The 72,089-nt window shown below is 35.5% G+C and overlaps 1 protein-coding gene across 2 annotated transcripts; it reads right to left on the minus strand.

Moving 5' to 3' along the window:
* Positions 1 to 5,359: 5,359 nt before the first annotated feature.
* Positions 5,360 to 55,047, minus strand: SRFBP1 (serum response factor binding protein 1). Of its 2 annotated transcripts, XM_081133429.1 has the most exons (8): positions 54,932 to 55,047; positions 44,429 to 44,517; positions 43,308 to 43,380; positions 21,155 to 21,226; positions 13,306 to 13,387; positions 11,633 to 12,344; positions 9,926 to 9,963; positions 5,360 to 6,289 (listed from the first exon to the last, which is right to left on the minus strand). In XM_081133429.1, the coding sequence occupies exons 1-8, from the start codon at positions 54,965 to 54,967 to the stop codon at positions 6,099 to 6,101; spliced, it is 1,293 nt and encodes a 430-aa protein (XP_080989555.1). In that variant the 5' UTR covers positions 54,968 to 55,047; the 3' UTR covers positions 5,360 to 6,098. The 2 variants fall into 2 exon arrangements, with proteins under 2 accessions (XP_080989555.1, XP_080989556.1); XM_081133430.1 differs by lacking the exon at positions 21,155 to 21,226.
* Between the last annotated feature and the right edge of the window lie 17,042 nt (positions 55,048 to 72,089).

A 72,089-nucleotide genomic window follows, 5' to 3' on the forward strand; every position in this document is an offset into this window, starting at 1 on the left:
AGGCCTGACAGAAGAGAGGCTGCTGCAGGAAAGACACAAATACCCACCAGGATCCTACCTCACTTTGAAAAAAGTCTTAAGCTACCATAAGGTCATCAAACACTGTCAATCAGGGCACAGGTGAAAACTCACTGTGGCATGGGTACAAGGAAAAACACTCCACCCCTGGGAAGAGCTGGGGAGCTATTCTGCACCCAGGTTATTAGATACATGTCCTAACTTGGGGAGGGGCAAGAAATACTCCCAAACAAGATTCACCAAATATACAATGAAGAGTTTAGCTGCCATAAGGAAAAGGGGTAGAATCACTGAGAAAGAGATAATCCTAAGATCCAGCCTCGAGCTAAGTATGAAAACCACAGAAAATAGTTTAAAGATCAAGGGCTCAAAGAATTCTTTCCATGAGTCCTTTTTTGAGGAATCTACTAGAAACTGAACTTCATCCAAACAAAAGATGACTGGGAAAACTTTAGCAATTTAGCTTTAATTGCAAAAATAAGGTCAGAACAAGTATTATATAATAATACTCTATGTTTTGTTTTGTATGTTCCAATGAAATAAAAACAATGCAACTAAAAATGGGAGGACAATGGAGATGGAACGAGGAAAATAGAATTAACTCATTAACTATGATTTAGACAAGTTAAGAAATGTTATTAAAAATGGTCAATTCAAATTGTGAATAAAAGAAATAAGGAACTAAGAGCACTAAAAAAGATTTAAGCACAAAGAAAACTAGAACAGACATATTAACCTTCCTAAAAACCAAATTTCGGAATTTCTTTTTTTAAAACACAGCCAACACATTATAAAGAGAAACAGTAAATATAATGATTACAGCATAAATCTGATAATTGAAAGCAAACATATGCATCTTATCAACAACTGTAGAAGGGTTTAAATTTGCCTATTAAAAGGAAAGATTTTCAACTTGGTTCATACAGATCCAACTATATGCTCTATTCAAGAGACGTGCCTAAAATAGAAAGGCTAAAAAGAAAAGGGTAGTCAAATGTACTCTAGAGAAGTGGAAACACTAAGAAAGCAGGGGCAGCCCAGCCAGACGTGGCTGAGGTTGAGCATCGACCTAGGATACAGGATATCGGGGTTCGATTCCCAGTCAGGGCCCATGCCCGGGTTGCAGGCTCGATCCCCAGTCAGGGGCATGCAGGAGGCAGCCGATCAATGACTCTCTCATCATTGATGTTTCTACCTCTTTCTCTCTGTCTCTCCTTTCCTCTCTCTGAAATCAATAAAGATATATTTTTAAAAAAAGCAAGCAAGCAAGCAAGCAAGGGCAGCAACACGGTTATCAGACAAAGTAAAAAGCAAACAACAGTGGAGATTCTCTAACTATGACTCCAAATCCATATGCAAAAATGAAACAGAAGAAAATGAAAAGAGAAACTGATACATCTGATTACGTAAAAGTGGCTGAGAACCATGATAGACAAGTAAACAACATAAAATCAAAAGACAACTGACAAATTTGGAAAAAATATTTGCAACACATATAACAGATAAAGGGCTAGTATCCCTAATGTAAAAATAAATCTTAAAAATTAGGGGGAAAAGACCAAAAAAAATAACTCCTCACCAACAGAAAAATGGGCAAGACAACAAATTCACAAAAATTGATTCAAAAGAAGTTCTTAAAAATTAAAAGTATTCAACTGTACCCATAGAAAGAAGAGTACACAGTAAAACTACACCAAGGTAAGGTAATTTCTCACTTATCCAACTAGTGAAAATAAAAATGTAAAACACCAAACTTTGTTGGAGAGGTTGCAGGGAAACAGGCCTCTCTCATACATTGCTGGTGGAAATACAAATTGGTACATCCTTCATGGAGGAAAATTCAGAAATTTTTAAACAAAACTGCTTATGTATTTACCTTCTGACATAACATTTCTACCACTAGGAACATACACACAATATGAAAATGCATCTGTTTTTCTTTTTCCTTCTGTATTTTATTATTGAAAGTACTACAGGCATCCCCGTTTTTTCCCTCCAGTTGACCCCCTCCACCTCGCTCCCACCCCCTCCCCAGGCCTTCACCCCATTATTGTCTGTGTCCATGGGTTATGCATGCATGTATATAACTTCTTTGGTTAATCTCTTCCCACCGTCCATCACCCTTCCCCCTTCCCTCTAAGACAGGACAGTCTGTTGCCTGCGTGAATGTCTCTGGATCTATTCCGTTTGTCAGATTCTTTTGTTCATTAGCTTCTTCTTAAAGAAGACCCTTCAACATTTCCTGTAATGCTGGTCTGGTGGTGATGAACTCCTTTAGCTTTCTCTTATCTGTGAAGCTCTTCATCTGACCTTCAGTTCTAAATGATAGCTTTGCTGGGTAATCTTGGTTGTAGGTTCTTGCTTTTCATCACTTTGAATATTTCTTGCCACTCTCTGGCCTGCAAAGTTTCTGTTGAGAAATCAGCTGACAGTGGTATGGGTGCTCCCTTGTAGGTAGGTAACTGCTTTTCTCTTGCTGCTTTTAAGATTCTCTGTCTTTAACCTTTGGCATTTTAATTATGATGTGTCTTGCTGTGGGCCTCTTTGGGTTCCTCTTATTTGAGATTCTCTGTGCTCCCTGTTCTTTCCCCAGGTAGGGAAAGTTTTTTGTAATTATTTTTTCAAATAGGTTACCCAAATGGAGTACTATAAAATTTGTTTTGTTTTAAATAAAGATCTCAATGAAGAGACTTGGAGTGATTTCCAGGATATATTTTTTAATGGAAAAAAGCAAAGCTCATAAAAGCATCTAGGCAATGCTAATTTTGTATATAGAAGAGGAACTAATGAAATACACATATATTTGTTCATCTATGTAAATAGAAACACAGCAAGGATACATCAGGGACTAATGAGATTATCTATAGGGAATATATGGGAATGAGGTGGAAAGCAGGGAGTTGCCTCTTCTCTGAGTATAGCACTTTACGTGGCTTTAACTTATGGAACAATGTTAATGTTTTATATATTCAAAATAAAAATATAAATCAAATTAGCAATAAAGAAGGATAAATCCTTAAAATAAAACACCATCAGAAGCATGTGACCAAAACTGGATGTACTCCATAGAAGAAAGGAGGGGCAAAGCACTAATCCAGGTAACTTTATTATTTTTTAAATTGAGATACAATTCACGTACCATAATATTCACATTTTAAAGTGCAGAATTCAGTGGGGTTTTGTATATTGAGAAAACTGCAACCAACACCACATCCAATTCCAGAACACACTCACCAATCCAAAAGAAATGCCATACCCATTAGTGGTTATTCACCATGCCTCACTCACCCAGCCCTGAACAATCACTAATCTACTTTTGGTCTCTATGGAATTATTCATTCTGAACATTTCATGTAAGTGGAACTATATTTTGTTTCTGACTTTCTTAACATGATGTTTTCAAAGTTCATCCATGTCATGGTGTGTATCAATATTGCTACTCTTTTTATGGCTGAATAATTCCACTGTATGTATCCCTGACCCTTGAACATGAAGGTGAGGGGTGCCAACCCCGCAGTCAAACGTCTGTGTATAACTTTTGATCCCCCCAAAACTTAATTGTTCCTCAGTATTCACAGTGGATTGGTTTCAGGACCCTTGCTTCCCCACAGACAGCAAAATTCACAGATGCGCAAGTCCCCTAGGTAAAAAGGCAGTAAAACGTTAATGCAGGAAAATGTTTGCAGAATTTGGGTGCAGTCTATTGTGTAGCAAAGAATTTGGCCTTGCCCAAAGAGAATTGTCTTTGCCTTCAGCTTTTTTTTTTTTCTTTTTTTTTTTTTCAATAGAGGGAGAGGGAGAGAGAAACATCTCCTGCACACCCCTTACTGGGGATCAAGCCCAAAACCCTTGCATGTGCCCTTACAAGCAACTGGGGACCTCTCAGTTGCATGGGTGCATGGGATGATGCTCAACAAACTAAGCCACACCAGCTAGGGCTCCCTTCAGCTTCTTGAAGGCAATCTATGTTATACCTGATAGGACTATCTTTGTTTAGGGTAGGGGCTGGCTACACTAAAAGAGACAAACCATGTGATTTAGGATAGGGGCTTTGGGTCATGTGGTATCAGTCCATCTGGAACAATCATGTGGGCAATCAATCAATCATGCCTAGATATTGAAGGCACAGTAAAAATTCTGGACACAAAAGCTTGAGTGAGCTCCTCAGATTGGCAATCTGTATATTGATGCCAGGATGATAATTCGTCCTGAGAACAAGAGCAGCCTTTGCATCTAGAACCCTCATAGATGTGTTCTATGCATCTCTTCCTACGGCTGTTTATAACTTGTACACTTTCCCTGTAATAAACTTTGTGACTATAACTGATTTCAGCGAGCTGTTTTTCCAGCAAATTTCTGAACCTCAGAATGTATGGGGAACCTTTCACCCCACTCTCCCTCCCTGCACACCACCTCCAAACCTGCAATTGGTGTCAGAAGTGAGAATGGTCTTGTGTGGACTCTTCTTTGTAGTGGGCCCCTAACTCCTTGCAACTGGGGTAAAAAGTCTTGAGCAGGCTTGGCAGTTTGGAGAACAGTGCTCTCAACTTTGCAGTTTGGCTAAATCTGGGTAGGCATAGAGGCATTTTTCTTTCATTCTTTCCTGTAATACATTTTCATAATTAAAATTTCAATTGAAATTAATTTCAATCTTAAATAACTGATATTACATCAAAATAAAATTTGAAAGTAGAAAAAAACAAATTTTGCATTCAACACAGGAATGTATTTTTCTTTCTGCACAATCTCTGGAATTCCACTGCTCAAGGTAGCTAAATTTTTAAGCTCTTGGAAAAGATAGAAATGACTCTCCAGGGCTTGAGAATTCATTCCTGCTAACCAGAAGGCTTTCCCTGCCATTAATAGCACCAACACATAAAAATCACAGAATTTAGTTACTTTTAGTTAACCAAGAACCTTTAATTACTCCCAGAGCAGCAAAAGTGAAACTTTTAAAGGGATTTTTAAAATCCTGTTTTCCTTTTAATAACAGTACTATGATGTACAGAGTAGCCCCTTCCTCAGTGAGTCACCTCATAACCTTTCTGCTCAGCTATCAGTAGAAATGCTCTTTCAATCCTACCTCCTTCAGAACTTGTTCATATAAATTCCAATCTTTGATTCCTCAAACAACGTACCTATAAGAGCACATAGCCATGTAATTAGATGTTGTACATTCTGAATTTAACAGAAATATTTATATGCAGTGAAATATAAAACCAATTTTTGGTTGTGTAGCTACATTTAAACAATGTATGTTGCCTAAATAATTAAAATATAATTCAGAAATCCAAAACTGTCCTGGAAAACTAAAAGTCAAAAAGTACAAGATCACAAATAATTAAAACTATAATAAAAATTCATATTTATTTGTATAATTTATTATCTGTACACCCATAATAAACATTACTATTTTTTTTAATTGATTTTAGAGAGAAAGGAAAGGGGGGAGAGAGAAAGAGAGAGAAACATCTATTTGTTGTTCTATGTATTGATGTATTCATTGGTTGATTCTTGTACATGCCCTGAACGGGCATGGAACCTGCATCCTTGGTGTACTGGGACAATGCTCTAACCAACTGAGTTACCTGGCCAAGGCCAAACACTGCTATCTTAATCTTAGTTTTCCTAACAAGAATAACTTTTAATAAAGGTGATCTATTTCAAATAGCTACAATTTCCTCATATTTTTCTATTATTATTTTAAATATACCACAACTTTTATTTTCAAGGCAAAGAAACACAGACCTAATCCAGTGAAATACACTTCATGATAAGCACAAATGAGGAAATCTGAGATATAATCTCAATTCTTTTATAAAGAATTCTTTTATAAAATTCTTTTATAAAGGGAACAGTATGGGCATATTTTTAAAAACCAATTTATGTAGTTGGTTTGTGGAAGGTTTATGTAAACATAACTTGCACATACTTAAAGAAGAGAAATAAAGACAACAAACGTATTTCTCTACCCCTTCCAAAGAGACTTTTTCAAATACGGGTTTTAATAACAGGCTGGTAAGAAACAAAAAGAAGAAAAAGAATTTTTATATGGACAAGTTCACAAAAAGAAGAACTACTCAATCGTCAAACGTAATTTTTTTCCCCTGAAACACAGCGATTTTAGATTGCTGCTCTTTCCGCCTCCTGCTTGCTTCCCACGAAGGATGGAGAGGCAGCTGTGTCTGCCATTTTGTACTTTCTGGTACTTTCTGTGCACTCTTCTTAAACTGATTCGTGAGCTGAGGGTCATTTTGCTCAAAAACTGGACCTGCGAAGAGAAAGCAAAAATAATAAAAACTAACTATATACCCAAACAACATACAAGAGAAATATATTTCATCTTCTCAAATCAGTATTGAAGAAGAAATTTAGTTTTACTGAAATGAAATACCTCACAATTTAAAATCTAAGTCCACCAGGGAACAGTGTGAAGTTGAAATATTCACCAGCAGGCAGTTTGGGACACATGCTTCCTAATCTTTGTAAGCAGATGTGTATTGTTTGCCTCCTAATATATGCTGTGCTGTCTTAAGAAATATCATTTGCTTATGATACCTGTGTGTGAAGCAGATATAGTCAGAAAGTACACATCTTTACTAAGATAATCTGACAGTGTTGATGGGATAGGTTAATTTTTAAAGGGCTATTAATTGATTTCACTCCTTTCTGTTACTGAACAAAGTTATTGCTAAAAGGTAAATTACTAAATCTACTCCAATACAAGACAAAGTTTTGTTTTAGTCATAAAGTTATCCATCAGATATGAGGGCGGCAACTTGTATTCTAGTCCTCACAGCCTGTTATATTATGAGGCACTCCAATTACATTACTTTGAACAACAAAGTACTGTTTGGGAAAGATATACCAGCTTGAAACGACATGAATCAATGCATGCTTACAGAATCAGAAAGGAACAGGGAGGTAAAAAGTTTAATATAGATGTATTAAACAGTCCTAGGGATGTATAATTTCTCCATTGCAATTTAGACATCACTGTCAAAAGCCTTTTAAAGATCTCCTTAAAAAGCAAATGGCATAATGTTTTATAAGCAAGTGCACACAGTTTGGGATAATCTTTCCAAAATATCACTGTACACAGATTCAAAAGGCCCCACACCTTGTACAAATCACATGTGACCTAGAAATTTGTAATGCTCAAACAGGGACTATAGTGGTGAAGACGAGTTTAAATGTTAAATAAAACTGTTTCATGATAACTGAAGTTTGAATAAGACAGTATTTCTAAACTAAAAATATATTTTTATAATCATGCAAAGTAAATCTGCATGTGTAAATAAATTAATAAATATTACATATATATAAGTTAAGCAAAAACAAACCAACTCTTTTACAAGGGTCTCCTCATTGGGAAAACAAGGGGGTGCCTTTAGTTTAGTTATCCTATGTTTGTGAAAATAAGGTAAATGAGGCAGATGGCCATGTGTTTGACAAAGCTCATCTTCTTTTCCTTCTAGGTGCACAACCATAATGTATTTTCCATGGTGCTACAGTTAGGTGAGGTCAGATAACTGAGTTATAGCCACTGGAAGCTTCTATTCTCTCTCACATGGAGCCTGCTTCCCAAGTTCACTGCCAACCGTTTTACCTATCTTTAGTACACAAGATGCTCACTTTTCAGCGTCAGATATCTATTTTCTTACCACTGAACTGCTAAGCCAATGCCAAATTTTTAAAAAATATTTTTATTGAGTTTTAGAGAGAAGGAGAGGTAGAGAAAGAGAAACATTGATGTGAAAGTGCAACGCTGATCAGCTGCCTCCTGCACGCCCCCTACCAGGGACTGAGCCCACAACCTGGGCATCTGCCCTGACTGGGAATTGAACCAGAAATCTTTGGTGCATGAGATGATGTCCAACCAACTGAGCCACACCACCAAGGGCAAAATTTTTGTTATTTTAATGGCTCTACCCTATTTCAGAATACTACTTGCAGTATTATGCATAGTAGACTGTAACAAATAACCATCAACTTGGTGAATTTTTCTTATTCATCCATCTATCTGCTCCTTGCAGACTTTTCCATTTTGTGCCTCTAGTTCTCTTTGATCAGGTAGTAAATGTGTTGTGTGCCTTCCCATTTTCCCTTAACTGGTTGAAAGGTTTATTATAGTTACTTTGCCCCTCCTTTGACACTAAATATTTAGTATGAGTTGGGGGCAGGCATTTTTTTTTTTTTTAAATATGCTTTTACTGATTTTAGAGAGAAAAGAAGGGAGAGGGAGAGAGAGAAACATGGATGTAAGAAAGAAACATTGATTGGCTGCCCCCGTCAAGCAAACTGACCAGGGACCAAACTCCCAACCTGGACACATGCCCTGACAGGGAATCGAATGGATGACCCCTCGGTGCATGGGACAACGCTCAACCAACCAAGCCACACTGGCCAGGGCCAGTTTCTTTTTTGAATGCACAGGTCACCCAATTTGGAGCAGTCACACCCATGAGACCTGATGGAAAGCACCATATCATCACTCACTGATCCTGGGCTTTGATCTGGATGGGACTTTGGGTCGGCTTCACTGGGAAGGAGGTAAGTGTGCTCTATGTGTGTGAGGAAAAGTGAAATGGGCATTTGGTGATCAAAAGGATGGTCATTACCTGTTCAAGAATTCTACTTTCTTTTTCCTTCTAGCCACAGAGTCAGACTGCATTTCTTAGCTCCCTTGTGGATAGGTGGAGTCATGTAACTGAATTTTGGCTAATGAAATGTGAGCAGAACTGATTCCTGCCACTTTCAGGCCTGGCCCATGATAACCTCCTGCAAAATTCTCCATGAATATTATTTCTTCTGTTGGCCAAATGGAGAATATCTGGGAACTGGAAAAGGAAGGAGCCAAAAGAAGCTTAATCCTTGAATGACTATGTGAAACATAGCCCCTCTGCTGATTCATGGTGGGCTGTGATGTGAGAAATAAATTTTTATTGTTTTAAATCAGTGAGAGTTTGGAATGTGCACAGAGTCAGCCTACCCAAATATATTGATTTACAACAATATAATAATTTAAAATTACTTTGAGCTGGCCAGAGTGGCTCAGTTGATTGGAATGCTGTCCTGTGCACCTAAAGGTTGCCGATTTGATTCCTGGTCAGGGCACATATCTGGGTTGAGGGTTTGCTCCCCGGTTGGGGCACATATGGAAGGCAACTGATTGATGTTTCTCTCTCTCTCTCTCTCTCTCTCTCTTTCTCTCTCTCTCTCTACCTACCTCTTCCTCTCTAGCATGAACTCCAGTGATTAAAAAAAAAACAAAACAAAAAACTTTGATTTTACTCTCAACCCAGAAAGTAACATGCTTGTTACTGAATATTTAAAAGCACAGTGTTTACTAAGATATAACTCAAACAATAATTAAAGTAAGGAATGAATTAAATGCCCTGCTGGTGTGGCTCTGTGGTTACAGTGTCGGCCTATGTACCAAAGGATCGCTGGTTCGATTCCCGGTCAAGGGCACATGCCTGGGTTGCAGGTTCAATTCCTGGCCCTAGGCCAGGGCTTGTGCAGAAGGCAACCAATCAAAGTGTCTCTCACGTTGATGTCTCTCTCTCTCTCTCTCTCTCTCTCTCCCCCTCTTCTTCCTCCTCCCCTCCCTTCCACTCTCTAGAAAGCAATGGAAAAAATATCCTCAGGTGAAGATAAAAAAAAAAGGATAAACTAAATAGACCCAATATTTCCCAATAACTTTTGTCTATACCTTTCCCACTGGCAGGGTTTAGGGGGAGAAAAATTAAATTTAAAATTACATTGATAATTAGAAGATGCTCTGATTCCATTTCTGTGGGTACATAATTCACTCAGGCTATTGAGCTACCGGAATTTTTTATTCTTCCACTTGGACAAGGCATTGCTTACTTGCATGGGGGTCAGGTAGCCACTGATAACATACCTGGGGTGCTGCTTTTCGGAGCCTGCTCTCTATAATTTCTAAAAGAAGAAAAACACCATTAGGACTTTTAAAAGATAAGCAGATCTTCTGACTTAAGAGTCAGAGAAAGATAAATACCGTATGGTTTCATTTACATGTAGAATCTAAAGAACAAAATAAAGGAGACAAACAAAATAGAAACAGACTCAGATACAGAAAATACACTGATGACTCCCAGAGAGAAGAGGGTTTGGGGGCTTGGATGAAAAATATGAACGGATTAAAAAAGTATAGATCGGTAGTTACAAAACAGTCACAGGGATGTAAAGTACAGCACAGGGAATATAGTCAATAATACTGTAATAACTACGTATGATCCCAGGTGGGTACTGGAAATATCGGAGCAATACTTTGTAAAGTATATGATTGTCTAAATACTATACTGTATATCTGAAATGAATAATGTTGAATGTAAACTGTAATTGAAAAACAAAATTTAAAAAGATAAAAATCTTCTGACTTAAGAAGATATGTAATAAAACTGATCGTTCAAATTCATTCAATGGACTATAGTACTCTCCCTCAGTCCACCAGCAATCTATAAAAAATTTTTAAAACCCCTAAATTTTACCTACATCAAAGGTTTGTTAGGCCCCAATATTACTACAGAAACACATGGGAAGCTTCCTCTCTCTATCCTTATATGGGCTTCTGGACATAAAATATCCTATGGTTACCTCTTATCTACTCTTGAGGACTATCTAGATAAAGAATTTCAAAAACATTCTCACAAGGGGAATGAGTCACATATAACAGAAATTAATATTTGCATTTTGTGAGAAAGGAAAGGGATAGTGATGTGTTCTTTTCAAATGAGAAAAAAAGGTTGCCTTTTGAAGCAGGTTTGGGAGATATAAGTAATATTTTAATTATTTTCAAGGCTCCAAAGATGGCTGTGTGCCTTTTTCATACTTCTACTTCTTTCAAAAAATTCTGAACATCACATTTTCTATTATATTAAAAATGATCCCTGACCTATAAATATATAGAAAAAGTTTACTGAGGAAAATAGCTATTATTGAAGAAATTAGCTTACTATGTGTGAAGATATCCCCTACCTGATTAAAATTACAAATGAAAATAAATATTGCTTTATAACAGAACAGCTGTGGAAAGTGGTGGTTAACAGCAGAGATAGGCACAGCAGCATCACTAAATACAAAGCAGTCTGGAGAAACTAGGTATTAGGGCAAGCAGCTGTATGTACTGAAATAGGAATACATAATAAAATAATTGGTGTTTACCATAATGGCCGTAGGTTAACAAACAAAAAAAACAAAAACAACAAAAAACCCCCAAACCCACTATATTTCTATTCATTTTGTTTAAAGTTTGAGCCATATGAGACATTTTCAAAAGTTTTTCATCAAAAGCTAACTCAACATTCAAAACTTTGATAATTGAAGGGATAAACTTAAATTAGCTAGAAAAATTATTTGGCTATAACATCTCATTTTCTTATGAAGCTGGAAAAATGTGTCATTGCCATATGCGTGTTTGTATGTATTATCCTAACATAAAGTGGGACAGGTCCAAGTCACAGGATGTATTTTGCATAAATCAGAATTATGGAGGGGAAGTAGTCTCTTCTCATTATTAGAATGTGTAAATATTTAATATTTTTTTAAATTTAAGAACTAATAAGTATTTCCAAATACAAAAATATACCTTGCAGAGCTTTTAGCTCCAGATAAAGAATGGAAAAACACTGATTCAAATTTCCTTGCTTCTGTACTTGGCTTGTTTTTGTTATTTCTTATACCCTGACAGGTATCAAGTATATCTTCTTCAGGGTACACTTTTTGGGAGGATTTTTGTTCCAAAACTGAAGAATGGCAACTACTTTCCTTCTTTCGTGTCCGTTTGACTTTCCCAATGAAGAAGTCATCACCACTGTCACTATCCTCAGACACGGAAGACTGGTTGTAAAACCTTTCTTCTGTGCTATCATCAAAGTACTCCTTCTCTTCTCCATGTAATTCTTCTCCATCACTGTCACCACCAAGGGAGCTATCAGGCTCTTTCCTCTTTTTGGTTGGATGTAACGGTTTCATTTTACTGTCAGCAGGTGTCTTTGGGGGTCCAGAGGGAACTACAGAATCCTTTTCAGAAGGCTGTGATGAAGAATTTGGAATGTCCACTGTTTTGAGTCCATGTTCCATCTTTGCTATTTTTTCTTTTGAGGTATTTATTGGTTTCTTTGCCAGTATTTTGGTTTCTTTGTCTTTTTGCTCACTGATAATAGCTCCTTCATGCTGTAACTTAATGGCATCATCATTTGAACCTGAATTGTCCTTGGAATGGTTTTCTTCTGCAGCATTCTTTGGTGACTTAACTTCAGCATCATTTTGTCTTGCATCTTTAAAGGCTTTGACAGCAGCTGCAAGAGAAATAGCACACAACTTGTTTCAGCATAAAATGTCACTCTTTCAGTACAGTATTTTTTAAATTACTTAGAAAGACTTAGGATAATTTATGCATTATATTAAATACAATCATGCACCACACAATGACGTTTCCATCAACAGCGGACAGCATATGTGACAGTGGTCACGTAAGATTACAGTGGAGTGTAGGAGGCCATACCATCTTACTTGTGTAAGTGTCCTCTATGTTCGCATAATTACAAAATCTCCTAAAAATTCATTTTTTAGAATGTATCCTTGTTGTTAACTGATGCATGACTGTATGTATAATGAATGGGTCTGCTCACAAAGAAATCTGACTTTTTAGAAACCAAACTTATAAGAAATGCTCAGGAGTATCCATTTAAAATCTAAAATTAATTTTAAAAACATCATTTTATGCCTTGAAGTTCTGAAGAACAGTAAAAACTGTTCTGAATGCAAATAAAACAAAATGGCAACTTTAATTTCTGCAGGAATAATGTACTGACGTCATTGTAGAGTATTATAAACAGGCTTTCAGACATACAAATAAGTATCTTCTCATCAGTGACAAAAGCATTAATTCTTTCAATACATTTTATAATATACATACACATAAATTATGTGGCTAAGCAGCAGCAACATCAAAAGTAATATGAGTTACATCAATTATTAGAAAGCAACTGAATTCAATATTATCATGAATATGTTACATATACTCATATATTAGAATTTAGGAAAAAAATACAGATTTAGCTTTTCTTCAAATATCAAATACCTTCCCTATTAAGTACCTTCCCACATATGGAAATATGTGAAAGAGATATTTATAATATAAAAGATCCAAAAGAAAGAAAATAGAAGCAAAAACACAAAAAAATCAACAGTCATTTATTCAAAGTAATATACACAAATGCATTTAAGTACACGGCTTAAAAGTCATTTAATTCATACCTTTTAGCACATCTACTTTTTTCTTCAGAAGAGGGTGCACTGCTAATCTGGCAACTGCTCTTTCAGTTGCAGTAGAATCAGGCTGCAAATTGAAACAATAAAATTCATGCTGACAAAAATACTACTGTCCTTGAACAATTGTAATTATCATGTAATCAATAAATAAATATTCCTTGTGTATTTAATATCTTTCCAAAATTGTGGTTGGCATCACAGGTGATATTTTAAAGGTATAACAGAGCTCCCGCTTTCAAAGAACATAAAAGATCGAGTTAAGACTAAATTAATATGGAAGAATCAAATAACATTGTATTAAGCGCCATGATATAACTTATGACTACTATAATGTTTGAATTTCCAATTAAGACACTTAGCAATTATCTACCTTGAAAAGATATGAGAGAATCTGAGAAAAAAGCCTACTGCTGGTATCCTGATCACTCAGTGACAAGCGGGGCTGCTAAAGTTTATGGGTAAAACATGCTTGCTTGAGTTTCATAGAAAGCATATTAAAAGCTGTAGCATAGAAATCCTAAAGAAGGACATGACTTTTCAGGCTGAAAAGGCTCAACACAGTATATGAAAATAGAGTTACATCAGCATATTGAAGTTTACAAGCTTTCAGAAAAAAAACAAAAAAAAACCCCACCAAAAAACCCCCAAAAACCCACCAATCAAATCACTAAAAAAAATAAATAAAATTCAGGAATCAGGATAGGAGGTCAAAGACAATAAAGCAATGCTTCTAAACCTCTGTAAGAAAATGATTTTCAAACATGCAAGGTTTAAAAAAGTTTACATTCCTTGAACCATTCTCCCAAGAAGCTACCGCCCCACTAATACGAAGGATACAAAAAATGAGGAAGGCAGGGGATATAAGGAAGAAGAGGTCCAGGCAAAAGGAATCCCCAGGATGCTGACAGAAGCTTTAGATGTAGAACACCTGGTGTATTAAATGTCTTCAGAGGAGATTTCAATAACTGTTGAGGAGTCTGCTGTTATGCTAGAGAGAAGATAGAAAACTAACAAACATAACAATTATAAACTATAGGAAACAGAAATATTATGGAAAAGGAAAAGTAATCACTCACTATGTGGCTTATGGTTAAAATAACATAACCACAAAACATTCACCTAACTTCAGTTTGGAGGGTGGAAAGGTACATACATGACATGGCAGAGGGCTGAGATCTAAATCCTTACAGACACCAACAGCTAATGCTCAAAGTGTATTAATAAAAACAGACTGATGCGAGGATCAATTCCATAAGAATCAACTTAAGTTGAAAGTGGAAGAAAACAAAGGCCTATTTTCACAAGAAATTTTGTAAAAGTATTTGACTCTTATAACTGGTGTTTGCCAAACTGGCCAATGGGCCAGTTCTCACCTGCTGCCTTTTTATAAAATAAAGTTTTATGGGAACACTCCCAAATTCGCTATATAACCAACCATTATACACATCCCAGGACCCTGCCCCTCTTTCAGGTTCCAAGGTAAAAGAAGACACTGCAGCAGCAGCTATTTATCTTTAACTGCTTTTTTCAGTATATTTCCTGTAGCAACTAAAATTTTGCTTCAAAGATAATCCCCAATATATGAACATCTGAATTTGAAAAACAAATAAATCAGAAAGTAACTATTCTCATCACATAGGTTAATTTCACATCTTTTTAGATAAAAAGTTCTGGGAATCCCACAGATTCCGACTAAATGTATTCATGCAGAATTGCTCAAAACATCTACTACTGTTCCCAAATCCCTGCTTTGACAACTTGCTAAAAGCTTTGATGAATTGGGTATTTTTCTTTCCAGGGTTAGCTACAACTTTCCATCTTAGTTATAAAAAGTTTTAGAAGAGCAGTGGTAATACCTGAATGTCTGGTGTTGACTCTAGGCAAATACTGCTTTGTTAAGAATCATTTTATCATTGAGTTCATTTACCAATGTTATTTCTCTGCCCTGGAAGATATCCCATAGTGTCTAATGATCCAATTTCAGTAAATTCTACATATATATATATATTTTAAAAGGCCCTAGAATAAGTTTAAAATTTTACAATTATGTATTGATCTAATAAATGAAGGTACTCTTATTTGTGTCTTCCTCTATAACTGTGTCTTTATGTTGCAAACTCTGTGGATGACTTATTTGGGGGAAAATACCAGGCTAATAAGAAGTAAGACTGATTCAAAAAGAGCCATTGTACTGCATAATCCCAGGACTGCCACTCACAATCTAGTTGTCACAATTGGAGCTGTGCAGTGTACAGTTTATGCAGCCATATGTACCAGCAATGAGTTCAAAGAATAAAGGTTTGAGTTAGGAAACTGGTAGGTAATCTTGAAATCAAGTCAAGACTGTTAGTATAATTATTAAATAAAATCTTTGGTCTGTGTTCCCTTTACAAACTCTTGTTAAAATTTAAATTTAAACAATTAAATGATTTTTAATTGCTTTCTGAAGAATAAAATTAAAGAAAGGTTTAAAACATTAAATTTCACATTTTTACTTAGGAGAAATAAAAGTTTATTTAAATGATTGCTGAAATTTATGAAATTTGATATTTTTAACTGACTTTCTTTAAATCACTTTCAGAACTACATGTATCAAAGTAATGTTTCTGAATTCAGTCTAGTATGAGAATAGTTGTTGAGAAACAAGTTTTCTTCCAAACTATTTGAGATAACTTTCTCTCACTGTGTGACCCAACTCCAAGTCCCTCTTAAACCTTTTGGAAAGAAATCAAACATGAACACTAAAAAAAGAGGCTTGTGAAGCAAGTGGGCTCAGGTTCACACCTCTGGCAGTGCGTTGTGTATCTGCTGCCATTTGCTGAAGGCACTGGGCTAAGTGTAGGAACTACAGGGATAAGCGGGCAGCGCATGCCATGTGAGGCTTCCTTTCTCTCCCTCAATTTCTCCCCTGCCCATCCTTCTTCCTCACTTACTACCCCCTCCTTATGTTTACTCATATTGATGCACTTTTACATAAACACGACTTATTATGTGAAGGTATGGTCTTACACATGAAGACAAACACCATCTTTTGACGCTCATGATCTTGCTCTAATTTAAAAGGTTAAGACAAATGCACAAATAACTATTCCCAGGCAGAATGTGATAAACTTCACAGGCGAGACAGAAACTGCTGAGGCTTATAGGAAAACTTCAAACACAGTCATACATCTTAAATTTAAATAAATTTATTTTGAAGCTTAAAAGGCTAAGTAGTCTCTGTGAATACACAGTTTTTACACCTGCATGAAAGTCTTCACAATATTGCAGGGTATGAAAGAAACCACAGGTTTCCTCATTTAAAGTTGACACAATGTTTGCCATGGAAAATTCTCAGGAAACTGTGGTTTAACACACCTCCAGTTTCTTCCATTTCAAATAAATTAAATAAAAAAGGGAAAACACCTAATTTTTTAATGGAAAATTTTTATTTTGGAGTATGGGTATTTATTGTGAGCATAAAGCATGTGGTGTTCAATTTTGAAAAGAATTTTAAAAACGTACATATGAATATAAACAACAGTCTAAAAATGCAAAAACTCTCTTACATGCAATGTTCATTCCTTTCAAAATATTCCTAAAACAAACCAGGAATTCTAAATGAACTAGGATTCTAAATGAACTGGTAAAGGTAGAATGCTAGCTGCAGTACTTTTAATATTAATTGAACTTAATTTTAATTCTAGGTTTTACCTAAAGATATAAATCAACACGTTAATATTTGTACTTACTAAACATTTAGGGAGATAGTAAGAAACAGTCCATTCAGCTGGATTTAAAGAACTGTGACAAACTAAGTAAATAGGGTTCACATTTAAGGGAACAGGAGACCTTTCTGCATTCATTGAACTCATAATCCCTATGTCACCATGATTCTAAAAATATGTGGAAACTTATTCCATACTTTTGTCCTAAACTTTTGTTTTGTAGGCCAAAAGGAGAAACCTGGGTTTAGACCTTGGACCTGCCATTTCCTACTACCTGACTATAGATATATTTTTTACCTTTCTGGGCCCACTGTCTCATCTGTTAAATGAGGTTACCATCATCTTCCCTGAGAAAACTAGCATACATAAAGCGCATAACGAGTCAGGCAACTGGTACATGTTAACAAGTATTAATTTGCTTCCTCTTATCCTATAGTTGTTTAATATAACTGTCTTTTATTTCTAATGGATTATATAGTCCTTTAGAAAAACTGCAGTACATTTACACAATGGAATACTACAGTGTGGCTGTAAAAAAGAAAGACCTCTTACCCTTTGTGACGGCACGGAGGCATGGATAGACCTGGACATTATTATGCTAAGTGAAATAAGCCAGCCAGAGAAAGACAAATACCATATGATTTCACTTACATGTGGAATCTAATGAGCAAAATAGATCCAGAGGCATAGATACATGGAACAGACCGACAGACCTCCAGGGGAGGGAGGTGGGGAGACTGGAGAAAATAAGGTGAAGAGATTAGCCAAAGAACATGTATGTATAGCTCATGGACAGCAGTGTGGCGAAGGGGGCGTGGGGAGAGCGGGGTAGAGGTGGGCAAATGGTAGGGGGAATGGAGGACATCTGTAATAGTGTTAACAATAAAAAAAAAAATATTGTTCTCTATTCCTTTCATATCTTCCACAGTGCCTAGCCAATTGCTATGCATGCAACAGATGTTTTGAATTGAGACGCTCCTGAAATTCTGGCAACAGCTGTCTGGAAATGTCAGCATTCCAGTCTCTAAACTCTCTAGCTTTAGACTCTCATCATTATACATATTAATTGGCTACTTAACCTTACTGCCCTCTTCCCTTTATTTGAAAAATAAAGACACTACTATTATTACTACACACACAGACACGAATACTTTCTATATGAGATGACTGTTTTACACTGTTTTAAGATCAAATGAGATAAGAATACATAAGGAAGAACTGTGCAACCTGTAAGACATTACACAAATTAGTTTGTTCTGCTCTATTCTGATGGCCACATAACTTCAAATGTGCAGAGCTCTACGTAACAGACTTATTTCCTATTTGGTCATCTTCCACTGAGCCCCCTTCCTATAGCAAACTAAATAGCAGTCTTCCCTCCCAGACATCTGCCACTGGCCTCATTTTTGTTTTAGAGGTTTAATTTATTAACAGACTTTTAAATGAAGAAACTGAATCCAATAAAAGAATATCACAAATGAAATAAAACAGTAAAAAACACTGAAATCCAACAGCTTAGGAGGAATCCTAAATGATTCTTAAGCAGGGCAGTTTCCCTTGGTTTTAATTCTCTCACGGGACCCCTCAAGAACTCGGACGAAACAGAACTGTCTTACCTTCCTCCTTCTCCACCTCCCTCCCTTCCTCTTGTTGAAGGAAGGTACAAAAGGGCACAAATGTAATCAGGTTTCACTTGACAACATTTCAGTCAGACAGATACTAAACTTTCTATCTGAATTACTATTATAAATTTCATCACCACAAATCTAGTCATATACAAATGCATTTACTATTTCAAAATAATGATAAGCTAATATAGATATCTGTTTCCCCATTTTCAATTTAAATAATATTTCAAACACTGGAAGACTGAACAAAGAGTTGTAAATGGAAGACAGACAATACCCTAAAAAACTGATTTTACATATATTACACATACATTAACTAATAATAACCTTACAAAGTGAAAACAATCTGGCTGAGAAGTTAAAAAAACAACAACAGACAGACACATGGTATTTTATTTTGGATATTTCCAAGTTCAAGTTAAGTAATAAATACTGCCAAGTGTTACTGTTAGAGTTTAGATGAAAACATAATATTATTAAGGAACTAAAAATAAATTGCTTTTTACTCTCACCACAAATTAAACATTAATGAAATAGTTTTAGAACTTAGCAACTAAAAATTTCAAAAATGTATTCCGGTAAAAATCTTACATTATATTTTTTAAAACACTCAAGAGAAAACAAAAATATATTCTGCCATATTTTTATACCATTACCACTATTCTATTTAAGGTGTCATTATTTTGTGTGAGATACAGACCACACCAAAAGTTTAAAACTATAACAAAACTAAGTTTTTTCCTGCTCTTTTATGAACAAAGCCTATGAAATAATATTTACTGTAAAATCATAGTAGTATAAAATAAAGAGGCTAATGTAAAATCATGCTCATGACTTTGGTGTTACTTCTCTGACAAGAACAATGATGGCAACAACAAATCCTCATGCCCCTCAAACAAAACCATTTTCTATTCTGGCCTTCTTACAATAAAATGCATTAACACTTAACATGTCTAGCATTAGTTAATTTTAGAGAAGTCAGTGCTAGTCTACATAAATGTAGACTAAGAGTATAATTTGCCTTAAGGTTGGAATAGGCAAACTGGCATGTATAGTTGGCGATTTCAACATACCTCTTTCAGTATTCAATAAAAGCAGGCAGAAAATCAGTAAAGATATAAATCACCTGAACAACACCCTCAACCAATTTGACCTAATGATATTTATAGAACACTGATCCCAAAAGAATACATATTGTTTTCAAGAGCACATAAAATAGTCACCAAGATAAGCCATACCCTGGATCATAACACAAATAATAAAGTTAAAAGAATAAAAATCATAAAAAGTATGCTCATGTATCATAAAGAAAAGAGTAACAAAAACATACCTGGAAAAATCCCTTAGTTGCTCGGAAATTAAATATGCTTCTAATTAAACCATGGGTCAAAGATAAAGTTTCAAGGGAAATTTAAAACATTTTGAACTCAAATAAAATAAAAATACAACATCACACCCTGGCTGGTGTTGCTCAGTGGTTAGAGCATCAGTCTTAGCACTGAATGGTCCCAGGTTCAATTCCTGATTAAGGCCAAGTACCTGGGTTGCAGGTTCTATCCCTGGCCCTGTTCAGGGTGTGTGCGGGAGGCAACCAATCGATGTGTATCACATGGATGTCTCTCTCTCTCTAACCCTCTCTTACCCTCCCTCCCTTCCACTCCCTCTACAAATCAATGGAAAAAATACCCTTGGGTGAGGATTAACAAAAAGAAGAAAAAGAAGAAAAAGAAAATAAAACATTAAATATATGAGATGTAGCTAAAGTAGTGCTTAGAGGGAAATTTATAGCATTAATTGCTTACATTAGAAAAGGTCTAAAATCAGTACTACATTAAGAAACTAGAAAAAGAGCACAGTAAATACAAATGCAAGAAACAAATAATACAGGGTAGAGCAAAAGTCAATGAAAGTGAAAACACAAATGCAATATAGAAAAATCAATCAACCCCAAATCTGTTCTCAGGTAGAACTCTCTTATAGGCATTAGCAAAGTGGGTGGAAATATAAGAAGGCTAATAGTAAGGAAGAAGCAGGAGTGGCAAATCCAAGGGGCAGAAGATCTAGGTAAAAGTCCTATCTGTGCCACATAACAGTAACATAGCCTTAATTACCTACTTCATTCTTTCAGTTTTTCTCATTCATAAAAGGGGATTAAAAACAATTGTTCACAGGGTGAATGCAGGGGTTAAGTGAAAGACTCGTGGAAATTATTTGGAAAGAATAAAAATAACCATTCTCATTTGAATTAGCAAGATTGACAAACTGTTATGTAACACATAAATATCATATGTAGTTCAACATACCTTTAAAGATCTTCAAAACAAAATTCATGAATTACCATAAAATATATTTTTTAAGGCAATACTGGAGTTCAAGTGGGGAAAATTCATTATATACTAATAATACTTGGCTTCTTAATAGTTTTCTTATCAAGGAAAAAAGTCATAATTATAACTAAGAAACTCTTCCTAAAAGAAATACAATCTATTGCAGATATACCTTTTTGCAGATTTTTTCAAAATTGATATCATCACCAAGAGCAGATTTAGTTACTATATCAGGTTTCAATTCCTGTAAAAAAAAAAAACAAAAAAAACCCCACAAAATAATTTTAGTTATGAGTCTAATTTTAAACTGTCATTATTATTATGAGTTAAATTCTTAACTTTCAGAACAGAATAACTCCTGTCACACATAATAAGAAATGATCATGCTATACAAAAGCCACAGCAAAATGAATTTTAAAAGTTAATCTCCCTAAAACAATTATATTAAGATTCTATAAAAGCCAGAACATTCAATGTGCCATAAAATCTCCAGGATAAAAACATTTCCTTAATAAAAATAAGACTGAAATAATTCAAAATGTTACTTTAAGAATTCTTAAATTTAAATACATTTTTACTTATTTTAATGACATTAAAGAACATTGGCAATTCATCAATTTATAGAGAAATGTAGAGATTTATTGAGAAATACCTAATTTTAATTCTTAAGGAATCTTAATTTAATTTAAAAATGAAGATATGTTCCAACTGAATGATCCCCTAGTGAATGCCTAAAACTGGATAGTGCCAAATCCTACATATACACTATATTTTTCCCTATACATACATACTTATGGTAAAGGTTAATTTATAAATAAGGCACAATAAGAGATTAGCAATAACAATTAGAGAACAACAAGGATAAAACAGAACAATTAGAACACTATACTGTAATACAAGTTATGTGAATATGGTCTCTCTCTCAAATACCTTACTGTACTTACCTTTTAGCTTAAAGGAATCACACTACAACTTCTCTTTGGCATGCCCAAATTGCCAGCATCACTAATCTTGCACTTTGGGGCCATATTAATAAAATAGGGGTTACTTAAACACAAGCACTGTGATACCATGACAGTCGATCTGGTAACACAGATGGCTACTGACTAACAGGAGGGGTAGCATATACATGTGGATATGCTGGACAAAGGTGATTCATATCCTGGGTGGGACACAGCAGGACAATGTAGGATTTCACCACGATACTCATAATGGTGCACAATTTAAAACTTACGAATTGTTTATTTCTGGAATTTTCCACTTAATATTTTCAGACTACAACTGACTGTGGGTGACAGAAACCTCGGAAAGAGAAACTATGGATAAGGGAAGACTACTGTACACTGACTCATAACTATATTACTAGTGATGTTGTCTCTGGTTGAGTGGGGTAAAGTATGTTTGCAACCAAACTATTTTATATCAGGCTATGGGGCAGAACACTGTACACAGACAAAAAATAACTTGAAGACAATAACCATGTAGACATTTTAAATTCCAAGAGGCTCTTATTAAGGCTGGGCTTTTAACTTAATAAAATATATAACCTGTTTGTATTTTCCAAAATGTGATTAAACTGAAATAATGATGTTATGATTATGAGGGGTTAATTCCCAATACAAAGAATTACAAGGTGCCAAGAAAAGTCTGGACTCTTGGAGATTTGGGGGGGGGGGGGGGGGTGTCTATTTAAAAATGAGGCAAGAAATGCATTTCTTTGAAATAAAAAATCTGAAATAGCTTGTGAGAGAGCTATGGACATCCAAATCTTCATGCTTTTCCACAGATGGGAATCTTATTATGGTTTTCCTTCAGTGACAATAAAAACCTTATTTCCTAAATCCTGTTCTACTGTTTCTTAAATACACTTCTACCAGATGGAACTTCAATAGGTTATACTCTGTCATCATACTGCCAAGGAATTTTTCCAAAAAAAATGTATCTTTGTCTTCCTCCTTCACCTATTCCTGTGTTCTCCATTGCAGTTAATGGCATCTCCAGCCTTTGCTGCTCAGGTTAGACAGCTCAGACATCTGACTCTGCAGGCCTTCGTCATGCTTCTGTTATGCTCCCATCCCCCTTTTGCTTTCTCTGCTGTGGTGTCTATTGAATTTGTTCCCCTCCTTTGAATTACCATTATCCTACCCATAGGCTCAGGACTCCACTACGGATTGTGTGGATTACAATAGCCTACCTAGTTTTCCTCCCACCAGGACCAGTAACTCCAAAGCCCATTATATGTCACTGTCCTAAATAAAGAACAAAATCAAAGACCTTCGGCCTGAAGTTCAAATCCTTTCATTACCTGGCCTCAATGCATCTTTCCTTCTGCTGCTCTATTATTATAATGCACTTCTTCTAGGGTTTCATGTGCCATCCATTCAGTTTTACATAGAATCCCCTGAATAAATTTTCTATTCTCCCACCTCAGTATCTTTGGTAAACTGTATGCTTTAAAATTATTTATCTGTGAAATGTCTTTCTCTAATTGGACACCTACCTTTCCCACTTCACACACCCCCAAACCCCCATCAAAATCTATCCAAATTTCAACTCTTGCTTGCTAGATACCACTAAAATGAGACAGAACTTCTTAGAAAAAAATGGCTGACAAAAGATCTAAGGCAGGAAAAGTATAAGCCCTGCAATATTTTGTTATAACAGAAAAGGAAGGACTAATGGTTTTCTCAAAAAGTCACATAAACTACCTTTGAAGGGATACCATTGGGAAAATTTGGCTGTGATAAAAGAATAATGACAATGACCACATAATTCATTACTCTGATGAGGATCCATTTGAGAATGAAATGAGGCACTATTAAAAATTATGCTGGGACACAAATTGTGAATACCAAGAGAACCGCAGGAATACGTGGTCATATAGTCACCCTAATTATAACACTTGTCAATTCCTCATATGTCCAAATGCTCTTTATTTTCTCTTAAAACCACTTCAAGCAGGCTTCTGCTCCAATTACTCAACCAATGCTATTATTGTAAAAAATAAAAATAAAAAGTCACCAACAATTTCCATGTTGCTAAATCTAGTGAACAGGTCTCAGTCCTCCTCTTGGCTCAACATAGCAGCAGCATCTGACTCTTCCCTTCCTTGGCCTATCATCCCTTTTCATAAGTTAATTCCTCCTTCTCTTTGATATGCTTTCTTTGTATGACTTTCAGGACCCTTACTTGGTTTTTATTTCTTAGCCTCTGTTGCTAGTTCTTCCTCTTCTTCCCAGCTTAAGAGTGGACCCAGATTCTGTCCTGGGTACTCTGCACAACTATCTAATACTACCTTAGTGATTTCATCTAGTCTCATGATTTTAAATATCAAGTACAAGTTAACAACTCCCAAGTCTCTTATCTCTAGCCCCAAACTGTCTTCTGCACTCATATTAAACTGACTACTTCACATCATCACTCTTCATCTTTCCTACTCTGCTCTAATTTTCCACAGCGTGTCACCTACTAACATATTAAATAACTACTTACTATGTTGTCTTCCCCAATTCACCCCCAAAATACAAAAGATGAGAACACTTTGTCATCTTTTGTTTCTCAGGTGTATCTTAAGTGCCTAGAAAAGTTCATGGCATTTGGTAAATGCTCAAAAACTACTTGTTGAAAGAATGGATAATGAAGTTGTTTTTACTTGTTAGGTATTACAAATTGTTAAATGAATATCTCAGTTATCTCAATACTGGGTATAGGATAAGCTAGACCTGCCAGTAAACAGTGCCCCTGTTCAGGAACTATAATAGAGAGTACATTTAATAACTATGTCTTTCATTAAAGTTTATTATTTTTAATTTTCTAAGTTAAAAACAAAACCTCCCCAACAATCTTTAATCTTGTCATGTTGAAATATAAATCCAAATCACTATCAAACTTAATACAGAACTTCATGTAGGGAAAACTAGTAAAATAATCTAAAATTTTTTTATATTTCTTAATTCTATAAGTAATTCCTTTACAACTTTTCTAAAATAAAAATAATAAAGCACTATAAATTTAAGTCTCCCATCCTACAACTTGTGAAGTTATAGTCACTTTTTAAGAGTCAGCTTCATTCTACACAAAGCCTTCCATGAATCCTCAAAGTAGTATTAAGTGGCCTTCCTCCAATACATCTATGGGTGTTTTATACACTGTATTGAAATTCTCTGTTCACATGTCTATCTCACTCATTAGACTCTACGCTTCTCAAGTAAAACATCATGTTAATTTCTATATTTCTATAAACTAGCAGAGTATATGATAAAGTGCAGACCTAATATATTTTTGTTGAGCTGAAACAAAGTGCTTTGATCATGAGGATGGCTCTGAGATGACATGATACAAGTATGTGAACTTTTCTGGCAAAGCTTCTGGTCTAAAGTTACAATGTAACATGGACAATGATGATAGATTAGGGGGTATAGATCTCCAAAAGACCTCTGTTCAGGATTTCTCAGTATTGAATAGTTTTGGCATAACTTTTCAAAATGGTATTGAAGGCAATTACTTTCTTAAGTAATACTCCATCTGTGCCAGTTACATGGAGTAAAAGACTACAGAGACTCAAAATCCTTTTTAAAATTATTAAAACAGCACTATGCTAAGAACGATACTGCATATTAGTAGTACAAAAACAGTATCAACTCAGCTTGTTAAAATTTTCAGGAAATTATAGAAGTGGTTTTATTCTTCTTTACTTTTATAATTATACTCTTCTACATCTTAAAAGTCATCAACACATTGTTAATTTCACATCAAAAAATTCATTACAGTTGACCCTTGAACAACATGGGTTTGAACTGTGCAGGTTCACCTATAAGCAATTTTTTTCAATATATATAGGGTTTTACATTCACAGATTCAACCAACCATGGATCAAAATCGATCCACAGCTTGGAATACACAAATGCAGAAGGCCAAGTATATGTACTCTCTATGGCATTTTATACAACAAACTTCAGCATCCACAGATTTTGGTATCCATGGGGGGAGTGAGGGGTGCTGGAACCAATCCTGAGGAACATCTGTAGTTAAGTTTTTGGGTGGGCTAAAAGTTATACATAGACCTTTTGACTGAGTAGGGTGATGGAGCCCCTAACGCCTGTGAGTCAACTGTATTTAAAATTCAAATTCTTAAACCTGAAGTGAAAACTAAGTAACAGTCTCAAGCATTATTATTAAATGGTGAATAAGAAAAAAGAAACTAAAAAATTCACAAACAATTGATAGAAATGTATCTTCACTTTGATTAGCAAAATTTAACAGTTTGGTGCTAAAATCTCTTTAAAAATCTATTTATAATAGTTGTGCATATTAATATGTGAAATATGTTACTTGATCGCCTTCTACAAGGCAGGACACCAGGAACTATATAAAAAGACAAATAACCAAAAAGAGTAGAGTATATAACATGCAAATGACCTTACATCATAACACAAAGGAAGATTCAATATAGTAGACTATTAAAAACTGATAAACAGAATAGATTCAATGACATGGAAGCATAGATCAGACCGACGAATGTCAGAGGGATGGAGGAGGGCAGGTGGGTAGAGGAGGAAAGAGCAACCGAAGAATTTATATGCATATATGCACAACCCAAGGACAAGGACAATGGTGGGGAGAGGGACTGGGGAGGGGGAGGGGACGGGGTGGAACAGGTCATTAGGAAGAAAAAGGAACATCTGTAATATTTTAAACAAAAATAAAATTTTAAAATTAAAATAAATAAAAACTAAAAACTGATTACCTAAGTATTATACGTATGTATGAAGAGGAAATAGGCAGGGTAGTTTCTGTTTAGTGCTATAGTTCTCAATAGTGGGAGTAATAAAAAGATATCCCAAATACTGGGGGGGGGGGGAGTCCTTTCTCAATTTGCACAAACCTCCCACCCACATGATATTTGTCAACAGGTATGAATCCTCATGCACCTACCCCTGCCTCCCACAACAAAAGCACTGTTTAGAGGATGATAAAGGCTTTGACAATGATTCATTCTGGCTTTGTAAGATATGTGTGAGGTGATGGGGAATGCCCTGTTATCAGAGAAAGCTAGAGAAACTTAAAAACAGGAATGTACAAAGTATGTGTAGAGGACATAAAGTTAACTGTATTATGTAGATAAAAATGAGGATGAGAGATAAAGTTGGTCAGGATAAGAGGAACCAACTGATGAAATAGCTTTTAATACCCATGAGGAATCAGACCCCATCTGGTAGACAATGGGAAGCTAACTTAGGTTCATGAACAAAAGAGTAATATATAAAACAAAATAGGTTTACTATGAGGAAATTTTACTAGTTTCAGGTTTTGCTGGCAGCCAGTTAAAGAATTACTAAATGTCTACAAATAGTACTGTCTCACTTTAGTTCCAAGTTGACTTTCATGTTTAAAACTGAATCTTCATATTCTAAAAACTAAACTGCAATGCATCTTTCAACTATAAATTATTTTCATCAAGATATGAAAACAGTCACTAATGTGAAAATAATTATAATTTCAGTGAGCAAAAGCTAAAAAACAACTTGTAAAATTCAATAGTCCAAAGATCTGCATTACATTTAAAAGTAAATATTAACTAAGCATAAACATTATCAAATAATTTAGTCAAATGAAGCTGCAAAACCATCTTGGCATTAGATAGTCCTATCTCTCAGTAGAAATACCTTTTAGAAAATAGGACAAAAAGAGTTTAATGCAAGTAACTAAACATGATCACATTTTTAATGCCAAATAAAAACATCTAAACTGTTCTTGGAATATGAAGTTACCCACTTCTGAATGTTCAAGGCGGCAAGCAGAGAAAATGAGATGCAGCAATTACATCAGCCTAAAGGTTCTACTTAGAAAGCACTTCTGCAATTCTAAGGAATAAGTCAGAGTACACAGATTTATTTCATTTTAGAGACTCTCTTCTAACAAAAGCCTGGCCTTCGGGAGAAAAATTTACTATTTTTGAAATGGAATCTAAACATTTGTTTAAAAGTGCATAATTTTGTGAAGAATATATAGAGTAAATAAAATACTTAAAACTACTTTATTTTTGTCTTCTCAATAATATGCTAGGAGTAAAATAATTAGAGGAGGTGAGAGCTCTACAGTTATTTTTTTATTATTCAGTATATCAAATAAAAAGGTGACAAAAATCACAGCCTTATACATTTATTTTTTAATCCTAAATTTATATACATTTATTTGCAAGTTTAGTTTTCCTTGCTCAACACCACAGAGTTAAAGAAAAAAACAAAACACACACCTCAAACTTAATAAACAATTACATAAGCCCATAGAACATTTTTTCCCCTTCAGTAAATTACCTAGGAAATTCATTAAAAGGCCTTAGGAAAATTATATTAGGTGACTGAGGCAGTCTTTCCCTATAATAGTGGAATTATAACTAAGATATAGGGATGTGCTGAAAAGGATTTAGGAAAATGGTAAAAGACAGTGGTTTTAAACTGAAAAACACGGAGGACAAAGTTTCAAGGAAGTCAAACTATTTGTTATTACAGTTCTAAGTCCTTCAAAGTATTTTCTTTAGAACTTCAAGTTTCTAGTAGCCTTTGTTAAGGAGATATATAATAATAAAATCTATACTTGTTTCTTTTTTTAAACTTATTTTTATTGTTGAGGGTATTACAGTTATCCTCCATTCCCCCTCCACCAGGCTCCTGCTCCACCCCAGGCCTTCACCACTCTACTGTCTGTGTCCATGGGTTGTACATATATGCATATAAATTCTTTGGTTAATCTCTTCCCACACACCCCTTCTCCCTTTGAGATCTGCCAGTATGTTTCATGCTTCCATGTGCCTGGACCTATTTGTTCGTCCATTTATTTACTTTGTTCATTAGATTCCACATATTAGTGAGATCACATATTCTTTGTCTCTTTCTAACTGGTTTATTTTGCTTAGCATAATACTCTCCAAGTCCATCTGTTACCAGAAAGGGGACTTAGCTCTGAGCAGGTCTGCCTAGGGCCCACAGGTAGTGTGTGGGTTTTTGACTTTGTGTAGGAAAAATTTCACAGCACGAGTCCAGGTGACTACGAGGGAACGTTTATTAAAGCTGGGGACAGTAAAATAAGACAGGGCTTAGTATAGAAGAAACAACAGGAAAGCCTAGGATGGGCTGTCTTAGCCTCTGGGAAGTCAGGGAAAAGGCGACCTTGGGGACAGGTTCAGAGAATTAGCCTGGGATAAGCTGCCAATGCCCATTGCTCCCCTGGTTGCAAGCCTCCTGGGGTCCCTTAGAGTTTAGGAGATGCATGCCTGTGGGGGAAGAAGAGAAAGGGAATGATGAGGGCTACTCCCCAGAGGGAGAGTACATGCTGGGTCCTTTGTCTTGAGGCTTTTCTTTCTTGTAGGCAGGAATCTTAGCAGAGGTCTCAGGGGAGGGTTTCAGTAGAATATTCACCAGTTTTCTAGGTGTGCTGCTTCAGAGTTATGGTCTTCACTGATTGGTAAGTGTCAGGGCAGGGCGTCCTTAGTCATTGCAACTAGTTCTGGTGTCCCCCACCTGGTTTTGCTGCTTTTCTGAGTCTGGAGCTGAAATACAACTGAGGCCTAGATGTTATTTCTAGGGAGATGACCTTCCATATTTGCTGTAAATTGCTCTACTGGTTTGTTCAGCTATCTGTTTCCCTATTCCACTTGTCCTGGGTTACTGGCTTATCTCATATCCATGCTGTCTCAAAGGGTAAGAGATCCTTCTTTTTTTTTTTTTTTTTTTTTTTTTTTTTACAGCTGCATAGTATTCCATCCTGTAAATGTACCACAGCCTTTGTATCTACTCACCTACTGATAGGCATTTGGGCTGTTTCCAGTTCTTAGCTATTGTAAATAACCCTGCTATGAACATAGGGGTGGATATACTCTTTGATTGCTGTTTTGGGATTCTTAGGATATATATTCCCAAGAAGTGGGATCGCTGGGTAAAACAACAATTCTATTTTTAATTTTTTGAGGAATCTCCATATTGTTTTCATAGTGGCTGCACCAGTCTGCATTTCCACCAGCAGTGTACTAGGCTTCCCTTTTCCCTACAACCTCACCACCATTTGTTGTTTGTTGATTTGTTGACGGTAGCCATTCTGGCAGGTGTGAGGTGATATCTCATTGTAGTTTTAATTTGCATCTCTCTGATGATTAGTGACTTTGAGCATTTTTTCACCTGTTTCTTGGCCATCTGTATGTCCTCTTTGGAAAAGTGTCTACTAGGTCTTATGCACTTTTTTTTTTTTTTTTAGATTTCAGAGAAAGGAAGGGAGAGGGATGGAGAAACAGAAACATCAATGATGAGAGAGAATCATCGATTGGCCGCCTCCTGCATACCCTGCAACGCGGGCTTGTGCCCTGACCAGAAACCTAACCATGATCTCCAGGTTCATGGGTCGACGCTCAACCACTGAGCCATGCCTGCCAGGCATGCCCATTTTTAAATTGGATTGTTTGTCTTCCTTTTGCAGAGTTGTATGAGTTATTTTATATTTTGAAATTAATCCCTTATCAGATCTATTATTGGTAAATATGTTCTCCCATACAGTGGGTTCCCTTCTCATTTTGTGGTTGGTTTCTTTTGCTCTGCAGAAACTTTTTAGTTTTATGTAGTCCCATTTGTTTATTTTTTTCCTTTGTTTCCCTTGCCCTAGGAGATGTATAGGCAGGAATGCTGCTACATGAGATGTCTGAGAGTTTACTGCCTATGTTTTCTTCTGATTTTTTAAAAATATATTTTATTGATTTATTTCAAGGGAGGAAGGAAGAGGGGGAGAGAGATGGAGATAGAAACATCAATGATGAGAGAGTGTCATATCATTGATTGGCTGCCTCCTGCATGCCCCCTGCTGAAGATCGAGCCTGCAACCCAGGCATGTGCCCTGATTGGGAATTGAATCTCGATCTCCTGGATCATGGGTTGATGCTCAACTGCTGATCCATGCTGGCCAGGCATCTTCTAGGATTCTTATGGTTTCATTAACTTACATTTAAGTCTTTTATCCATTTTAAGGTTATTCTTGTGCATGGTGAAAGTTGGTGGTCTAGTTTCGTTTTTTTGCACGTACCTGTCCATTTACTGAAGAGACTATCTTTACTCCATTGCATGCTCTTGCCTCCTTTGTCAAATATTAATTGACCATATTGGCGTAGGTCGTTTACTGGGTTCTCTGTTCTGTTCCACTGATCTATATGCCTATTGTTGTGCCAGTACCACGCTGTTTTGATTACAATGGCTTTGGAGTAGTTCAATATCTGGTATTGTGATCCCTCCAACTTTGTTTTTCTTTCTCAAGATTGCTGGGGCTATTCAGAGTCTTTTTGGTGCCATATAAATTTTTGGAATATCTGTTCTAGATCTTTGAAATATACTGATGGAATTTTAATAGGGACTGTGTTGAATCTATAGATTGCTTTGGGTAGTATGGACACTTTAATGATGTTAATTCTTCCAATCCAGGAACACAGTATATGCTTCCACTTATTTATATCTTCCTGTATTTCTTTTTCAATGTCCTATAGTTTTCTGAGTACAGGTCTTTTACCTCCTTGCTTAAGTTTATTCCTAGGTCTCTTATTTTTGTTGTTGCTATGGTAAATGGGATTTTTTTTTTTTTTTTTAGTTTCTCTTTCTGAGAGTTCATTATTGTTGTATAAAAGTGCCATCGATTTCTGGATATTAATTTTGTATCCTGCTACACTGCTGAATTCATTTATTAAATCTAGTAGTTTTTGGTTGTATCATTAGGGTTTTCTATGTACAATATCATGTCATATGTGAATAATGACAGTTTTACGTCCTCCTTTCCGATTGGATGTCTTTTCTTTTTTCTTCTTGTCTTATCACTGGCTAGGACACCAGTACTACATTGAATAAGAATGGTGAAAGCAGACAACCCTTATTCCTGTTTTTAAGAGAAACACTTTTAGTTCTTGCCCATTGAGTATATCTCCATGTGTTAATAGCTTAAAGAACCTATATCAATTAACACTAAATAGTGTTACATGCAAATTTGTTTAAAATACTGTGCCAAATTTAGCAAGGAATGAAAATGTTCAGAAACATAATCATTGCTACTAATTAATGGTACCTAGGAAATTGATTAATTTGATATTTAACATTATTTCTAAATGTTAAATGCACACACAAAATCATTTATGGATAACCAGGTATTCTATCTTTAGAAAGACCCAGCTATTCTAATTATGTCAAATTATAAACAAATCCAATTTAGCCCCCAAGAGGCAATGATGATAAATCATTTCATTATTATTTTCACTTTTCAATTAATAGTGAGCATTAAAATTATAATGCAAAAGCACATTTGTTTATAATACATAACTATTCTTGATAAAATTGTGCACTTAATACTTACAGTAAGAGAGGTTAGGTTTGTAGAGTGTTAAGAATATAGGCTACTGATTCAGACAGATTTGTACTGAATCCTGGCTTTTCCATATATTAGTAGTATAACTGGGCTAAGCAATTAATTTGTAAATCCTCAGTTTCCACATTATAAAATGGGGTTAAATAGAAGCCTTGAAGAGATACTATGAAGATTACAGATAATACAGGGGTTAGCAAAAGTAGGTTTACAGCTGTGAGTACAGAAAACAGTTTATTCTTATATTATTTTTTATTATTGTATTATTTTCCATGTGAACTGTAAACCTACTTTTGCCTACTCCTGTATATGTATGCTGTGGCCAAGAGCCTGGCACAGAGTAGGTGCTCAGTAATTAATAACTAAAATTATTATTTAATTGTTTATTAGCAGTGCTCTTACATCTGAAGTTGAGCTTCCTACTGCTATAAATAACATATAAGTCTGGGATGTGAAGCTGTTGCATAAAACATATCCTTGCTATCTAAATGGGATTCACTTAAAGACTATGAAGAAAATCATATCAATTTGGTAAATCAGTAACATTAATATTTTTTATTTAACTGTCACCTTTTCCAGGAAACCTTCCCTGATTATTAGCTAGAAGCATCTCTTACTCTTTTAAAATTTTCAAAGCACCCATCATAACTTAGCCCGTTTTTAAAATTGTACATACCAACTCCTTTCTCTGATAGTATAATATTTTTGCAGAGCAGGAACAATGAATTACATCACATTTTACTTTCCATAAAGATAGGCTTAATAAATGTCTCCTTAGTGCATGAAAAAAATAAGTCAGTCATTGCTTCCTAATTAGTTACCTCCCCTCTAATTTCTTTTCCCTCTAATCCATCCTCCACTCTGCTTCAAATTTATCTTGCTAGAAAATACATATGATTACTCAAAAACCTTTGATTATCTACATTTCCTAAAAGGCCTTAAATTGTAATCTCATCTACAATTAAGCTACTATCTTCAACCTTTTGGTCCTCTATTCATTCCATAGTCCAGCCATGACACTGATTTACTGAAGAAATACTTGCTAAATGTCTGCTTTATGCCAATTAGTACACTAAGCACTGGAGATAAAAAGACAACATTCTATCCTCAAAAAAGGAGGCATACAAAGAAATAAGTATACTTCAACATGCTAAATATTGTAAAAGAAACAGTATTGAGCAGTCCTTCCAAGTCACACCAAGTACTCTCAGACTGGTTGCTTTCTTCTTGGTGTGCTCTATTTACTAGACTGCTCTTTCCAAAGCAGAATCATATTTATTCTTCAAGTTCCAACCCAGTGCCCCCCATTTGTAAGGTCTTCCCTAACTCCTGCAAGTAGTTAAATTAATTAACCCCTTCTCTAGATTCCTGAAACTGATTATACTACTGGTATAGTAAAGATCAGAGAGAGACTCATATGCTTATTTCCCATAGAACAGTATGTTCCCTGCCAGCAGAAATCTATTCAGCTACATACATAGTAGGTCCTAAATTAAAATTTATTTAACTAACTTGAACATATAACTGGAATTTGTAATAGCTATTCTTGGAATTCCTGGTCTTTTTTTCATTTGTAGTATTTGTTTTTCTCTTCTGGTTGCAAATTTTATGGTTCTTAAGAAGATATATGATCATTAATAAGCTAGCATACTATCTTAGATCGTGAAGAACAGCATTATTAACAACAACCAAAAACTACAAGTTCTATTTTAATATATTGAGCTTTACCAAAAATTAGGAATTAAAAAAGTGAAGATTTCTGTCCTTACCTTCTTACCTTAATATACCTTTTAAAGGGTTTGGTTAGTTTTTATACAGAAGGCGAGAATATAAGCAAAGAATACATTTTCATTGTAAATTGCTAAAGAATCATTTTTATAATTTAGCAGCAGATACAGAAAACAGAATAAACTTCTTCATATTTAAGGGAAAAAATAGAACATGATTGAGTTTCTCTTGTCACAGAATATTAATACTTTGAGTAGCAAAATACTAACATCAGTTATTCTAACATACAGTAAAAGAAAAATACATGGTTTCCATTACAATAGAAATCTAACAATGTAAAATATGTGGGAATGTTAATGAGTATAAATGTTTATTTATTTATTTATTTTAATTGATTTCAGAGAGAGGAAAGGAGAGGGAGAGATAGAAATATCGATGAGAGAGAAACATCGACTGGCTGCCCCTTGCACACCACTTACTAGAGATCAAGCCCAAAACCCAGGCATGTGCCCTGACTAGGAATAGAACCGCTGACCTCCTGGTGCATGGGCCAACACTCAACCAACTGAGCCACATGGGCTGGGCATGAGTATAAATGTTTAAAAATAATGTGTCTCTGTTTAATCCAAAATTAAACAGGTGACATCCCAGTTGAATAAAAACAAAAAGCCCATTTTCTACACCAGTTATTTATTCCTCTTATTTGCTGCTTTTCTCCAGGACTCTATGTCTCCCATTGTGTGTTTCAAACAAACTATGTTGTAATATTTGCCTCTTTTCTCAATCACCACATTATTTCATACTAACATTACTGATAGTAGTATTGGTTGTCCAAATTTTTTGAATTAGCAGTTGAAAAGGGCTTTGGATACTTGCACAATTACTAGGAAGGAACATGCTGCCAAGGTTGTAAGTTCAAATTTGCAGAATTACAAAACTTAAAAAAAAACACAAATCAAAATAAAACAAAAAGAAATAAAAAACATTTTTGACCTCATGTGATAATCCTTTCTTACTTCCTACCACTAAATCCTGTTTACACACTCAGTAGCCTCTGAAGTAGGCTTATCTAAACTGAAGCAATTCCAAAATCAGTTTTTTATTTTAAAATTAGGTGTGTATAATGACTCAGTAAATGGTAATAGCATTTTCATCACTTTTGTCAACAAGGATCTATAATTTTTCCTTTGTTTTCAAATAGAAGCAAGCAGGTTAAAAAACAGGGTGAGCGTGCCATTTTTATTCGCCACAACTGCTCTTATTTAAAATATAAAAACATTTTAAGTCTACCATTGATATAACATCTTTATATCAACACAGCTTAAAGTGAAAATCACAACCCCTACACACTGAAAATGCAACATTGCTAAAGGTTAGAGGACTTATTCAAAATACTGGCTTAAAGTTGTAGAAACCACATGGCAGGAAGCAAACTGGAATTCCAACATGATGATCTGTTTCTAAATACTGTTTCATATGTGTGAGGAGAGCAGTATATACTATAATGATCTTTCAAAGCACCACTATGACTTCCTGTTTATCATTTTTAATGTCACAAGCTGAGTACAAAAGGATATTAAATCAGGGCAGATCTTGTTCTGCCTTAAGAAGCAGTAAAAGCTGTTCCTTTTAAAAATTGGAATTAGAAGTTAAATAGCCTTAGAGAACTGACCAAAGGTGACTATAAAATGAAGAGCCTATCCATTCTTCTATTTCTGACACTTAAGATTAAAAGCAACAGGAAACAAAAACAACTCTGGTTAGAGATTCTTCTTAGTTCAGTAATATTCTACTTATCTACTGAGACTGAAAGCAACCTCAAATTCTGTATATGTCAATAAAAGTAAGAAATTTTGCATTTAATGTCACTCAGTCAGCTAGCCAGGTAGTATCATTCACTATATACCTAACACATTACCAGGTGTTGGGACAAAGAACTGGGTAAAACAATCTATTTTCTTAAAAAGGTCTCTGTGAGTAGTAGGAATGGCATGAAACAGACTCATACAATATAATAGTAGAAATGTATGAAGATAAAGGGGCTGTATCAAATTGTGGAAAATGATTATTTTGGGGTCAGAGTGGTGGTTTCAGGGAAAGTTTCCAAGAGCAAGTAACATAAGAGCTGAAGTAAAGTTGCTGAAGTAAAGAGCAAGTCTTTATTCAGACGGGAGAGATGTGCTATGTGTAAAAAGCCTAAGGCAAGTACGCATAAAATAGATTGATGTTTTGGGGGTTCAGTATAGTTTGTACAAAAAGTATGGGATAGGTAGATGTTATAGTTGGAGAAAACAGGTAGCTCCAGTACATATCACAAAGGGCCTTAGATACCATACAGGACAGAATCTTGATCAAATCTGCATTTTAGGAAGGTCACCGATTACAGTGCAGAATGTGATTTGAAGTGGGGTGATACCTGAGGCAGGAAGTCCAAGTGAGAAATAATAAGAACCTGAACTAAGAAGTGGTTGCATATTTAGAACATAAAAATAATAGATCTTGGTGAAAGACAAGATACGGGAATAGAAAGTAGCTAAGGGAGAAGGGAATTCAAAACAATTCTTAGACTTCTGGCTTAGGAAACTAGATGAATGATAGTGTTAAAACCAACGTCAGGAACAGAAGAGAATAACACCTGACTAGATTGTGGGTGGTGAGGAACAAAATGTTAGAATCTACATTCAGATACTGACATCTTTCGGAGTATCTGCTTATCCATCTTCTTTACTTTACAACACATCACCCTGTCCCTTCTTACTTCAATGCCACAGCTGACTAGACTTAGAATAGTGATGGTCATCTAACCCAAGACGGCCCAAGAACTTGAGTGAGTGTGGGTTCTGTCCATGAAGAGAAGGCAGGAGAATTCTGAAGCTAAGGTTGCAACTGTATGATGAGCCTGAAATACCTAAGGAATGAAAGCTGTTTGGAGAGTCAAAGAGAAGGGGAGTGAGAGAGAGCAGAGTGGACAGGGTAGGAGGAAGATGAGGAAAAGCAGAGATGAAGCACAAAATGGAGGGAAAGGGGATGGGAAAGAAACACACAAACAGAAGAGTTTCTGACAGATCTCCAAGTCCTGATTCTCATCCCTGCTGAGGTTAAAATTCAGTGCTTGCCCTTAGGCTACATAAGAAACCCCACACCTTAACCACACTTTTTAACTTAGCTCAGTGAACCATGTACAATGTGGAGTTTTGGGTGCATCTAAAAACACTAAGTAGAGCTGAATATAAGATCTTACAGGAAAAATTTGCATCAAAGAGAGATTATAGTGTCCAGAATGGAAGGAGCCATGTTAGAGAGTATAAAGTGAGAAGATAAAGAAAGAACTCAGGGAGAACACCAGCATATAAGGGTCAGTCACTCTTATTCAAGGAAACTGATTAAACAGGCAGATAAACTGAGCGGACTGCTGAGGGAATGGCAAGTGAGGAGGTCAAGTTCACAGTAGTTATGCTATTAGAGATAAAGATGCTATTCTAATAAAAAGGGGAAAGGAAGGCACTGGGAGGCAGCTAAAGGATGATGATGGGTGGTAAGGCATAAACTACACAAGTTTATTAACTGAAGAACATCCAGACTGGGGCAGTTTGAAGCTCTAAGTGAAATAAGGCATAGGTAATAAAGGAGGGAAAGAAAGGGACAGGGCACAGTAATGGGACTGGCCTGAAAGGGGAAAGACGAAAGCAACTTTCCCTCTGGGGCCAGTAAGAGCAAACGATCAATCTGGGTGACTTTGTGAAGAAACACAGACCTACAAAAATTTTTAGAAAGTTTCATTACATATTATTTTTTAAATACCAAAATCTTTGTCTCTTTATTAAGTATTGAAGCAAAGAAGATTATCATATCTAAAGAAAATCATCACCACCATAAAAGGTTAGATGTTTCAAGGGTAAACATTTAGAAAGGTCATTACCCTATCAAAGACATAAAATGAATAAGAAATTGCTGATTTAGTAAATTAGTATTTAAGTGGTATAAATATTATTATAATATGTAAAAACATGTCAACCACTGCTTTGTAATTAAAATATAAATTCCAATTAGACTACTTCAAAACAAAAATACTATTTCACTATGAAGCTAAAAAGCCTACACTTTTGCTCATGATTGAAAGAGCAAGGTAGCAAAGGTAGTAAACTCCAAGCTAATTGAGATTAAAGAATAGGATATGGGGGCAAATGACTTTAAAAAAAAAATCTTCTCAATCATCTTCATTTTATGGATGAAGAAACTAAAGCCTACAGAGGTCAAAGTTTATAACCTTAATTATACCTGAGTTCTAAGACTTAGAATCCAGTTTTGTAGTTTTCAATTCATACTCATTCCACGTTTTTGTTTGTTTTTCTTCTTCTGGCCTATGTGCAGCAGCAGTGTTAGATAAAAAGATTTTATATTTTCTAACAAAAAAGTAGACAAATGCATCTAAAGAAGAACACTACTCTGTTCCAACTGCTCTTAAGACTGTTGCAAACAATTAACCCAGTTCATAACTATAGTCACATAGCTGAAAATTTATTCTGTCAAGTACTAAAACAGCTTTATTCAATTTTTAGACTATTAGTATCTATTCTGTTACCATCTTTGGGGATTAACAGTATCATTCACCCCTCTCACAATATTCACAAAGCACAAGTTTGTGCCTAACTGCTATACAAACTTTTCTCTCATTTTCAGATTCAACTACATTATAATACTCCAGAAATATACATTAAAAAGATTAACATGACTGAAAATTTATTGTAAAAAATTAAATAGCAACACACATTTAAGATTTTCAAAATTTGTGTGCTTCTCCCTCCCAGAAGCACATTCGCATCTTTCTCTTCCCCTTTTTCTTCCTCCACAGGCTTGTATCTCCTAAACTTTAAGGAACCCTATGAGATTTGCAACCAGGGGAGCAATATAGCAGCGGCTGCATGTCCTGGGCTAACCCCTTCAACCTGTTCCCAAGGCCTCCAGTTACCAGACTCTCCAGTGAGCTGACAGTAGCCCTGCCTTGGCTCACTTCTTTCCCATGTTTCTAGAGAGCCAAAGCAGCCCTGCCTAGTTTCTCTCCTGTTGCTTCTTCTATCCTAAGCCCTTCCTTTTCACTGTCCTCAGCTTTAATAAATGTATTCTCAAAATCACCTGGAATCCTGTAGTAAAATCTTTCCTGCACGAAGTCAAGAACTCACACTCCACAGGCAAAAACGGCTATTAGCACTATCTTCAATAATGTTGGGGGGGAGGGGAGAGCCTCTCAGTGACTTAAAATCTTATCAGATAAATAAAAAATTCCAGCAGAAAACCAGACACAATTAACTGATTAAGTCACAGAGCATCAGTCACTGGGTGAAAGACACAGGATATTTAGAGTCTCAAAATTATCATCTCACAGATTACTTAATAATTGCAAACAGGAAAATGGAGAAGTATGGCAACATCTAAACCAAGTGATTGGAACTCAGCATCAGCAGTAAAGGGACAAACTAGATGTGATATAATGCATTATTACTATATTATAGTATTTTAATTTTTCTCTGTGTTTAAAATAGTTTCCAAAACATTGGAGGAAAATACAAATAAGAGGGGGAAAAGCCAAAGGAACACTATTACAAACCAGAGAGAGAAGAACTGGATGGGGAGAGATTAACCAAAGTATTTACATGCATATATGCATAACCCATGGACACAGACAATAGTGTGGTGAAGGCCTGGGGAGGGGAGGTTGTGAGGGGGGGGAATCAATGGGGGGGAAAAAGGGAACATCTGTAATTCTTTCAACAATAAAGATAAATGAAAAAAAAAATTAAACAGCTGTCCTGGGCAATCACTTCTTTACCAGGAGGAAACTCAAGGACAAGTAGGTGAAGGAGTTTAATCTACTTGCTAATTTGCTGATAACTGGTCATCCAGGTAAACAGGCTAATGATTTTTGTTAGAAGGAAAGTCTTTATCTGAGAATGCTTTTAGGAAGTTTACAGTAAACAAACCCAGAATCTAAGGATTTCTAAGGCCTGGCACACTGGAGATTATGTAAGCTACAAAACTGTGAGGTACACAATGGAAAACTTTCAAAATCTAAATTCTCTCTGCTATGAGGTAATAAGTAGACTTCCTATTTAGATATGTCATCTACTCTGGGCCAGAAAGTGCATGTCTGATGTAGAAAGGAAGGACCAGTGGGTTCATGCAGAGTCCCAGATCTCTCTTTGCTTAGCCTGTGCCTTCTGATTGCATGTGCCCTTGAAAGATCAGTAAAGGTGGATTCTACGTAATATCTCTACGTAGTATGATTTGATAATATAGTTCTTTGTATTAGTTTACAAATAAAGTACAGGTATATTTCAGAAGTCCTGGTTTTACTGAAGCAGTGCAGTAAAGTGGCCATTAGATTTTTAATCAGTTATGAAGCCCAACAACAATTTAACCTTAGGCAAGTTGCTTAACTTCCCTAAGCCCTGGTTTCCTATTTTGTAAGATAGTAAAAATAACTATTCTTCCTTATAAGGTAGTGAATATAAAACACAGGATAAATAAGGCATCTTATACCTTATGGTAAATTTCATTTTAAGCCCTCATACAAAAAAATTAACAAATATAGTGCCTGGCACATAATAAATACTCAGTAAAAGCTAACTACATTACTTTTATTTTTGAGGAAGGGATTTTTTGCATATTTAGATTAATTTTACTGTCTGCCTTAATTTTACTATCTTCTTCTCTAGCTATATAACTTAGAGATCTGTAAAAGCTGATCAGCTAATTTAATTTCCAAAGAAAAAGGAACTGTTTCAGAAGCCAGTATCAGAGTTAAAAGTAGGAATACTATGAGAAAAGGCAGCAGAGTTGGTATTCATACATTTATAGTCTATAAAATTGGAACCTATGACTTTATAGTATCATAAAGACCAGGTCCCCCTTTTTTCCTCTTGGCCAGAAAAAACAAACTCCCATTTCTAAAAATATCTCAGGTTTTCTCCTTGAGGAAGTCATCTTGCAACAAAATACCCTATTATCATAGAAAGCAAGTATAGGACAGTATGTCATGAACAAGACTATAAAAATGTAGTGGTATATGAGCCAAGGAAAAAATTCATCTGGGAAAACGAATAAGTAGAGGTTTTTCTTCAGATTTAATTGAGACTGTGAGTTTTCTGTTTTGTGACTATTTCTTTGATACTCCCATGTACATGATAAACAGTTCTTTAAGAAATTACAAACGACCTTTCACTTAAAAATGCTCTATATATTTGTTTCTTGTAGAAAAGTAGACGAATTCCATATCATAAATGAGGAATAAAATTTGACATGTAAGAAAAGCAAACACAGTCTTCCTCTTTTTTTCTGGTTTTTATATTTAAATTTAATCCAGCCTTTAAACAGCATTACAAAAAGAGCTGAATTCACAGCAACCAATTCAGACCATCCTAACCACTGCCATGAATTCAAGGAAAAATATACACATACGCACATATATGTACATATATACACAAACACACACACACACACACACATATATTTACAATATTAATTTTATGAATTCCAAGACTATGTAGGCTATGCATTTTAGCTTTCTATGAGGCAACAGTTCCACAGTGGTGTTATATAATCACATACACACACGCACGCGCACACACACACACAAAACTATGGATGTGACACAATGCTGTAAACCTATGAACTTTTTATCACCAAGTTTGATTTGTTATTCCTGATGAGGTTTAAGAATAAAGGAAAACAAGTTTCACATATAGATCAAATAGGACAACTTTTCTCTGATTAACTTTAAATTAAAAGCATTATTGAGTTACAGAAGGGAAGTATTCTGAAGATTAATAAATATGTTTTGTTTTCAGAGTCTTCATATACTGCACATAGGCCTATTATATATAATGCATCCTTTCCATGGAAAAATAGAAATCAGCAATTACATAGTAGCTCAAAGCCTCTGAATAATTGAGGACTACAAAAATGACTTTTCAGAAGAAATTACAGGGAAAAATTTAGGTAATAATTTAGTAAGGACCTTGGTTAAGAGAAAGTGAAAGACACAAAGGGATATACAATAATTTCCTATCTTAGAGTTATCCTCAAAACAAAAATCTGTATAGGAAAAAAGGTATATGAAAAAGCCTAAATGATGTGCCATCCAAAGGGACACAAATGACAATTACGAGGCAAATATAGAGTATTTTGACTAAATGATGGGGCAAAAAGGGGGATTAAAACTTTAGAAAAGATAAATCAAACAGATTTCATACATTTTGCATCCTGTGAATAAAAATAACCCCACAAAAAAACAAAAACAAAATAAAACAAATAAAAACACCTCATGCCACAGAAAAATCATATCCTATATCTACTTCTACTCAGATAAACTGTGAAAAATAACTTTGACCTATGTAATACTTTACCATCCTGTTAAAAGGGGGGGGAAATGGTGAAAAACTTTGATAATCTGACTCAATTAAAATAGTTTTAGAGAATTCAATCATTCTTTTATCTATCTCAAAACTTGGATGTTATACCAAAATGTAATAGTCAAACATACATGCAAAATGACCCTGCAATTAAGATAATTGCTAGTACCAAATGTTGTTTTTAAGTTCTGCAATAAAAAAGTCTCCCAGACATTTAATAGTATGTCATTTGGTAAATGAAAGTTTCCACAAAGTAAGAGCAGTGAGAAGACCTAAAAATTATGCCAGTGAAGAGTCTGGCTGAAAGAAACAAAAATATGGATCATTTTGGTCCAACACTAATTTTATTTCAAGTTACTACAGAGCTGAATAAAATGCTGACACCACCACACAAAAATTTATTGAGTTGGCAATAAGCAAAGCATGATGTCAACCACCAATATCCCCATCCACATTACCAAATAGCATGAACACTTTAATTCTTGAACTTAACTTAGACTGCATGCCTAAAGTTACAGTAAAAATAAAAACCTTAGGCATGAAGCATTATTAAACATAGATGAGTTTAGTTTGGCAGAGTTTTTACTCAAATTAGTCAAGTACTTTAACAAATTTAGTGAAAAAGAAAATGCAAGCTTAAACATATTACAGTTTTCTAAATGTTCCACATTCTTCACCAAACAGGCCCATAAAATAAGTCTTGGTAAACTTGTAATAATACTCAAATAAGTAACAAAACACACACCAAATGCAGGCTGAGATAAGACACAGAAACACACATATACACAAACCCACACAAGTCCGTACCTTCATGGCATGAATTTCTTCAAGCAATCGTTGTGCCCGCCTTTGGTTTTTCAACATTGCCTCTTCAGAACCCCTGCAAAAAATACATTACAATATGTAGCCAGGAAAAGCATTTATTACAGACTCATATCATAATGAAAAGTCTCTTCATTTCTTTTAGAAAAGCACAGTAAATCTCTGAATAACAAGCAATCTCATCCTGCAATGCTTTCCCCAACTTCCAGCACATACCTCAATTCTATCAATAAACCCAAGTTTTTGGCAAAAATAAGCATTGTCCTGGCATAATATTAACAATTATTACCACTGATAAACAGTTTGCCTTCTAATTCCTTAATGGGAAGGCCAAAAAATACTTTTTAATTAATTGGTTAATAGCACATTGTATTTAATATAAGTTCCATAAGCTACAATTAAAGGTTGGATATAATTTTATTGAATGGAAACTTGTTCTATGGAATTAAAAGAATACATAAAGATGTCAAATATCTGATTATATCAGAGAGGAAGACCATCTTCTGAACATTTATGAAAGAAAGCACAAAGTCTTCAAATGAAGACTTTGCAAGTATTCATGCATAAAGCATAAGAAATATAAATAACTTACTTTTTCTCTAATACCAGTGACACTGAAAATATAAAACACTATTTTTTCAAAAAATTAGATCGAACGCAATGTTTTGATAAACACTTCCACAAGATACTGAAGATGTCAAATTAATTAGCAATTCAAGGAAAAAAGTGATGTAAAATCTTTATAACTGATTGAAGGTATTCCTAGATTTGCTAACTATATCGCCATCTTAAAATAACTTATAATAATATAAAATACATAAATAATCCCAAAGGACTTTCGTTCTGAAAAGGCCAAAAGGAAACTTTTGAAAAAACAGCACTAGAATTCCTCATGTATTTTAAGCGAATGCAGTCCCAACTACGTAAGGACATGCTGCCACAGCACATTTTCCCTCACTCAGACCCTCTCTAAATATTAAGAGAGTGCTGTACGAGTCACATATTTAATTATTCCTCTAAGTCTCACCCTCAAATTCTGTAAAAACTGAGTAAAAACAACTTTTGACACTTCATTAGTAATAAGACCATTACTTTAAGTAACTGACTTTTTTGACTTCAGCCTGGCAACGCTCCTGACCAGTTTTCGGATAACCAAAACGCGGATTCTCTTCACTTCTTTTCTCATCTTCACAACCTTTGAAGATAAAGCCAAAATTAGAGAGGCTATTAATTCAAGAAGAAATATACTTTATTTTGAGGGTTAATATTATAGACTAAGTCTACCACTTGAACCAAATCTTTGTTGCACTATATTCAGAGTTGGATGAAATAAAACTTTTTCCATTAACGGTGAAGGAATAAAGGAATACATTAACATTTTAAAAACGTGTCTGAGGACTTAAGAGAAAGAAGTTATCTTTAAAAAAGTAATAGCATTCCCAGTGATTAGTATTTTAATATTACACTTATTATATCTTGTTGGGCTTGGAACATAATAAACTGTGAGTTCCCTAAGATAAGAGACCATCATATTAATCTTTGTATCCTTGTGGCTTAAAACAGAGCTTCGCCCATAAAAGTAAAAATTTAATTTATCAGTGTATTAACAAAAGCAAATGCATGAACATGATTATATTTACTTATTTATAGCGTACCCCTTGCATTTATTTTTAGCAATAAATTATTTGAGGTATAACTTTAAAAGACATGCCAAAAACATAAGGGCATATTGTGTGTGCTCACCACTCTCCCCCCCCCCCCCAGAGAAACATGCTTTAAATCATCCCATTCGAGAGCGATACTGAATTCTAAAAACAGTACTGGCCAAGAGATGGAAATATCCTAATGATAAAGAACTATATGTTATAACAGTACTTAGTACAATGGGATGTTATCATTTTGACTCTATGTTTTGTCTATCATTATTCGGAGCCATACATCTACTAATTCCTCCTGTACTGTCTGTCTTCTCCTCTTCCACTTTAGGAACTATATAAAACTCAGTTCAGACATAACCTTTCCTGTGAAGCCTTCAATGACTTCTTTAGTTAGAGAAAACCACCCCATCCTTGGGGCTCCCACTATACTTTGTAGATAGAATCTACTTCACCATACTGTCATTAATCACTGTGGCTCTTTTTCTACAGTTTTTCAGCTCCTAGAGGACAGGGGACTTGTAATATTTACAGTGTTTTCTGTGCCTTGCACGTGTGCCTGGCACACACAATCCTACTAATTCTTCTTACCAAAATAACAATATCAAGATCATCATGTTTCCTTAAGGCTCTTGCGTTTAGCTGTAATACCTTCCCTTACCTTTCATGAGTATCATCCACCCTCTGTATTACATTGAAGGTATTGACAACCAATTTATAATCTCTCCACCCTAAGTTTTGCCATCATTCTTAGTGATATAGATGCCTACTTGATATCTCACCCAATATATCCTCACTTCTTGATTTCCTCTTTTCTAATTACTTAATTTATTCCATCTCAGTCATCCACGTCCATGGTCACACTGTTGTCCTTATTATCACTTATAACCATTTCGTTTCTAAAATGATCAGTTCAAATATTCCACAAGATTACAACTTCTATCAATTTGCTTGTTCAGCTCCACCCACCACAATCGTCTCTGACTTCACTGGGATCAGCAATTCACTGACCCCTACACTTTCTCTCAAATGGTTAGTCCTTTGCTTTTAATTTTCCTCCTTTTATCCAGTTTAGGTACGAGATCAACATTTGCCAATACCTTAAGTTCCCCTATGGTTAGTAATCCCTCTAATTAATCTCAAATAAAAATAACATTCTGAGTTATCACAGTATCCCAACAGACAGGAAATACTTGATACATTCTATCTACTGTAACTTCATAACTAACCTCAAACGGGCCTGTATACTTCCTAGCAATCAGACATATATTTTTTTGCTCAATTCACTCTACAGTAACTAATTTAAACTTCTGTCTGCTCTCCTAAAATAATGGCATTCCTCTTCATCTCTTTTAATTTCATTGAGAAAATAAACATCAGACGGGAACCATCATTCTTCTACTACCATTAATACAAATTCACTTGCATCATCCACCCTCTTCTATTATTAAAGTTATATCATAAGAAATAATCCTACAGATATCTGAGGTTAATCTTTTAACTGTTTTGGATCCCATCCTTTCTGCTATCCTAGAACCCTTACTATACATTATCCCTTTAGCACTGTCAATCTCTTAAATGGATTATTCCCATTTGTTTTTATCATACTTGAGTCATTTGCATTAAGAACAAGACAAAACATCCTCACTAAAAAGTCCACCAGGAGCATCTGGTCTTCAACTGCCTCAGAGCCATCTTCTGGAGATGTTCAAACTCATTACCTCCATTTGTACATGCCACATAATTCCAGTTTGTGGAATTAGTTTGTGGTGTCCAAGACACCAATGATTTCTAAACATCCCTGAATCCAACAGGAATTTTTCAGATTTCATTTTACTTGAAATCTCAACGGTATCTGACGCTGTTGACCACTTCCTCCTCCTTGAAACATTTTTCCTTGGTTTACAGGACACATGACAGAATGCTCTCCTGGTTTTCCTTCTGCCTCTCTAGCCACTTTTGGTCTTCTTTGAAGGCTCATCCACCTCTAATCAGTCATGAAATGTTAGAGTTCAAAGGACAGTCCTAGGCCAGCTCTACTTCTCACTTTTTAGTCCTAAGTGATCTTATGTGCGTATAGTTTCAATTTGCCACCTAAACAAAGATGACTCAAAAATTTCTACATTCAACTAAGATCTGTTTCTCAGCTCCAGACCCAAATGTGCAACAGCTTACTCGACAGTTCCTTTGCAGTATGCTTAAAATCCCTTCCACCTCAACCCACGTTGATGCCTTTTTTAGTGTTTCAAGTTCCAAGGAATGGAACAATCTTTTCAGTAATAAACCTAGGACTGATTATAGATAGCTCTGGTTTCTAAATCTCTCATAATAAATCTATTATCAAGTCCTGTTAATTTTATCTCCTAATTAACTCTCAAATTGTACCACTCTTTTTATGTCTTGACCTCACCTCCTACGTCTCCAAGTTGAGTTTGGTAACTGGTTTCTCTACATCCACTCCTGCCCCTCTCCGGTTATCCACAGCTCAGTCAGAATACACTTTTAACACACAGATGTCATATCACACCTTTATTTCACGCTCTTCAATGGTTTCCAATTGCTCTTAAGATGGCCACATGGGTCCTTTTTTAGACCTTCGTCCTTACCATGCTCACATATACCAGCAAGTCTTTACACCTGCTGTTTCCTCTGGTAGGTATGCTCCTTCTCCCCATGTTAGCTTGTTAACATCTTATCCTTCTGATTTTGGTCCATTTTTCATTTCCCAGTAAAGCATTTTTTGGCCTACCTAGAGAGTCAAAATTCCCAATTATAAGCACTTAGGAGTGCTTACAGAACTTATCATGCATATTAATTTAATACTTTATTTTTAATCTGATTATATTTAATGCATCTTTCTCCCAGTAAGTTATCAATTCAATGAAGAGGTCAAGTATCTTGTTTTATTCAACATTGTACCTTAATACCTAACATAGTGGAAGACATACAGTTAAGTGTGTTCAATAAATATTTGTTAAATAAATGACCAGGAAGGTAGTAATACTCATTTGTTCACTCAATGTTTCAAAGAAATAGTATAGTAACAGAATGCAGAGCAACCAGGCTTCTTTTCCACTAGATATGTTAATCTCTTTGGAATTTGTTTCAAAGTTAGATCTAATTTAGGAAAAAATCCTATTTGCATAAATGAAAAGCCATTTAGACTAAGTTTAAGTGGAAAAAAAAAATTGCTACATTTCATAAGCAGCATAATAGGGGTTAATGATATGTTTTTTGAAAGTTAAGTCATTCATAAAATAAATTAATAACAAGTGATAAATTTTGCCTTAAAGTATATTAACAAATGTTTCTAACTGCCGTACCCTGCAGGTGCATGAGATTATATACCATTTGCTAACCACTGTTAACCAAACTTAACTAATAAGCAGTGGGCACAGTTGGTCCTTGGTTACATTCCAATCATGGGAAAGCTAGACTCCAATTTTAAAATTCCAATTTAAGAAGTACTATGTTTGTCATTACTGCATAAGGGAATCTAAAAGCAAAGGGAATGCTTCATGTTCTCAGTTTCATTCCAACATCAAAAAATGCTTCTCTAGGTTAACTTTCTCAGCATTTGTGTATAGACAGGAGGAAAATTTGATATGTTTAGTATATTAAAAAAATAAGTATATTCACTTTATGTAAAAATTGAATTATAATTTTATTTTATTTTTCTCACAACTGCTCACCCCAAGCACTTAGCTTTCTCCAAGTGTCTAAATTTATTTTGCAAAACTGATGAACAGCTACCAATAGGCTTTTACTTAGAGTTTAAAGGGCTGCCAAATCATTTGGCACTCAGAAATTATGAAGCTGGTTGACAGATAACCCAGAAGTCAACAATGAGGACTAAAATGACCATACAATACACTTTGGTGAATTCTCCAACCAAAAGCAAATATAACTTTCATTGCTAGAAATGCTAAGAATATGACATTGTTTGAGGGGAAAAGAAAGGTAGAAACATGAGCAAAGAGGCATAAAAATGGAAACAAAATGTGCTGACAGAGAAGAAACAAAGTAAAAGAAAAGTGGAAGGAAGGAATTTTAAGACAGAAATTGAAGGACAAATTGGAAGGTCATGATCACTAAGACTGAGAAGCCTAAGCTAAATGCTTCCAAGCAGCAAAAGAATGCATTTAATATAATCTCCAAGAGCAGAAGAGTTAACACACACACACATGCACACACACACACGCTGAAAGTGCGGTGTCACCTAGAACCTAGACATACAGATGCCCTCAGTTAACCTGGTAAAATCTGAACATAGTAATGTAACACGAATCTCCCCTTGGATGGACAGTACAAAGATATGACCTAAAATAAATTAAGTGGAAAGCTAATGTACTCACTTGGGAAAAGACTATGTAAGCATATGGGGAAGAGACAACATAAACACAGGAAAGGGAACCACGAAACTAAAAGCTGGCATTGTCCAAGGCAAGGAGATTCCGAATTATACTAGAATAACTCAATCATAGGGACAGATGTAGCACAGTACAACACTGAAGCATGCAATTAAAACCTTTCCTGTGGTTCTATATTCCGAGCAGCCAATGTACATCAGTAGACAGGAAAAAAATGTGTTTACAATGTGAGCATTACTGTCTACATTAGATATATTTCTTAATAAACAGGGTTTCTCCTTAATATCAACTCTTATAAGCTTATATGGTTAATGTGAATTTGCTTTGAGAGAATGAGCTATACTTTTGGGATGACAATCACAGCAAGTTTCTGATATACAAAGCTGAGAGCAAACTTTGGTCCACAAAGGAAATACTAGTTTAAATTAATTTTTTGTATTTAAATATTTTTATTAAAGTAGGTGTGCTTAAATCAAAATATTTCCATTTTTAAAAATCAACTTATTTTCCAATTATGGTTGACATACATTATTAGTTTCAAATGTACAACAGTGATTAGAGATTTATATACCTTATGAAGTGATCACCCCAATGAGTCTAGTACTCATCTAACACAATATGTACATAGTTATTACAATATTATTGACTATATTCCCTGTGCTGTCCTTTACATCCCTGTGATTATTTTTATAACTGGAAATTTGGATGGGGATTAGGAGGATGGGTGAACTGACTCTTAATTGACTATCTGCTAGCCAGCCAACTAGCCAGCTTCTTTTGGTAATGCACTTACTTTGACATTCATTTGAATTAACCTGTAACAAAAAAACATGGTTAGTAGAAAACAATTACTCCAAAATCTAGTATTTTGCTAGGGAAGTTTGCAGTGCTAAGAAAAATATGAGTATATTTGTGTTTCTTGTAATACATTAAAATTTCTAGTTATTCATTACTCATCTATCAGACTGGCAAAGACATAAAACTATGACAACACATTCTGTTGGTGAGGCTGTAAGGAAACAGGCACTCTCATACATTGTTGGTAGGAATGCAAATTAGTATACTCCTTCCAGAGGAAACTTTGGCAATACCTAACAAAATCCTACTTCTAGGAATCTAGGTAGAAGACACCTCCCCAACAATAGCAAAAGGTTATGCACAAGACTATTATTCTTACAAAATGTTGCACAAGAAATAAAATATTAATTATATAATGTAAACACAATATAGTATTTTAAACCAATGAAGTAGATATGCATGTATCATAAATAAACCTTGAAAATGTTTGGTAAAAAAAAGTATATTTTAGGGTGATATGCATACGATATCACATGCAAAGTTTAAAAATATACAACACAATACTATACACTGGATATAAGCATGGGTATATATGCTACTAAAATTATGAAAACTATGGATGAGAAAATATCACACTAAAAGAGTAATAATTACTTGGCTGAGGTTGAAAATATAGTGGGTGGAATTAAGCAGTATAATATGGCAAAACATTGACATTTGCTAAATACAGGAAGTAGATTACAAGGACACTTGTTAGATCATTTTCCATATATTTGAACTACTTCACAGTAACAAAATTAATTATGGTTTTATACGGAGGAATTTTTATTTGGACATTATTGTTGAATTATACTTATTTTTATTTCTGATAAGCAACAATTTAAAAATTCTAGATTGCTTGGTAATTATCTACAACTTAATCATTATTGAGAATATGCTGCCACCTAGCAAAACTTCCCAGAATAGTTTAACAACAAAATAGAATATGGTTTTCTTGTAATGGATGGACCCTGATTTACCACTTCCGTAAAAATTATTAAAGAGTATACACACTCAATTATGAAATAGGAGCTCTGCAACTTCAAAAGCACAAAAGTAGTTTTTGACATTCTTATCTAATATGTGGATGCAAATAATTTTGTTCTTTGGCACATTAACTTCTACGTTTACTATCTTACAGGAAATGGAAAGCAAACTTTCTAACAGGTTTGTTGGTAATCTGCAATCAAGAAAAACATAATGTCAGTTTAATATAAAAGCCTATGGCCCTCCTATGGAATTAAAGCACCCAGATTATTTCATCTCCTAATTCTGATTTTATATATCACAGCTACCAAAGGAACAGATGACTGGAGCAAACTCAGCTCTAGTATTCCAAATTCATTCCTCACTAAAAAAACAGCAGCATTGTTTTCAACTGTGCATCCTTTCTCTAGTTCTAGTGAAAAGGGAGAGAAAAAGTCTACATGTAGGAGATTCCCCCCACCTCATTTGAATGTTAGACTCAAGTTGAGCTATCCATACTTTCATATGTCCAACACATTTACTTGTTACTACCTGTAGACAAGGTACTATGCTAGAGGTTAGGAAGTTCTATAAAAAGTCACACCACATAAAGTAATGGTGAATATAAAGCATGCATTAAATAGTCATACAGTAAAGTAACAAATGATAGTTTATTTTTTAAAAAGAGTAAAATGTTACATTACTTCAGAAGAACAAATGTATTTTAAGGACCTAGAGTCAGGAAGCATACTATAAATGTTAGCCTAAATTTATCCCTTGGAAAATTTTTAAAAGAATGGAATTATTACGGGTAGAAGACATTGAAAGTTAGCATAACAGATGCCTCTGGAGGAAGGCTTTTATTTTCATAAAAGATATTTTGGGTAGTAATTAAAGATACTGTAACTTTTTAAAAGAAAAACTATAAAAATCACAATACAAATAATCCAATCAAATAAATCGCAGATATGAGTGCCAATATCCCAAAATAATACCAGAGCTTTATAGATGAACACCTAAGAACTCTTTTTCCCCAGAGACAGACATACAAATACCAAATTACACATAATTTCAGGCAGCTATAGTATCCCTGAAATACATTCCTGGATCTCAGTTAAGGAGAGCTAATTTGTTATTAAGGATCATAAAAATGATGCCTCAAATTACTCACTCAACAGGTACTGAGGATATGATAAATAAAAACTTAGTCAGGTGGAGGAAATAATCTCTCTCCCACACATTCACATACACACACACTAAGCAACTATTACAAGTGCTGAAAAGGGAAAGTAAATGGTCCTAAAAGAGCTTATAAAAGGGTTAAATGAACATCAAGAATGTTTCCCTGAAAAAATGACACGAAGAAGTATGAAATGGACTAACAGCTAAAAGGAACAACATAAGCAAAGGATCTTTAGAGTGGAGGAAGGCCAGCGTAGTTGAAGTACAGAGGCAGAGGTGGGGGTTTTGGGGTGGGGAGTGGTATAACAGAAGATGGAGAGCTTGGCTTTATTTAGATAGGTCTTTACCAAAAGCAATGGAAAGCCACCAAAGAGGTTTTAAGCAAGGGAGTCACATGATTACATTTGTTTTGAACAGAGCACCCCAGCTGCACTATGGAGATGAGATTGGAGGGACAGAAGAATCACAGTTAAGTAGCTGGGAGACCAGTATAGTAGTGCTGGTGGGAGATAGAACGGTCTAGGATAGAGGTGGTGATGAAAAAGATCTGAAAGATAATAGTGAATTTGAACTCTTTCAGATACATTTTTTCCTTGGAGAAGTTGTTAATTCATTTCTTTTACCAGTTTTCTATGAGATGGTTCTTCTTAATTTCCATGACAGTAATGACATTAGCCATTTATCTGTTATATTTGCCTCCCTTCTTTTCCTAATTAGTTTTGTCTTTTTTCCCCACTTGGGATGTTTTTCAAATTTTATGTAGACAAATCTATTTGTTTTTCCCTTTGTAGTTTTCCTCCCATTAATTTAAAATGATAATACCTTCCATCATCTCCACTTTTTTTCCACCTTCATATTAGAACATATAAGATTTACTTTAGTGTGGGACATGTAAACTTCCTAATTTGTTAAATTCATTTAGTCATCCTGCAAACATTTATAGACTACAAATGCTTTAGATGATAGACATAAACACAAAAAGAGAGAAACAGGTAAACAAGTGTTTTCTGCGTAGAAAGCACTCTGGCTGCACAAAGAATAGACACTTAGCCCAGACTGAGGTGAATTAATGAAGACTTTCTAAAGGTCAAATTTTAATTGTTTTGAAAAGGCCTGGAAATTAGCTAAGTGGAAAAAGAAAAAGCCTTAAATGAGGAGTGGTATATGTCATGACTACTCTCCAAGTAATTTCAAAATTGAACAGGAACTCACTAGTACTTCCAGCGAACTCCCAAGAACATCACTCCAATTAGGTCTTTTATACCCCATAGGTAATCTAATGCAAAAAATCCCACCAAATGTTTTCTGGGAACACAAGCTTAACATGTTTATGAATAGATAGGAAACACCTTTAAAATTTCCCTCTCCAATAAATCCTGCACTCCACTGTCAAGTGAAATACGGACTTATTAACCTGGCAGTAAGGAGGTAGTATATTTCAGTTTCATTTCCTACTTCATCCTACAAGTTCTCATCGATGGAGAGTTATGTATCCCTGTACCATCAAAACAGTCTTCTACTACCATCCCTTCCCTGCTTATACTGACCCTTCTGTCTGGAATGCCTGGAATCTTCCCCTTCACTGAATCACTGACTGACATTCCTGCATAAGATCCTTGAATAGAAAGAACAAATACTGCACTCACTTCTCTCTGCCTTCCTTGAAAACCTTTCTGCACTACTAGTTTTTCTGGGCATTGTTCTGTACCGTGCGCGAGTGTCGCCTACCTTTCCTACCTGAGTATAGCATAGGTTGCTTGAAAACAGAAAGTATGTGTTCCACAACTGTGTAATATAAACAGTGAGCTGCTTATAGCAGACACACGTACCCACTGAATAAAGAGGTCGAAGGACTTCCTTTGCTGTAGCTGTGAGATCCTAATTTGATCCTTGCTCCTCCAACTTAATGTTAATCTTCACATTTATGACTCCCTTGAACAGAAGCAGAAACTGTAAAGAGAATAGTGGCAGAAGCGGTAGCCTGGTGACATTAGCACCTTAGGTGGAGGGGACGAGGGGAAATGTTTGATGAGACTGGGTTTACGAGGAGGGGAGAAGAAGTGGGGACAGCGAGTGTAAACACCTCTCAAAGTTTTGCTGTAAATGAAAGCAGAGAAATGGGGCTTTAGTTGGAAGAAGAAATGAGGCACTGAGCGTACATCCTCATAAAGGGTACAGTCTCATTTAGGATCAGCAGTTTCTTAGGAGAAGCTGCATAAGGCAGGTAATGTCTACTGAGTATTGTCAGGCATTGCGCAAACACTTTATATACTTCAGTCAATTTCGTTCTCACAACCTTGTACTACACTATCATGAGTTTCGTTTTACAGAAGAGGAGCCTAAGTACAGATAGTAAATGAACTTCCCAAAGTCCCACAGATATAAATTCACGGGTCCCGACGTCCAGGGACGGGTCTCCGGCTTCAGTCACCTAGAAACCTGCAGGGGAGTCACGGCCGCCACGCTCCGCGCCCCGGGAAACCAGCGTAGGCCCACGGACACGCTCCCTCAGCCGCACTCCCGGGCCTCACCCCGGCCAGACCACGCGCCCGTCAGAAAAAGGCAGAGGAGCCCTTCCGAGGGCCCGAAAGGTGCTCACCTCGTTATTGAGGTTCAGAGTCCCGGGCTGAGCCATGGTTGCTGTAGAAAGAGGATCCGCCGCCGCGGGCACGTGAACTGTCAGCCTCTGGCGTCTGCGTGGCCACGCCCCGTCAACGGCGGCCTCTGCGGCCCAAAAGTTATCAGTCGTCTGAGCTGACGAACGCTTCAATGAAAGCTACGCTGACGTTAAAGGAAGGAACCGAGCGGTGGGAGAACAACTTCCGGAGCAGAGGGCAACGAGGTGGAATTGCGCGTTTCTATGGGAACCAGGCGTCGGCAGGTGGCCCGCTGGGCGCTCTGAGGTGTTTCTTGCCCCGTACAGGAGTTTTTGAGGGTGCTGATTGTATTATATTCATTTACAGACTGGGCCTGCTTTGGAAGGACCTTGTTTTTTTTGTCCCAGTGGAAGTGAGAGAACTTACGTGAAAAAATCACTTCTATCACCAGTTTTTGCTCTGAATTTTTATCCAGCACATGTGAAGATTCGTGTGCTTCCAGCAGCACGCCTTATTAGATACTACTTTTTGTTTCATCCGCACCGTATAACTTAGGCATGAACATACGTTCCTACACACTGTGAGGAAGTTTAATTAGGTAATGAACGTTTAAAGCAAAACCAGGACGCACACTTGCTGCCGCCTGTGCCAGTGGATATTTTGAAGTATTAGCCTGCAAGCAGAGGAGACTTGAGGGAGTGAGTATGAATTAGATGATATATTAATTAATACTTAACACCTGTGGTACTGAGCGTTAACATGAATCAAGTGCTGAGACAAATGTTTTGCAATGAATTATCTCCAAAATAGTCACAGAAACCCTATCAGATAGGAACTATCATTCTTATTTTAACAGACGTGGAAGCTGACTTCCAAAGAGCCGAAGAGTCTTTCCCAGAGTGTCTTTCTCCCTTTATTTCTGAAAGGCTGACCTGGAGCCAACCATTGCTCCAGGACCCCAGGGCCGGTTGTAATCTGTGGGGCCCAGTGCAAAATGAAAATGCAGAACCCTTCATTCAAAAGGTAGCAATAAGTTTCTTTTGGGGTGTTTATTGACCTGTCCTATGTTTCTTATTTGGTATTTTAATTAGTGCTCCCTCACTCACAGGAATACTGGTGGGGCCTGTGTGCACCCTCACAGGCGCCTAGCACCCCTGCCCCAAGACTCCAGGAAGAGTGCAAGTACTGGAGCAGGATGGCAGCAGTTACTGGGCATGGGCCAGGGTACGGGAAGCCAAAGAACCCAGATGGGAAGACGTGGGAGGAGGACCACACATGATCTGAGACTGAGACTGACATGTGTTCCCCAGTTTCGCTGCACTCACAAAACTTAAATTCACAGATAAAATTATTAAGAATTTCAAGAGTCTGATGAAAGAACATTTAATCCAGGCCCACTTCCAAATTCTGTCCAAGAGACAGTATACTGTCCAGAGCCCATGCTCTTAACTGGTGAGTCTGTACTCAATTTATAGTAACTCAGACTTGTATTTGGATTAGGATTCTTTTAGTTTAATGTATGATTTCAGCACAGATGAATGAATGGCTGACTTCCTGTTGGACTAGTGTCACATAAAGGTGGGGTTTTTTGCCATTAATGAACCATATACGGAATTGTAATTGTCTCCTTATCTATCAGCTTCTCCTCATTAAAGCTGAGCTCTTGTGTAGGGGATTTTTCAACCCAAGTGAATAGCAGATAATATACAATAAATACATAGGAAAGGATGTTTTAAAGCTAAATGTAGAGTTTCATGGAAAATGTGTTTTCTTATTTGGGAGAAAGGGGTTATTATGATTCCATAATACTTCAGAAAATGTATTCTTAATATGAAGTTTGTCTGTAGCTCTTAAAGGCTGTAGTGTTTACTCTTGTTCACACCTCTTGTTTTCTAACACCTTGTATTTCTAGCAACTACATTTTCCTCAGGCTCAGCATTTGTTTTCTACCTCTTCTTAGCCCAAGCTCCCACCTTGGCCTATGACGCTCCTGCCAGCTATGCTTTCTCAAGCTCTACTTTACAAGAGTAGGTCAAATTCTATCTTCATAAAGAACCCTTCCCATAGACCCCAGCAGAAGTTAATTTTTCTCATCAGCAGTTTATTTTTATATTATTTACAATAGTCTAATTTGAATTTTCTTGTGTCCTGTCTGCTCCTTTACATGATAAGCTCTCAGAAACCTTAGATGCTTATTTTTAAAGTGACTGTTTTTCATTGTCCTAATATATCATCTCCAAGTCAGTCCATCTCTCCCTTTCAATACTACAATCTCAAAAATTATTTTGATTCTTTACAGAGGTGATTCTACTAACTGACTCTCATTAAGCTATATACATTTCTTCTAGTAATAATAATGTATTTGTGTTAATCATGTTTCAAGTTTCTTTAGAAAACAACACATCAAACCATCTCTCCCTTTATTTCTGAAGGGTTGGCCTGGATCAGTTAAATGCTGTCAGATATGTGAAACAACAAAACTATTATTAAAGAAACTAGTGTGAGACCTTTTTCCTCTTTATTGCAGCATTCCAATAAATGGAAGTAAGGGTCTAAGTAATGTTTAATGGGTACTGGAGTTTCCCAATTTCAACCGTATTTGTTTACTTGGGATATCATAAAATACCACAGACTGGTTGTCTTAACAGAAATTAAGTTTCTAACAGTTCTGAAGTCTCGAAGTCCAATATCAAGGTGTCATCAGGGTTGTTTCTGGTGAGAGTTCTTTTCCTGGCTTACAGAGACAGCCTTCTTGTTGTCTCCTTATTTGGTCTTTCCAATGTACACTCCTGTAGAGACACTTCTCTGGTGTCTTTTCCTCTTCTTACGAGAATACTAATCCTATTGGTTTAGGGGTTCCCGCATGATCTCAACTACCTTCCTACAGGCTTCATCTCCAATTACTATCATATTGGGGATTAGAGCTTCAATATATGAATTTTGGCAGGATGTAGTTCAGTCCATAGCACCCACTTTCTTTGAGAAAAGAAAATTATCTCAAAAGTAACCTTTTCCTTATCTAACATGCCTGATTACTGCCATTTCTATCGTTTTACTCTTCAAAAATTGTAATCATATATTTCTAGATTACAACTAGTGGATGTTTAGCAATCAGAATAGAATTGTGAAATAGACCAAAACATATACAGACAACTGATTTGCAACAAAGTTGCAAAGACAATTCAGTGGGGGATATGTTGTCTTTTAAAAAATTGTGCTGCCCGGCCGGGCATGGCTCAGAGGTTGAGCGTCGACCTGGGATCCAGGCGACCAGGGTTCGATTCCCAGTCAGGGCACATGCCCGGGTTGCGGGCTTGATCAATGACTCTCTCATCACTGATGTTTCTATCTGTCTCTCCCTCTCCTTTCCTCTCTCTGATATCAATAAAGATGTATTAAAAAAAAGAACAAAAAAAACCACACAAAAAATTGTGCTGAAACAATTGGATATCCATGAGAATACTAATCCTATTGGTTTAGGGGATCCCCCATGATCTCAACTACCTTCCTACAGGCTTCATCTCCAATTACTATCATATTGGGGATTAGAGCTTCAATATATAAAGCGATGTTTTTTGCCACGTATAGGAGTTTTTGAGGATGCTGATTTTATTATATTCATTTACAGATTGGGCCTGCTTTGGAAGGACCTTGTTTTTTATTGTCCCAGTGGAGGTGAGAGAGCTTATGTGAAAGCATCGCTTCTATCACCAGTTTTTGCTCTGAATTTTTATCTAGCACATGTGAAGATTCGTGTGCTTCCAGCAGCACGCCTTATTAGATACTGCTTTTTGTTTCAGCCGCACAGAAAACAGTAACTCTGACCTACTTTGCACACCAAATACAAAAACAACTTAAAATGGATCATACACCAAAATGTGAAATTTAAAACCATAAAACTTCTAGAAGAAAACATAGGACAAGAAAAGTTTTGTTACCTATGGTTAGGCAAAGATTTCTTGGATATCAGAACAAAAGCAGAATCTCTATAAAAATACCTTGACAAATTGGACTGAATGAAGGTTAAAACTTCGACTTTTCAAAATACACTGTTAGGGCCCAGCCGAGCGTGGCTCAGCGGTTGAGCGCCGACCTAGGATCCAGGAGATCGGGGTTCAATTCCCCGCCAGGGCACATGCCCGGGTTGCGGGCTGCAGCCGATCAATGACTCTCTCATCATTGATGTTTCTATCTCTCTCTCTCCCTCTCCTTTCCTCTCTCTGAAATCAATAAAGATTTTTTTTTTTTTTTAAAAAGTACACTGTTAGGAAAGTAAAATGAGAAGCCACACATGGAAAGAAAAATGTTGCAAGTAACATATTTTATAAAGTACTTTAATCTAGAATACATGAAGGACTCTCCAAACTCAATAAACAAACACAACCCAATAAAGGCATGGGCAACGGACCTGCACAGATGCTTCAACTAAAAAGATATGTAGATAGCAAATGAACACATGAAAATATGTTCAACATCATCATCAGGGAAATGCAAATTAAAACCACTGTATAATATCACTGCACATCTATTATAATAACTAAACTTTAAAAGTCTCATTATACCAAGTGCTGGTGAAGATGTGGAGCAACTGGAACTCTCAAGCACCATGTGTGGAAATGTAAAATGGTAGAATCACTTTAGAAGAAGTTTGGTAGTTTTTTGTTGTTGTTTTGTTGTTGTTAATCCTCATCCAAGGGTATTTTTTCCATTGATTTTTTTTTTTTTAGAGAGAGTAGAAGGGAGGGAGGGAGGGTAGAGAGAGAGACACATCGATCGGTTGCCTCCCCAGCCCTGATCAAGGCTGGGGTTGAAACCAGCAATCCAGGCACGTGCCCTTGACCTGGACTCTAACCAGAGACCCTTCAGTGCACTGGCAATGCTCCAACCACAGAGCCACACCAGCCAGGGCTGTTTCTTAAATTATAAGTCCATCAGCCATATGATCTATACATTCCCTTCCTATTAATAAAGAGATGAATACACATATCCATATGAAGACTTATGCATGAATGTTCAGAGAAGCTTCATTTGTAATAGCAAAAAAAAACAACTCAAATTTCCATTCAACCGACAAAGGAATAAACTGTGGCATATACACAGAGAGACAGACAGACACACAGACACACACAGTGGACCACCACTCAGAATAAAAAAATGATATACACTATGATATGGATGAATTTTAAAATAATTATGCTGATAGAATTCAGACAACTACATACTGTGTTATTCTATTTATGTAAAATTCTAGGAAATGCAAACTAATGTATAGTGACAAAATATAGGCCAATGTGTTTGCCTGAGGACATAGGGGAGGAAGGATAGAATGACGGGAGGGACAAATCACAATAGGTCAAGGAGAAACTTCCGGGAGTGAGTGATATGTTCATTATCTTGATTTTGGTCATGGTATCACATTGTATACATATGTCAAAATATGTACACTTTAATTATGTGCAGTTTATTGTGTGTTAATTATACCTCAGTGAAGCTGTTAAATAAATGCACTTACCATTGAACTAGCAATTCTATTTCTAGAAAAATATACTACAATTATATTGGTACAAATCCGTGATGCATATACAAGAAATACTTATTACACAACTGTTTGTAATAACATAAGGTTGGAGGAAAGGTATGCATCAACGCATAACTGATCAAATTAATGGATTCATTGAGAAGAAGAATCAGCCCTAGCCAGTTTTGCTCAGTGGTTAGAGCATCAGTCTGCAGACTGAAGGGTAGAGGGGTTGATACTGGCCAAGGGCATGATACCTCAGTTGCAGGCTGGATCCCAGGCCCTGGTGGGAGTGGGGCATGTGGGGGAGGCAACCAGTGGATGTGTCTCTCTCACATTGATGTTTCTCTCACTCTATCTCTCCCCCTCCCTTCCACTTTCTCTAAAAAAAATCACTAGAAAAAATATCCTTGGGTAAGGATTAACAACAACAAAAAAAGAAGAATCAACTCTTCTATTTATTGGAATAGAAGGCCTATCTTAATATATTCCTTAACAAATAAATCAAGCAGCATTATACTGTAGTACACTATCATTTGTGAGTGTTTGGGGGAAGGATAAGTATACACACACATTACATTTACTTGATTATATAGCATTTTTGTTTCCTGGAGAGGAAGTCAGTGGCTGGGAAACATAAGTAAAATCTTTCTACCTTGTTCCCTTTTGTATCTTTTAAATTTTGTACCACATGGTAGTATAAACTTTTAAAACAAAATTTAAAATATATTCTCATGTTTTTTGTTGCAATTGTGAATGGTATATGTTCTCTCATTTCTGCCTTTTAGTTGGTAGTACCAGTATAGGTATAAGCTATGAATTTTTATTTGAGGTTTATTTGTTACGCAATCACTTTTCCAAGTAATAAAAGATGTATAAGTCCTAGAGCTCTACTGTATCAATTGTAAGTGCACAGTACAATACTTTACTGTATATTTAAAATTTTGCTAAGAGAATTTATCTTATATTGTGTTTTTATCACCAAAAAAGTAAATAGGGCTGGAGGAAACTTGTGGAAGTGTTGAATATGCTAATAGAATAGATTGTGGTGATGGTTCATGCTGTATACTTATCTTCAAAGTCATCAATTTGTATATATTAATTACATACAGCTTTTTGTATGTCAATCATACCTCGATAAAGTGGTTGAGATTTTTTTGTTTTGTTTTTAAGAGAAAGTTAGCCCAGCCGGTGGCACAGTTAGTTGGAGCATAGTCCCGTACACAAAAAGGTTGTGAAACAGCCCTGGCATATATGGCTCAGTGGTTAGAGCATTGGCCTGCGCACAAGGGTCTTGGGTACAATTCCAGCCAAGGGCATGTACCTGGGTTGCGAGTTCGATCCCAGCCCTGGTTGGGGCGTGTGTGGGAGGCAACCAATGGATGTGTCTCTCTCAAATTGATGTTTCTCTCTCTCTCTTCCCCTCTTCCCTTCCCCTCCACTCTCTCTAAAAATCAATGGAAAAAATATCCGCAGGTGAAGATTAACAAAAAATAAAAAATAAACAATAAACATATCCTCAGGTGAAGATTAAAAATAATAATAAAGGGAAATTTATGGGCTGGTACTAACAAGGTGATTGTAAAGCTACACCTTTCTCTTACTTGGATGAGTCAGTAAAAGTTACTGAGAATCCTGTCTTTGTTAAGCATATTTTTCAACCTTTAGTATTCAATCTATCATTAATAATTTACCTCACAGCCCGGCTGGGCGTGGCTCAGGAGATTGTGGTTCGATTCCAGGTCAGGGCACATGCCCAGGTTGCAGGCTTGATCCCCAGTGTGGGACTTGCAGGAGTCAGCTGATCAATGACTCTCATCATTGATGTTTCTATCTCTTTCTTACTCTCCTTTCCTCTCTCTCTGAAATCAATAAAGATATATTAAAAATAATAATAATAATAATAATTTACCTTACAACAGATTGCAACACAACTGTGTATTTCAATCCTATGAGAACCTCAGCATTAAGTTTTGCAGTTATTCTGGCTCTGCATTTTCAGTCCTCTATCCCCTGGGTGGCAGTGTTGTTCTCCAAATTTCACAGTACAGTGGAAACTTGGAATGTTAAAGAAAACAATCTAAGTGAATGGATTATGATAGCATTTTCTGAATTAGAAGGAAAATAGATCTATCAGATTTTGTATTTCTTTAATGCCTAAGGCTAACCCTTCAGGTTTCAATGTTTTATTTGAAGTAAATTACTAAATAGTAATAAATCCACTAATTGAACTACTAATGGATTTATTTAAGATTCAATGTTTTATATTTATATAAATAAAACATACTGAAGAGTATAACTAGTTACAGTATAGGAGATAGGAAATTGGCAAGTCACTAGGCTAATGTTTACTAAATCAATTCTCCAACATATTTTTGTCTAAGTTTTGTTTGAATTTATACGGAATGTTTTGATTAATGTGTCGCTTTATATCTCTAGGAAATCAAAGAAAAGTTTCTATTCTTGGAATTTTAGATCTTAAATTCTTGAAATAGCGAAGTTATTGTTATATAGCCAAGTTTTACAGAATCTGAAGGGATGCAGCTGACACTTCCCAATTTAACATTTTGGCTAAGAACTTTGGGTCTGGAATCAGATTAGCTGATATCAAATTCTAATTCTGTCTCTTAATATCTATGTGCCCTTGGGAAAATTATGTAAGCTCTATGTGACAAGATTTCTTTACTTATGAAAATGGGTTTGATAATCAACCTTACAGGATTATTTTGATGATTAAATGAAAATATAGTGTAGCGAATTCTTGAGGAATATTTCCGTCTCAATAATTTAAACTGTTATTATTTTCCATGATCTCATTTGATCTTGACAGTAAATTATGCAACAAAGTCTATAATAATTTAAAGATAAATTCAGAAAACATTATTAAAGCCTAATTCAGGTTAATTTTCAATATAGTGATTGGCTTTGATTAATTTTAATCAGCATTTAAAGGCAGCCCTCTCTCTGATGGCTGAGGACAATTGTTAGCCTCTACAAATAGAAAGTGAGGGAGTTGAAAAGAAATTTGATTTTTAATGTGGGAGGAAACCTTGCATCTATTCAAGGTAAAGCCAATCAAAATAGTTTGATATTACACATAGAGCAGAACGTTTTTGAACTTTACAAATATGGAAACAATGCGTTGTACGTTAAAATTAGAAAACTGAGGCAAAGGGAAATAAAGGCAGGAAAATAAGATAGAACCAAAACAAGGTTAACATATAAATGGATGGCACAATGTCCTGGACCTTATTTTAAGGGTGTGCCATAGATTAAACTCTAAGATTATAGTGCTAATATATAGGGATAAATGCCGTAATTTTGATGCTCGAAGTTTCTATAACATAAAATATGTCTTGTTTTTAGAAATGCAATTAATGCTGATATTAAGATCAGAGAAATACCTCAACTAGGTCCTCCTTTTGAAACCATCATGTCATGGAAGGCATTCTCAACATCTTTACAGTAAGCAAGATTTTTTGTTTGTTTACTATGTATCTGTCATTAAAAGATGCTTATACTTTTGTGTCTATGGCTGGGGGCATCCTAGGTTTTGATTCATGAAAGTTTTGTTTCAAAATAGTAAAGATCAAGTTTTACAAAAGAAGGAGAGTGGTTCATCTCCCAGCCTTGAGAGACTAACAGTATCTGGGATTACTTTCTCCTGTAAACAACTAGAAAACTGGTTTAAATGTATGGAATTTCACATATAATTCATATGTAATTTTCATACATTGAACAACAGGCAGCACAGGGCTGTGATCCCTGAAAGAAAATGAACAAATGAATATAGACCTATTTAAGGTGTTTTTCTACGTTCTCAGTGTCAGTATTAATTAAACTTGTTCTAAACAACAAAATATATTTTATGTTATAAATATTTTGAGTTTTAAAATTATTCTATTATTGTATTATTTTAAGCATGAAAATCACCCCTAAATACCATGGTGTAATTTAATTTGTTCCCTAATGCCTACATTTCCTGTGATTTGGTACTTATAAAACGTTTCATTGATAATAATGTCTACCTCCATGAAAAGGCATGAATATTTGACTCCTGGGACATCAGTACCTATTGCAATCACTGTCTAGCTCCATTAACTTCTTAATGGTTCCAAAATGGTGATATTTTAATTATGTCATTTCTTCTTCATTTAGGAGTTGTTCTGAAAAGAAACTTTTCCTTTTCAATTACTTAGTTATGTTAGGGTACAGTTATATAGGAGATGCAGAATAAATGCTTGATAGCCTTTATCGGTTTTAAAAATAAATTGGTTTCCTAGCATGCTTGAAAAATTGGTTAAGGAGTTTTCTGGGTTTTAAAAAAAATGCTTGTTTTAGAAAACAAACTTTGGGGGGAAAATGTGCATCATTGGGGTTTTAATCCTACTCAGTTGATCAGTTGGTCAGTGAATAAGTAAAGGTAGATCATATAATGTCCTGTAGCTATCAGAAGTTACGTATAGGCTACTCAACTACTTCCTCTCTTTTCCTAGATTCATTTCAGACAAATTGAAATGTTACTGCTCCTTGGTGGTTTTCTTTTCTTTTTTCTAGGAAAAAAACAAAGGGCAAGAGCAACAATCCTGAGGGGGAAAAAATGGGGTAGTCAGAGGGTTATAGATTATTTTGAAGTGGAAATTCACAAACCCATTAGGTTGTTTGGGGAAGCTGTAGGTAGACTGCTGTTTAATCAAGCATGTTGATTGCCCAGAGTGAGCTAGAACAGAAAGACCCAGAGAAGGGGAACCAACTGTGTTTTAGGACACATCAAAGACAAAAAAACAACCACCAAGGAAACAAAGTTCTATTACTAAATTCAAGAAGTGATTGCTGATCTGAAAACTGGACATAAAGGAAAGAATGTTAGAGTCTGCATAGCCCCTAGGAGGGAGAGAAAGTCAAGATCAATGGTAAAATCAAAGGTTCCAAGACAATTGTTTTGAAAAAGTTGGAGAGTCCAAGGGTCATTTTCATTGAACCATTTACATAAGGCTTGAACAAAGATGAAGAAGAAAGAAATTTTTAAGATCCTGAAGCACTCAGTTCTTAATTTATTCTTGGGTGACCTGATTTGTTTTAGATTTTGGGGAAGTGGTTGATTATGTTTGATTACATACTGATTTAAATTCTGTAGATATCTTTATCAGAATAGAATGTGGTTTTAAATGAAGTTGCTCTAATTTTTGCTATTTGGATGATAAAAGCACTGTTCATTCTAACAGTGCTTAAATTAGCAACCATGAATAATAACTTCTTGTCAGAAATCTTAGGTGGAAGGATAACATTGCTTGACAACCTTGTCAGCCTGCCATGCTACAAATCACCTTGATCTTCAACACTGAGATTTGGCAGCATGATGCAGGGCTATGACCTGACTCTAAATTAGAGAACCTACGAGAATTCTTACAGTTGCCTCAGTTTTGTTTTATTGGTTATAGCTAAAAGAGGATTATTTCTTATTTAGCATATGTCCAATCATTAATATAAGAAATACTAATAACAAAATAAATTTTAAAAAACCCAAACTGCAAATTCAGTAGAACCCAAAGAACAATAGTATAAATAATGTTCTATCAATGGGGAGAGATCTGCAAGATTAAACAGATAGATCAAACACTAGATAATTAGAAAATTTTTTAAAGTTTTAAAAGAAATTATATTTCATGTAAGAATACTAAATGTGTCTTTACTAACTCAGTGTGTCAAGTTCAAGTAAGGACAGATGTAGTTTAAAAAATGTCAACTTTGATTAGAATTTTGACAGTGTTCTAGCATTAAATGATTTTATATCCATGAGGTCTAGAATACTGTACCTACAAAGAACAGTAGATACTATTTTACTTTTTTATTAAGATTTTTGGAAGATAGTTTCCATACGAAGTAAAGAAAACAGCCTTTCCCTTTGGAATAAATGAATTTTTTTTCCAGTTTTCAGGAAGTGAACATTTCATTTTCATACTGTTATATTTAACATAAGCAAACTTCATAATATTAATATTTTTAAAAGCAGAAATCAACTGCAATGTATAGTTGTATATTCTTAATGAAAACCGACCTTTCCATGGATTCATTAATGGAGAAATTTTATGCCTTAAATATATTGGAACATAATACCAAAAATAAAAATGCATTTATGAAATCATTCTTAATTTTTTTAAGAACTCTTTTAGGGTCACACATATTTAATATATTTATTAAGGTTTACGTTCATTGTTCATTGGCTTTGTATGCAGTTTTCAGATTGTAGTTTTCAGATTGCAGATTGGCTTTGTATGTACTGTGGTGCCAGAGCCAAAATAAATTTTGGCCATCACTGCTTGTGGAATAAAGGAGCCATGTGAGTTCCTAGGTTAAAGCCAGCAAATTATTTGGAATACATTAAGTTTTGTTTAATCCAACTCTGTAACTGTTCTAAGAAAGCAAAGACTACACTTCCAGTTTTGTTGACTTCATACTGTATCAGGGTACATAATAGTAATAGGCTCATAATTGAAATGTTATAGCTTTTGAAAGTATTACTAAATCAAAAATAGTGTATCAGAACTACACTTTTCTAACTCTTTGCATATATTAACTTATTAATGAACACGGTTACATTTTTTTCAAGTCAGAATGTCTTATGTTTTAATTGCATAAATCTCTCTTGATTCCTGTGCTTCTGTCCTATTAATTTGCATTCTTTTATTGTAATGTTTGGGCTAGCACTAGATAGTCAGGGAATGATCAGATTTTAATTCAATATTTAAAACTTCTAAAAGCTGTTTAGCGAGCCATACTCATTCCCTGATTCTATAACCCAAATTGTTACCATACATTTGCATTCAACCTCTTATTACAAGAGCAATTGATTATATTTCTCCTAATCCAAGTCCTCTCAACTTTTAAATCCTCTCAGCTTCCATTACTTCCTGTATAGTACTAGTTCCATTATCATCCCAGAAACTCAAGGTTGTTGTGAATTTCTCCCTTATCTTGCTTTTTGGATTAATTGCTGCAGCTTGTTGGTCCTTTTTTCTAAACATATATCATATTTCTTCATACTTCTTCCCCTTCCAGTCCCCCAAATCAGGGCTTCTGTTACTCATATCTCCATACTTCGTCATCCCAACTGCCACATTTCTAGTTCAGGCATTAACTGTCTGTCACCTGCCCTTGGAACAATCTAACTGGTCTTTCAGTTGCTAGAATGATGCTAATCAATCCAAGCTCTATACAGCATCCAGAGTAATCTTTGTAACCAAGACATGTGATTATCTTACTTCCCTCTGTACAATTCTTCAATGGTTCCTCACTGCTTATAGGATCATTTAAAACCCTTTCCACTTGGCATGTAGGACCTGAAGCTTCAAATATTAAAACTCCCATCCTTGCACTTTATGGACCACAAAAACTCAACTACTATACTGTAATCCCTGGAACATTCCATTGTCATAACCTCTAAGCCTTTGCTCAGGCTCTTTCCACCGCTTGGAAATCCCTTCCAGGCCTATATGCCTGCTTTTGGCAAGATGCCCACATCTCCTCCCCTTCCATCACTCAGTACTTCATTACCCTGTTGGCCTCTGAGACCACCAGGACTATACCCATCACACATTTGATTTTTGTGTATTTTATTAAACCCCACCAGAAGCCCAGGCTCTCACCCCCAGGTGGCATGCATTTAGCCTTCTCTGACTCCATCTCTTACCCTATTCCTAATGTCAGTCCCTAAACTCTGCTGGTGCACTTTCTGGAACTTGTGATTTGTCCTTATCAAAATCTCCTGTATCTTTAACCTCTCCATTAAACACTTCCTTTACCTTCATGCTCTGACCAAGACTTGACTGTACACTTGCCATGCTATTTTTACGTAGCTTTCTCAGGTAATGGCTATTTTTCCTCCTTGGCCCTTGTGTCTCTGAGCCTGAAACTGGAATAGATGCCCTGTTTGTTTCTCTCTGTTGTATCCAGAACATTGTTCATCCCTCCTTCTAAAAAGCCTCCACCACTGAAGCTTCTGCCATCAGACTATTGTTCTAACAACAATATAGCTATTGTTTATGTTAGCTATACACAGGTCAGTTTCTCTTATTTCTTGAATACTGAATATTTGAATATTTGTTCAGTATCACTTTCTCTAGTACAACAAATATGGAATTTTGATGATTTCAATATCCATATAGATTCAAGTAGACAAACCCTCCAGTTCCCTGCCCTGGTTTCTCAATTCCTTGACTTGCCTTTATTTACCCTATTCTTCACCCTAAAACAGCCAACCGCTCTCATGTTCTTATTCTAAACTAACCATATCTAACAACTGCCGTCCTTCCTCCATAATTTTAATTGTAAGCACCCAGCTTTATTTTCCTTTCTGAAATTTTATTATAAGAAGTTTTCAATCATGAACATTTTAAAAGAATTTTACAGTAAAAATCTATATACACAGTACCTAGATTGTATCATTAATATTTTACTGTATTTGCTTGTCTGTCTATCTATCTATCTATCTATCTATCTATCTATCTATCTATCTATCTATCTATCTATCTATCTATCTATCTACCTACCTACCCATCCATCCATCCATCCATCCATCCATCCATCCATCCATCCATCCATCCATCCATCCCACCCTCTCTTTATCATTAATCCATCTTATTTCAGGTGCATGTCAAAGTAAATTGCAGATATCAGTAAACTCCCCCTTTAATACTTTAGAATGAATATAATTAACTACAGTTTAAGTATTTGTTTACAATAATAGTAATTCTCTTTTTCTCTCCCTCTGTCTTTCTTTCTCTCTCAAGCACACGTATTTATTTCCATCCTGTTTTACCACTGGACTGTGATTTTCTTGAGGGCATGCACAATGATCCACTTATATTTTATCCCTAGTGGCTAGCACTAGAGCATTTAGTCATTTAGTAACTGGTAAAAAACACTAGCTGAATGGATGAAGATCTCTCCTTACAGTAATACTAATTTAGTCAGTTAAGGTAATAGGATAAATCTCATTGGATCACTCAAATTCAGACCTAGGTTACCTTGACAAATCAGGCAGGAAACATTGCCAGGATGTCAGGACACAGACTCAGTTTCTAGACAAGTCAGGCTTTTTCATGAAACACTTTTCTTACATTTCATTGTATTCTAAAGAAGTGACAAAATTGAAATTCATTGCATGAGCAAAAGTTATAATGCTTAATTGCTTTCTTCAGAAAGGCATGCCTATTGCTGTAGTCACACTTATTTTCTATTAAGGTTAAATATAGGCTAATATTTTTATTATCAGTTTACTATGCCTAGAATAATTATAGTTATAGTCTCTGAATAAAGAATTACTTTCAGAGTGCATTTTACCTTTGAGCTTACTTAAATAAAACTATATCATATACAGCATAAAGATGCCATTAAGGAATACAATGTTCACATCAAATCATTTTAGATTACATGGATCAGATATTTAATAAACTGGAGGCAACCTGACATGGCTTTTAAACATATGTGTTGATTTTTCATGGTTGCTTATAGTGTTATTCCTATGTCATCACGTTAATAAGAAAATTAAGACCGTGTAATATACCATACTCCCAACAGTGTAATGGGATAATTTATCCCTCCTGCTAAGAGAATCAGTAATCATACTTACTGAACAGATGCAAAGGAAAAAGAATTATATGATATGCTCTGACAAGATGACACCATTCACATTACTAAACAAGAAGCATGTGTCATAAATGTGAACCTTAAATGATAGAACAACACCTTTTGAAACACAAGTGTGATCATAAAACCATCTGTTTCATAATCAGCTTGCAAAGTGCATCTGGTATTGCTATATCGGCTCACCAAATATTTCCTAAATGCATTTTAAAAACGTAAAGTGAATACAGATAGTCTAAGGGTTGAGAGACTAAATGTCCATATGGCTTCCTTTAGTACCTTTACTAATTTCATCATTGTATTTCTTAATTAAGCTCTCTCAGCAAGCATGTAACTGCTACCATTAAAAACGCATACTGATTAAATGAGTGTTTGAAGGACGCTCAGGTAACTGGTGGCTTCAGTTTAGTTGTGTAAGTTGAGTATAATTTCATTTCTACTCAATTATTTCTTCTTATTAAAATAACAAAAAAATACAACATCACTAGAGTCTTTCAATAGTAATATCATATACAATGTGACTATATTACAAGAAATGGCAAAGCTTAAAGTGGTAAATTAACATAGAGCAGACAGTAGGTCCTGACTTTAAACAAATTTTTAAAGGCAGTTAAAAGCTTTGTTTAAACTCAGAAGACACCTTTACCTTTTATTATCATTGACATCAGAAAATTTGTAATTATATTCTTAGTAAGAGTAACGCTTGATTTAAAAATAATCATTATTGCATTGATCAATATTTTACAGCAAATTTTTTTTATACTAGTTGGCAAAAAACTGCAAATAATTCATGGATATTAGATTATTTTAATTATCATGTGAACTACTCCTTTATTAGTTCTTTTTTTAAATTTAAATTTATTGGGCTGTCATATCTTAATAAGATTATATAGGTTTCAGGTGTATAATCCTATGGTACATGATCTATATACTGCATTGTGTGCCCACCACCCAAAGTCAAATCATCTTCTGTCACCAGATGTTTGACTCCTTTTACCCTTTACTACTCCCACCCTTTTCCCTCTGGTAACCAGCATACTACTGTCTGTGTCTCTAAGTGTTTGTTTGTTTTCCTTGTTTGTTCATTTGTTGCTCAGTTTTATATCCCACATGTGAGTGAATCATATTGTTAACTTTTTCTGTCTGACTTATTTTGCTTATCATGATATTCTCAAGATCCATTCATATTTTTGCAAATAATATTTCAAAAGTATTTCATCTTTTCTTATGACTGAGTAGTATTCCATTTGGTACATTTCATCTTTTCACATCTTCTTTATCCAGTACTCTATCAAAGGACACTTTGATTATCTGCATGTTTTTGCCACCATGAATAATGTTGCAATGAACATAGGGGTGCATATATCTTTGCAAATACGCGTTTTCAAAATGTGCAGCTAGATAGCTAGAAGAGGGACTGTTGGGTATTCTTAATTTGGGGAGGGGAGCCTCCATACTGTTTTCCATAATGGCTGTACCAGTTTACATCCCCACCAGCAGTGAACAAGGGTTCTTTTTTCTCCACAATCTCTACAACACTTGTTATTACTTGTCTTGTTGCTAACAGCCATTCTAACAAGTTGGAGGTGGTATCTCATTGTAGTTTTGATTTGCATTTCCCTGATAGCTAATAAAATTGAGCATTTTTTCATAAATCTGTTGGCCATCTGTATGTCTTCTCGGGAGAAGTGTTTGTTCAGGTCCTCTTCCAATTTTTTAATTGGATTGTTTGTTGAGTTATATGAGTTTTTTATATATTTGGGGTATTAGCCCCTTGTCAGAGCTGTTGTTTGTAAATATCTTCTCTCACTTAATTGGTTGCCTTTTAGTTTTGTTGTGGTTTCTTTGGCTATGCAGAAGCTTTTTAGAAAACAGGCAAGAGAAAGAAATAAAAAGCATTCAAATTGGAAATGAAGAAGTAAAAGTGTCACGTTTTTGTAGATGGCATTATTCTTTATATAGGAAACTCTAAAGACTGCACACACAAAAACCTATTA

The sequence above is a fragment of the Miniopterus schreibersii genome (assembly GCF_964146895.1).
Source record: "Miniopterus schreibersii genome assembly, chromosome: 3".
NCBI lineage: Eukaryota > Metazoa > Chordata > Mammalia > Chiroptera > Miniopteridae > Miniopterus > Miniopterus schreibersii.

Excerpts from the sequence above, each read along its gene's own strand:
- SRFBP1 (XM_081133429.1), bottom strand. The coding sequence starts at position 54,967 with ATGGCTCAGCCCGGGACTCTGAACCTCAATAACGAG. Across the intron at positions 21,227-43,307 it reads AAGAAATTCATGCCATGAAG|GAATTGAAACCTGATATAGT; the intron begins GTACGGACTTGT and ends TTTTTTTTACAG. Across the intron at positions 6,290-9,925 it reads TCCGAAAAGCAGCACCCCAG|GTCCAGTTTTTGAGCAAAAT; the intron begins GTATGTTATCAG and ends TTCTCTTCGCAG.